Below are 72,089 nucleotides of genomic sequence, written 5' to 3' on the forward strand. Positions count from 1 at the left end.
AATGTCTTACAATTTAAAACCTGGTTCCTAAATCTCTGTCTTACCATTATATAATCTATCTGATACTTTTTAGTATCTCCAGGATTCTTCCAGGTATACAACCTTCTTTTATGATTCTCGAACCAAGTGTTAGCTATGATTAAGTTATGCTCTGTGCAAAATTCTACAAGGCGGCTTCCTCTTTCATTTCTTCCCCCCAATCCATATTCACCTACTATGTTTCCTTCTCTCCCTTTTCCTACTGACGAATTCCAGTCACCCATGACTATTAAATTTTCGTCTCCCTTCACTACCTGAATAATTTCTTTTATCTCGTCATACATTTCATCAATTTCTTCATCATCTGCAGAGCTAGTTGGCATATAAACTTGTACTACTGTAGTAGGCATGGGCTTTGTGTCTATCTTGGCCACAATAATGCGTTCACTATGCTGTTTGTAGTAGCTAACCCGCACTCCTATTTTTTTATTCATTATTAAACCTAGTCCTGCATTACCCCTATTTGATTTTGTGTTTATAACCCTGTAATCACCTGACCAAAAGTCTTGTTCCTCCTGCCACCGAACTTCACTAATTCCCACTATATCTAACTTTAACCTATCCATTTCCCTTTTTAAATTTTCTAACCTACCTGCCCGATTAAGGGATCTGACATTCCACGCTCCGATCCGTAGAATGCCAGTTTTCTTTCTCCTGATAACGACGTCCTCTTGAGTAGTCCCCGCCCGGAGATTCGATTGGGGAACTATTTTACCTCCGGAATATTTTACCCAAGAGGACATCATCATTTAATCATACAGTAAAGCTGCATGTCCTCGGGAAAAATTACGGCTGTAGTTTCCCCTTGCTTTCAGCCGTTCGCAGTACCAGCACAGCAAGGCCGTTTTGGTTAGTGTTACAAGGCCAGATCAGTCAATCATCCAGACTGTTGCCCCTGCAACTACTGAAAAGGCTGCTGCCCCATCTTCAGGATCCACATGTTTGTCTGGCCTCTCAACAGATACCACTCCGTTGTGGTTGCACCTACGGTACGGCCATCTGTATCGCTGAGGCACGCAAGCCTCCCCACCAACGGCAAGGTCCATGGTTCATGGGGGAAGTAGCTTGGGTTATGACGGCCATAATTTTTTTCAGTCCCCTGACAGGTTGTTGCAGCCCGCCACGATCACCTGAGAACTGATGACAACAGCGGCCGTGAAAGCCTACATTGTATCAATTCCAGTCGGTTTCTTCACCTTCAGTACTCTATAGTACCACTGAAGGTGTTCTCTGAAGTCTTAACAAATATCCAATCACCCTGCTCCTTATCCTATTTAATGTTTTCTACGTATAATTTTCTTCGCCGTTTCTCCCAGTCTTCCTCATTTTTTATCATTCCGTGTAATCTCCAAAATGCTTCTGCAGCACCGCTACTCAGACGCTTCGATTTCCTACTTCTCCTTCTCCGTTTCTGCTAGTTTTTATTTTTTATTTTTTTTAAATCGGCCTTGATTCGCCAGTCACGTTATTTTGCTCCCAACACTGCAGAATTCCTTGATTTGGTCTACTTCGTGGTCTTCAATTTTGACGTCGTTTATTGCTAAGACTATTTCTAACACTCCTCATTACTTTCGCCTTCCTTCGGTTTACTCTCAGTTCATATTCTTTGCTTCTTAGACTGTCCATTCAACAGGTCTTGCAGTTCTTCCTCCCTTTCAGTGAGGATAGCGGCGTCAGCAGCTAATCTTGTAATTAATATCCTCTCACGCCGTATTTTGATCCCACTTTTAAACCTTACTTTTAATTCCTTCTGTTTTTTTTTTAATTATAGATTCAACAACAGTGATAAGAGACTACACGCTTGTCTTATGCTCATGTTCATCTGATCACTCTTATTTTTCCCCTTTTGGTTCTAGTACATATTGTATTTTACATCTATATCTACATGACTACTCTGCAAATTAACGATTAAGGCCTGTCACAGTGTTCATAGAACCGCCTTCGTACTGTATCTCTACCGTTCCAATCTCAAACAGTGTGCGGGAAGGCCGAACACTTAAATATTTCCAACGATATTCGATTTTTCTTATGTCATTACACAGATCATTTCTCCCAATGTATATTTCCGCATTCGGAAGCGAAAGTTGATGATTGAACTTTCATGATAGAAGATCCTGCGGCAACGAAAAACAGCTTGGTATTAGTGATTGACACTCTCTCCTATATTTCATAATAATACAAAAGGAGCTGCACTTCATTTAACCTTTTTGATATCCTCCATCCTATCTGATGTGGATTCCATACCTCGCAACAATACTCCGGACTGTTTCATAATAATACAAAAAGAGCTGCACTTCATTTAACCTTTTTGATATCCTCCACCCTATCTGATGTGGATTCCATACCTCGCAACAATTCTCCGGACAAGCGTAGTGTACACAGTTTCTTTAGTAAACCTGTTGCATCTTCCAAGTGTTCTGCCAATAAAACGAAGTCTTTGGTTTGCCTACCACACAAAATTATCTATGGGGTCGTTCCACTTTATGGTATTGTAATTTTAATCCGTCTGCATTTAGTTGAATTCAGAGCCTTATATTTGTGTGACTCATCATGTAACCGAAATAAAGCGGATTTGTTTTACTACTCATGTGGATAACTTCACACTTTTCGTTATTTACAGTCGAATTCAACTTTCTGCGCCATTCAGATATCTTGCCTAAATCATTTTGTAATTGGTTTTCATAATCTTTAGACTTTACGAGGCCGGAAATAGCAAATAGTGTAAGAGGGCTGCTGAGATTGCTTCCTAAGTCCTTTACGTAGATCAGGAACAGCAGACGGTCTTTCCCAGGGTAACGTCGTATATCACTTCCCTTTTATTCGATGACGTTTCCTCAGTTGCTTCGAACTGTGTCCTTCCTGAAAGTAAATTACGAATCCGTCAACAGACGAGATGCCGTAGGTATGAAATTTGATGAGAAGTCATTTGCGAAAAATGATGTCAACAGTTTTCTGTAAATCTAAAAATATGCAGTCGATTTGAGATGCCGTGTCGATAACGCAGAACTTCGTGTAAGTAAACAGCTAGTGGTGTTTTCCAGTAACGATACTTTCTGCAGCCATGTTGGCTATTTGCCAATAAGGCGTTTTCTTCGAGGTAATTCATCATGTTCGAACAGAGTATTCGTTCCAAGGTCCTTCGGCTGATCGAAATCAGTAATGGGTTTGTAACTCAAACATAACATGTCCAAGGATATTGAAGTTTTTATGTACACTACAGACACGAAAACACGACTGCCATATCGAAAATGGAGGAAATGTGCATTTTAATAGAGTCGACGCAGAAATTTTAGGTCCGCACAACTTTGTAAACAGAGTGATTTGCATGCTAGGCACAGCTGCGACCGCCTATATCACGATAAGGCACACGAACCGTGCGCACAAGTCTCATGGTTTCTGTGCGTTCAGCAGCACGTTAAACTCAGTACGCATAACGCTAGCGTCCGACAGCACTCTTCGTGTGCCAACGGCTCAGCGTGCAAAACTTGCCCAGAAGTTCTATCATTATTGCTGTTCACACTAAAGTGGAGTACATTAATCAGCCGTAGCAGTGCTACTCAATTCGACGACCAGAAACTCTTCATTCACCAAACGCTCTTTTACCACGGAAGGAGTCACGGTAAACAGCCAATACCCTTTCTAACTTTTGAGGACAGATTTATCGATGATCTACGACACACAGATCATCGAGTGATTTGGGGCACGGAACACCCTATTATGAACAGCTGGTGTCCACAACATCCTCTGGTTACGTTTCAGATTACGTGTTATTCACAATCTGAACTTTCTATCTTAATTGCCTGCCATTCATAAAAAACACCGAAAATTATGTTAATTATCACAAAACAGTCACTTCACCTTTCTGATATTACGCAGAATGATATTTCTTTCCCTCCACCACAATTTAATGATAGAAATACTACCATGAAAACAGTTATTACAACTGTAGAATTGTTGTACAATGAACCTGATGTTATGCAGCTGTGTTGTGTGCGGACAGCATGCGGAGCAATTGCTCTCGTAATCAAAAAATGGAAATGAGTATACGGCATTGTGTGCCGATAGTACCCCATTCTGGGAAGTTTGGCCCCCGGGGGCAAGTACTTATTGCATTCGACGCCACATGGGGCGGACTAGTAATCAAAATCATTCGGCGAAACGGACCGAGTATATTTCTAAAACCATATTCGTCGGTTTTATCCTACGTGAGGTTTTGGCCCGATACAGACTTTCAGCTTCCAATCAGCTTGAATTTGCTTGTATGTGCATGACAAACAAATCTGATAATTGCATATTAGGGTACGTCATCTATCACTTCTATCACTTGCGCTAATCGACTACGTACTTACAAATGCAGATTACAACCTCCCCCATTCCGTTACATCAGGAGCGTGTATGTGACTCCATAAACCAATAGCAGAGTTTCTAGTCCTCAGCCCTCCTTCCCCCCCACACCCACACCACCACACGATGCACACCTACTAGTTGATATGATTCCTTTACCATGAAATTTCAGCAAAAAAGAGGAACAAGGAAAAGAGAAAACATGCACAACGAAGAAATTTTTCGGATGGGACGGAAATCAGTGGATGTGATGTACATTTACAGGAAAACAAATGATTACAAATTTAGAAAAAGTTTGATGATTTACTCAAGAGAGCTTTACAATTCCAACAATAACACGTTGCCCCCCCCCCCCCCCCCCCTATTGGCCCTATATAAGAAGTTGTACAGCTTGGCACTGATTGATAAAGTTGTCAGTGGTCTTCCTGAGGGACATCGTGAAACTTTTTTCCAATTGCAGCGTTGGATCGTCAAAATCCGAGCTGGTTGTAGAGCGCTCCTCACAGTTCACCAAACGTTCTCAGCTGGAGAGAGATCCGGCGAACTTGCTGTCGAAGTTACGGTTTGGCATGCATGAAGACAAGCAGTAGAGACCCTGGCCGTGTTTGGGCGGGCATTATCTCGAGAAATGTGAGGCCAGGATGGCTTCGCATGAGGGGAAACACAGAATATCGTCGACGTACTACTATACTATAAGGGTGCCGCCGATGACAACCAGTGGGACCCTGCTGTGAAGAGAAGTAGCACCCTAAACCATCAATCTTGGTTGTAGGGCCGTATGGTGGGCGAGGGTCATGTTGGGGAGCGACCGCTGTCCAGGGAGTTTCCAGACACTTTCGGCCTGGAATCTCATTAACGGGAGTAGAACTGTCTACAGAGCCCCGATGATAAGTGCAGACGTGTCTGGAGATTCCCTGGGCAGCGGAAGGATACCAATCTAACTATGCAGCTTGACAACTATGAATGACGGTCTTGGTATCCCTTTGCTTGCCATCGGCGGTATCCTCGTAGCACAGCAGTACGTAGGCTATATTCTACGCCCTGCTTTACTGCCCCTCATAGCAAGTCTCCTGGATTTGCATTTCAGCAACGCAATGCCTGCCCAAAATCAGCGACAGTGTCTGTTGCTTGTCTTCGTGTTTATCGAACACTACTTGACCAGAACGGCTGCCAGATCAATTCTCAATTGGGAACGTTTTGGAGCATTATTGGCAGGGCCTTCCAACGAGTTCTAGATTTTGATGGTCTAACCCCGACTGACCAAGGACAGTCAACAACTCTATCAAGCCGAATAACTACCTGCATCGGAGCCGGAGGTGTAATTAGTAACTGACTTGCTAACATTGTGCAACTCCTTGTGCTGAATAAATCATCCAATTTTTCCAAAATTTTTATCATTTTTATGTCTGCTTGTATAAATCATGTCTACCGATTCCCGTCCCATCTGGATAGTTCCTTCATGGTGCATCTTTTCTTTTCTTTTTTTCTTATTTCTTAATTCATTGTGGACTACAAACAATGATCCGTAGTTTGCCGTATTCTATTGGCTTCGCATCTTTCGAATAGGTCGTTTCCAGAATATACTTCTCTACTAAAAATGTTAAATTTTCCATCGTCACTGAAATACCGCAAAAAGTCAGTCCTGGTGGTCGAGTGGTAAGGCGCATGAAACCAAGAGGCTGCTGGATCGACTACCGGTGAAACCACGGGAATTTTGAATCAACCTTTAACCTAGACCTCATCTCTCAACGAAGTGAGGAGTCACTGCATTACTTGGTTCGGATTTCACGGTAAACTGCCGGTCCCGTTTGCCCAGTTGAATAACTGGGGTGGGTTGGAGACACTGAAGTCGCCGAAGTGGCGTCCAGTCGGAACTCGAGCAACCGTCCCTTGAGCCACACAAAGTTTTCGCCTTAATTACAGAAGTATATCATACATGGGTAAAATCTTCTCAGGTATTGTTGAAAGGAAAGTGCGAGTATTAGTTGAGGACAATTTGGATGAAAGTCAGTGTGGGTTAAGGCCTCTTAGAGGGTGTCAGGACCAGAACTTTAGCTTACGGCAAATAATGGAGAAGTGTCACGACTGCAACAGGGAATTGTATGTATGCTTTATAGATCTAGAAAAGGCATATGACCGGGTCCCTAAGAGGACGTTATTGTCTGGTCTACGAGATTGTGGAATAGGGGGCAAACTTTAGCAAGCAATTAAAGATCTTTACATATATTGTCAGGCAGCAGTTAGAGTTGACGGTAAATTGAGTCCATGGTTCAGAGTAGTTTCAGTCTCCACTGTTGTTCATATTATTTGTGGATCACATGTTGAAAACAATGGACTGTCTGGGTGAGATTAAGATATGTGAACACAAAATAAGCAGTCTCGCATATGCGGATGACTTAGTTGTGATGGCAGATTCGATTGAAACTTTGCAAAGTAATATTTCGGAGCTAGATCAGAAATGTAAGGACTATGGTATGAAGATTAGCATCTCCAAAACGAAAGTAATGCCAGTGGGAAAGAGATTTAAACTGATTGAGTGCCAAATAGGAAGAAAAGAGTTAGAACAGGTGGTCGGTTTCAAATTCTTAGAATGCATATTCTCACAGGATGGCAACATAGTGAAAGAACTGGAAGCGAGGTGTAGCAAAGCTAATGCAGTGAGCGCTCAGCTACGATCTACTCTCTTCTGCAAGAAGGAAGTCAGTACCAAGAATAAGTCATCTGTGCAACGTTCAATCTTTCGACCAACTTTGTTGTTTTGGAGCGAAAGCTGGGTGGATTCAGGTTACCTCATCAATAAGGTTGAGGTTACGGATATGAAAGTAGCTAGGATGATTGCAGGTACTAGAACATGGGAACAATGGCAGGAGGGTGTCCACAATGAGGAAATCAAAGAAAAACGGCGAATGAACTCTATAGATGTAGCGGTCAAGGCGAACAGGCTTAGATGGTGGGGTCATGTTACACGCATGGGAGAAGCAAGGTTACCCAAGAGAATCATGGGTTCTGCAGTAGAGGGTAGGAGGAGTCGGGGTAGACCAAGGAGAAGGTACCTGGATTCGGTTAAGAATGATTTTGAAGTACTAGGCTTAACATCAGAAGATGCACCAATGTTAGCACTGAATAGGGGATCATGGAGGAATTTTATAAGGGTGACTATGCTCCAGACTGAACGCTGAAAGGCATAATCAGTCTTAAATGATGATGATATCATACACGGTTAAACAAGGTATACGAAGTATATTGAATTCGCAGATACTGGCCCAAAATTATTTACAATAATAATAATTTTAGAAATAATTTTCCGCCGGGACGTCGTATGTTGTTGCTAAATTTCCCCAGTTTTCATCGGAGCAACTAACCAACAGCTTCAGGTGTGACGAACTTACTTCTCAGCTATGACTGTAGCTTTATTTCACTTATGTCTGTCCAGTTGGGAAAAGCATAGACCTGAAGGCGCAAAATTCGGTAGCCAATAGCCTAGCATTGCTGATCGGCTGACGAGAACAGCAACGTTACCTGTATGACGACAAACCAAGGACATGGGCAGCAGTACAAAAGGTATTGCTTATGCGGCGCACTGCCGCCATGCCGCCCTGCGAATACTATTTGACGCCGCATGCGTAAATAGTCCACGGTGGTACGCGGCCATCGTCGTCACTGATATCCGAATATTCAATTCGGCCACAGAAGCGCAATCCCTTGGGTGACGAGTAGCTTACGTTTGTGATCGCTGTGGCTTTGCCGACGTTGGAGTCCGTATTGTACTTTGTTGGATACCTGTCTCTCTATCGCCGACGTTTATGAGCTGCGAGTTTCTGCCGCTTCTTTAACTACGTCGCCAAGTAATAAGACACCTATGAGACAATTTTTGTGCCTTTGTAATCCATGTTTCACCCTGTATTGAGACAACAGATTAGCACTGCAGATTTTTCTAGTTGCCTGAGAGAAAGAGGTGCATGTTTAGCGCATTTGCCTTCTGCAGTGCGACAAATCTGTCCGATGTATAACTTCCCCACTTACAGCGATCCTGGTATTTTCCTTCAGCGATTGAGGAGACCCAGGGTCAACCGAAATCTACAGGGTGTTACAAAAACGTACGACCAAACTTTCAGGAAACATTCCTCACACACAAAGAAAGAAAATATGTTATGTGGACATGTGTCCGGAAACGCATACTTTCCATGTTAGAGTTCATTTTATTACTTCTCTTCAAATCGCATTAATCATGGAATGGAAACACACAGCAACAGAACGTACCAGGGTACTTCACTTTGTTACAGGAAATGTTAAAAATGTCCTCCGTTAGCGAGGATACATGAATCCACCCTCCGTCGCATGGAATCCCTGATACGCTGATGCAGCCCTGGAGAATGGCGTATTGTATCACAGCCGTCCACAATACGAGCACGAAGAGTCTCTACGTTTGGTACCGGGGTTGCGTAGACAAGAGCTTTCAAATGCCCCCATAAATGAAAGTCAAGAGGGTTGAGGTCAGGAGAGCGTGGAGGCCATGGACTTGGTCCGCCTCTACCAATCCATCGGTCACCGAATCTGTTGTTGAGAAGCGTACTAACACTTCGAACTGCAATGTGCAGGAGCTCCATCGTGCATGAACCACATGTTGTGTCGTACTTGTAAAGGCACATGTTCTAGCAGCACAGGTAGAGTATCCCGTTTGAAATCATGATAACGTGCTCCATTGAGCGTAGGTGGAAGAACACGGCCCAATCAAGACATCACCAACAATGCCTGCCCAAACGTTCACAGAAAATCTCTGTTGATGACGTGATTGCACAATTGCGTGCGGATTCTCGTCAGCCCACACATGCTGCTTGTGAAAATTTACAATTTGATCACGTTGGAATGAAGCCTCATCCGTAAAGAGAACATTTGCACTGAAATGAGGATTGACACATTGTTGGATGAACCATTCGCAGAAGTGTACCCGTGGAGGCCAATGAGCTGCTGATAGTGCCTGCACACGCTGTACATGGTACGGAAACAACTGGTTCTCCCGTAGCACTCTCCATACGGTGACGTGGTCAACGTTACCTTGTACAGCAGCAACTTCTCTGACGCTGACATTAGGGTTATCGTCAACTGCACGAAGAATTGCCTCGTCCATTGCAGGTGTCCTCGTCGTTCTAGGTCTTCCCCAGTCGCGAGTCATAGGCTGGAACGTTCCGTGCTCCCTAAGACGTCGATCAATTGCTTCGAACGTCTTCCTGTCGGGACACCTTCGTTCTGGAAGTCTGCCTCGATACAAACGTACCGCGCCACGGCTATTGCCCCGTGCTAATCCATACATCAAATGGGCATCAGCCAACTCCGCATTTGTAAACATTGCACTGACTGCAAAACCACTTTCGTGATGAACACTAATCTGTTGATGCTACGTACTGATGTGCTTGATGCTACCACTGTAGAGCAATGCGTCGCATGTCGACACAAGCACCGAAGTCAACATTACCTTCCTTCAATTGGGCCAACTGGCGGTGAATCGAGGAAGTACAGCACATACTTACGAAGTTAAAATGAGCTCTAACATGCAAATTAAGCGTTTCCGGACACATGTCCACATAACATCATATATTTGTTTATGTGAGAGGAATGTTTCCTGAACGTTTGGCCGTACCTTTCTGTAACACCCTGTAGATGGCCAGACACGGATTTGAACCGTCGTCCTCTCGAATGAGAGTCCAGTGGCTAACCCCTGTTCCACCTCATTCGGTACAGTGCCGTAGAGTCAGACCTCAAAGGCCAAAAACGCTTAGGGTTTCAACTCTGCCAAATAGAGTGTTCTCTCCTGGAAATCTTACATTACTAGCCAATGGATGACATGGGATTATCCATTGGGACACCGTCTGTCTGTTCAAAGTTGGGCAGTTGAGTAAAAAGTAAATCGAAGTCAGCACGTTCTTGAAGTAATCGAATAATTTACTTCCAGTATTAGCAACACGCTAATAGTAATGGTTATTTATTCTATGATGATGTTGATAAGTAGCTAAAAGAGGTATGCAATACATCGAATCTCATAATGCAGAAAGAAAAAAAATCTAAACTGAGTACAAAATAACGATAATCTTATGCTCTAACTCTTAATGTAATACTTCGTGACCTGACGCTATGAACTGTAGCCACACCTGTTGCGACACTTTCACCAAAGCCACAGAGACGTGCAGGTGCTGTTTACAACTATTCTGCAGCACTTTGAAAGGTGCGTCCAATTTTGAGATTGACTGACAACTAAGGGCTACGTTTCCAGGGACCTGGGACAGTTGAGTGGAGAAGAGTTGTGGGAAGGGGGGCTTAGATGATTTTTCCTTTACAAACAAACTGTACTTAAGCTGCGACTCAGAAATGCAGATAACAAACACCTGAAGTCAAACCTAACTGTTTACGAAAAAAATCTCTTGTGCGAGTTACCAGGGGATGCTCACTGGGAGGCAAGTTTTCACACACAGCACCGGCAACTGATGATAGAAGGCTTCCGCCTCCCCCCCCCCCTCACCCCAGACAAGAATCGAGGGATTTTCGAAGCAGGATCGGGAAGGCTGGCACCTTATAATCATGTCTCGCAGGGTGGAGCCACTCAGCGTCGATTGTTCATTGGGGGACATTGGAAACGGAGTCCACCAAGACGATACGACAGAAAATTCAGCACCACGAGGGAAAATAATAGGGAGAAAAGAAAGATATTCCCGACTATGGTGTTTGAGGGTATGAATTCGATTTAATCTGGGTAATTTTGATTGTTGTTTTGCTTAGAGTAATCTGAAGTTACTTTCTGTAAAAATGTCGGTCTGTTTTCCACTTAGTTTTCAGACTTTGAATCTGGTTTATATATTCATCCAAATGTGTGTTGTCATTTTGTAACATCCTCAATTTCCGTTCCGTGATGGATTGCTTTTCATTTCGGTCTAACATTCATACTGATGAACATTCGAGTAAGTTCCTACTCCTGAGCTACATCTTGAAACATCACTTGGACGCCAACTCTTTGGTCTAATTACTGAAGACAACAGGCGTCACGTGAGCAACTGGAGGCCACTGTGGTCAAGACAACAGTGTTTCGCCAACCGCCGGCTGGCAGTTTTACCTGGTGACTGGTTAATGGGGGGAAGCTGCGGACGAGACGCAGGTTAAGCAGCTCCTAGCCTTCCCCGTATATCCAAACTTATACAGTGATGTGGAGACACAAACCGCTGCCTGTCAAACAATGTCCGCACAATACACTCCTGCACAGCTGGAATTCGTCACCGCCAAAGACAGCCGCCTATGTCTTGTACTGCCGATTCTATCATACGGTGAGATAAATGGATAATCCCCTCCCTCTCCCCCCTTACTGGCTTGATGACCTGAAACAATCAAAACAGAGGAGTAGTGGCAGTAAAAAGACATAGAAAAACTTACCATAGGTATTACTGAACAAAGCGGTAGACTTCCATCATGCGAGTAATTTACGTATTCCTCAGTGTTATAGGGAAAATTTCGTATTAGCAATTTTTTGAACTCTTGCACAAATATACCTAACATTAATACATTTCTTATTTGTGCAACCATTCCACTGAAGATTATTTTAAGTTTTATGTAGCATAATTTACTTCTACAGGGATTTCTTACGTGCGTTACTGTGACAATCAGTAGTCGAGAAAAAAATCGCAACACCAAAAAATAATTAATGAAAAGTATGAGATTTCAGGAATACATTTGTCTACGTGTCATATTTAAGTGATTAATTTTACCAGATCACGGGCTAATGTAAGTGGGAGATGAACCATAGCAAACTCCAAATGCTGGTAAATTAATAAACGTTGTAACCGACAGAGTGTTGAATGCAAGCATGCTAGCGTTCATGCGTTTTATTGTATAGGTGTCAGTTTGTGGGACGGAGTTAATACCTGTCGCAGTTGCTCACTCAACACAGGGACGGTTGTCGCTGTTTGCAGGTGGCGCTGTAATTATCGTTCGATGATGTACAATATGTGTTCGACTGGAGGAAAATCTGCTGATCGAGCAGGCCAAGGCAACACGTTGACACATTGCAGATTGTGTTGCGTTACAACAGCGGTATGTGGGTGGGCGTTACCCTGTTGGTAAAACACCCCCAGGAATGCTGTACATAAAAGGCAGCACAACAGGGCGAGTCACCAGACTAATGTACAAACTGGGAGTCATGATGCATGGGATAACCACAAGAGTGTTCCTACTGTCATACGAAATCGCACCCCAAACCATTACTCCAGGTGTAGGTACAGTGTGTACATCACGGAGAAAAGTACAGGGTTATTACAAATGATTGAAGCGATTTCACACCTCTACAATAACTATATTATTTGAGATATTTTCACAATGCTTTGCACACACATACAAAAACTCAAAAATTTTTTTAGGCATGCACAAATGTTCGATATGTGCCCCTTTAGTGATTCGGCAGACATCAAGCCGATAATCAAGTTCCTCCCACACTCGGCGCAGCATGTCCCCATCAATGAGTTCGAAAGCATCATTGATGCGAGCTCGCAGTTCTGGCACGTTTCTTGGTAGAGGAGGTTTAAACACTGAATCTTTCACGTAACCTCACAGAAAGAAATCGCATGGGGTTAAGTCGGGAGAGTGTGGACGCCATGACATGAATTGCTGATCATGATCTCCACCACGACCGATCCATCGGTTTTCCAATCTCCTGTTTAAGAAATGCCGAACATCCTGATGGAAGTGCGGTGGAGCACCATCCTGTTGAAAGATGAAATCGGCGCTGTCGGTCTCCAGTTGTGGCATGAGCCAGTTTTCCAGCATGTCCAGATACACGTGTCCTGCAACGTTTTTTTCGCAGAAGAAAAAGGGGCCGTACACTTTAAACCGTAAGATTGCACAAAACACGTTCACTTTTGATGAATTGCGAATTTTCTGCACGAATGCGTGAGGATTCTCTACCGCCCACATTCGCACATTGTGTCTGTTCACTTCACCATTAAGAAAATATCTTGCTTCATTACTGAAAACAAGTTTCGCACTGAACGCATCCTCTTCCATGAGCTGTTGCAACCGCGCCGAAAATTCAAAGCGTTTGACTTTGTCATCGGGTGTCAGGGCTTGTAGCAATTGTAAACGGTAAGGCTTCTGCTTTAGCCTTTTCCGTAAGATTTTCCAAACCGTCAGCTGTGGTACGTTTAGCTCCCTGCTTGCTTTATTCGTCGACTTCCGCGGGCTACGCGTGAAACTTGCCCGCACGCGTTTAACCGTTTCTTCGCTCACTGCAGGCCGACCCGTTGATTTCCCCTTACAGAGGCATCCAGAAGCTTTAAACTGCGCATACCATCGCCGAATGGAGTTAGCAGTTGGTGGATCTTTGTTGAACTTCGTCCTGAAGTGTCGTTGCACTGTTATGACTGACTGACGTGAGTGCATTTCAAGCACAACATACGCTTTCTCGGCTCCTGTCGCCATTTTGTCTCACTGCGCTCCCGAGCGCTCTGGCGGCAGAAACCTGAAGTGCAGCTTCAGCCGAACAAAACTTTATGAGTTTTTCTACGTATTTTTAGTGTGTCGTGACCATATGTCAATGAATGGAGCTACAGTGAATTTATGAAATCGCTTCAATCATTTGTAATAGCCCTGTAGGTTGCGGGCCCTACATTGTCCTTCTACTAGCAAACACATGGCCATCACAGGCACCGAGGCAGAACCAACTTTCATCAGAATACACAGCAGACTGCCACCCTGCTCTCCAGTAAGCTCTCGCTTTACGCCACTGAAGTCCCAAACGGCGGTGATTTAGGGTAAGTGAAACGCACGCTACAGGGGGTCCGGCTCTGAACAGTTCTTGAAGTAACAAGTTTGTAACATTTCGTTGTTCACTGTTGCGCAGACTGTTGGTCAGATTGCTGCTAGATGCAGTACCATGCGCCAGAGCCATACGCCGAACTCTATGACGTTCAGTCTTGGTAGTTCAAATGGCTCTGAGCACTATGGGACTTAACATCTATGGTCATCAGTCCCCTAGAACTTAGAACTACTTAAACCTAACTAACCTAAGGACATCACACAACACCCAGTGTTCACGAGGCAGAGAAAATCCCTGACCCCGCCGGGAATCGAACCCGGGAACCCGGGCGCGGGAAGCGAGAACGCTACCGCACGACCACGAGCTGCGGACAGTCTTGGTAGTGACACGTGGTCGTCCAGAGCGCTGACTTCTTGCGACCGTACATTATCGTGACCACCGCTGCCAGCAATCATTTACAGCGGCTACATTCCTGCCAAGTCTTTCTGCAATATCACAGAAGGAGATCCAGCTTCTCGTAGCCCTGTTACACGACCACGTTAAAACTCAGTGAGTTGTTGATAATGGCGTCTCTGTCGCCTTAAAGGCTTTCCTGACCAACACCAACTCACCACGTCCAGTCTCAAAGGCAACGAATGTTCACAACTGTTAGAGCGTGCTTTTAAAGAATACCTGATTTTCATCCTTTTTGATGTTGCGAATTTTTATCTGTCAGTGTGTATACAGTTGCACAAGATTAAAAAAATTTTATTTGCTCAGAAATGTTCCATACGTGACTACCTACTGGTTACACTTCTTAATGTTCAATTTTCAATGTAATATGCGTGTTTTGCAACGTCACACCGGGGCGAAACACACAACGCACATTTGCGCACCAAACTTTCAAAACTGTATCACTGTTACAGTATTTCATAACCATCCTTAAGACATAACAGTATTTGGTGAATATTTTCTTCAGTAGTCTGGCATCTTTTTACCATCTTCTATTACCATGAAAGTAAACTCCTAGCAACTTTCTGTAAGACGTAATAACGCTGGCTTTCGGATTACTGTCATGTCGTCTTCTAATGTACTAATATGGTGCAATACTCAAAACATTCAATGTTTCGGCCTGTTTGCAACGGTTCTCGCTGTGTGTAGACTGAGGAAAGCCGCTTCAACGCTGCCGAAATGCCAGATATATTTGATACTTCCGAATTTAGTACTTCCTAAGATTCCCTAAGCCTTGGATTATGTTGCTTCAGGCTTTTACTCTTATATCTATAAGGCTCAACCATGCTGATTGTTTTTTCTCATTTACCTTTATGCAGCTGCCTATGAACCACCTTTATGCTTCTTCTGTTGTCTTAGAGAACTTGTGTTGTAAATCAGCTGTCATGTGCGTACAAATATTGGCTCTTATACTGGCGCCCGGCCGCTGTGGCCGAGCGGTTCTAGGCGCTTCAGTCCAGAACCATGCTGCTGCTGCGGTCGCAGGTTCGAATCCTGCCTTGCGCATGGATGCGTGTGATGTCCTTAGGTTAGTTAGGTTTAAGTAGTTCTAAGTCTAGGGGAGTGATAACCTCAGTGTTAAATCCCATAGTGCTTAGAGCCATTTGAACCATCTTCTGCTGGCAAGTGATAGCCTATGTGAAATCATTAACAAGGGTAACAGACTGTCATGAGGTTATCCATAACTATCCTTACTGCATCTCGATAAGAAAATTTTATCTTAGTGACATGTTTGTACTTTCTGTTGCCTGCTTACGACTTAAATCAGTTGTAGGGATGTCCTCAGGTACCATACTTGTCTAATTTACTATGAAGCGATCATCATTGATGTCATAGTTTATAGATAGGTCTATAAACAGCCCACAACGTAATCCATCTTGGTATATAGGACTCAGGGCTTCTTAAATACAGCTGTTTTACCTGACGCCATTTTGAGCATTAACTACTACTTTTTGCTCCAAAACGTAGATTTCTTATCACGCATGATTAATTGAATTTCGTGGTATACTGAATGGGACACATCCCAGGTTGGCATGCTGATTCGTCGCATGCCAATATATGTTATGTTAACATCATAGGCTTTGAACAGAATCAGTTAGAGATGAGCTACTTTCGTAGGCTGATTTAATGAGCTTATTCAGGCATATATTTTTAGCTATTTCCAAAACTAAAAGAAAAATATTTTAATTTTCTTCTGAACTTTTGTACCTCTTTGCACCGTGTGCACCCCACAGCAAGGGTTCCCGGACGCCTTTCCAGCGCCTCTACCACCGAAATCCCGTGACGGTTACGAACAGCTTAAAATCTTATACGGAGATGGAAGTTGGCGGAACGAGTGACAGCTAATGCAAAGTCGATAACGCCCCACGCGAGCGAAAAATTGCCTGCGGCAGGGTCTTCAGTGCAGACGTACGGCTGCAGGAAACCCTGCTGGCAGCGGTCTGGAGAGGGGGTAGCGAGGAGGGGATGAATAGTGGCCGCTACCAGCAATCAGTCACGCACAACTTCTCCCTGCCGTAGCTCGACAAATCTCTCCCCCTTTGCTTTTCCCATTCATACTTTTCTCATTACGTCATTCGAATGCCTCCATGCTGTCTCCCATCACTCCCTATCGAGAACCTATCGCTTCATCTCATTATACGTATCTAAATGGGTTAAAAAAGAACCTTCGATTGACTTTGGTCAATGACGTCATAACGTGACTTCAAAAAGGCAACTGTTCCAGTGGCATCCAAATGTAAATGTAGCCTACAACAGTTCGTCTCATTAATAAAAGTTGATGTTAACAGGACAACTGCCGGAAATTGGGGATTTTGAATGGGGGACGAACTGAAACAGTGACTCCAAAATCACGATAACTGCAAAATATCAAAACGGAAGAAGCACATAAAAGCGATGCATTGGCTAGTTCCAAAGACGAAAATGATCGTTAGCGCGGACCAACTTTTACAGGTTAGGAAAACATGATTTGACCTATATATCTCTATTTGAAACGGAGATGTCAAAACAAGAAAGATAAACCCGGCAGCCCTACAGAAGGCCAAAAAGCGATTTCAATAATACACGTGTCCCTTGACATCAGAGACATTTCACATTGTCCCCCACTACCGTGTAACGGCAAAAATTACCAGCTTGTCGAGTATCGGACCAGATTTCGATTCAGGACTTCCTTGTATGTAGAACTCAACATGTCGCTCTTAATGGAACAAAATCTATAGACGTGAATGTTTTTTCCGTAGCACCCCAAGGAAGTGTGGTAGGATAGTTTCTGTTTACTACGTATATAAATGATCTAGTCCAAAGCGTAGAGTGGTCTTTAAGACTGTTCGCAGATGATGCAGTTATCTATAACAAAGTAGCAAAGCCAGAAGACAGTACCGATTTGCTAAGCGATCTGCAGAGGATTCATGAATAGTGCAAGTTCTTGCAGTTGACCCTGAAGGTAAATAAATTAACACATTGCGCATATACAGGAAAGGAATGCATTGCTGTACAACTACACTATCGATGACAAACTGCTGCAAACAGTATCTACAGTAAAATATCCAGAAAGACCACAAGCAAAATAACGACATAAAAGTCGCAATATACCCTGTTATGCCAAAAAATCTGCAGGAATTGAGTGACCTGAATATTCCAGTAAGATATGGATGAGGTGGTCAATCTTTTATGGTACTTACTCAACATGTGCGCCGACTTGAAATCGGCCGTCTTGGATCTAAGTCAGTTTTTTAAATGGAAAGATGGTCGTGTGAAATATAATATAAAATCACCATTTTCTGAAGTTCATTCCTGTAAACACATTCTAAGTTATGGTCCAAAAGTTACAACATACTTTCGTTGGAATTGATGGCTTGACTGTTCCCCATAAACGAGAGACATTTAATGTGCTCTGCATGGAGTCCCTATCGGTCAGCGGACATTTGAAGGTGCTCAGTCCAATTGTCACGTACGCGCAGAAAAATTTCCGCAGGAATGCTGGCATACGCTTCTTCAGTGCGCTGCTCGAGAGGGTGTATATTTCTTATTTTCTCTGCATATACGAGTTGCTTTAAATGATTCTACAGATAAAAATCAAGTGATATAAGATCAGGTGATCTGGGTGACCATTTCTCAGAACCACGCCGGCCAATCCACTGACCAGGAAACTGACCATCTAATCACTGACGAACAACTGCTCCGTTCTGTGGTAGAGCCCGGTCCTGTTGAAAGTAGCAGGGAAAACTCCCATATTCATTTAGAACTAAGGGTGACACTGGATGGAACCTTCCAAGATAGTTGGTGACGTAAAGGTTATGGTGTGGCTTAGAAGATTCCATCCAGTGTGGTCATTCCAGTATCTGTGGTTGCAACAGTTGACTTCACCAATGCCAATGAAGTCTCCAGAATGAGATTTTCACTCTGCAGCGGAGTGAGTGCTGATATGAGACTTCCTGGCAGATTAAAAGTGTGTGCCAGACCAAGTTTCGAAATCGGGACCTTTGCCTTTCGTGGGCAAGTGCTCTACCAAATAAGTCACCCAAGCACTACCCACACACACAGTTTTAATCTGCCAGGAAGTTTCATATCAGCACACACTCCGCTGCAGAGTGAAAATCTCTCTCTGGAAACATCCCCCAGGCTGTGGCTAAGCCATGTCTCCGCAATATCCTTTATTTCAGGAGTGCTAGTTCTGCAAGGTTCGCAGAGTTCGCAGAGTTTGGAAGGTAGGAGACGAGGTACTGGCAGAAGTGATGCTGTGAGGACGGGGCGTGAGTCGTGCTTGGGTAGCTCAGCTGTTAGAGCACTTTCTCGCGAAAGGCAAAGGTCCCGAGTTCGAGTCTCAGTCTGGCACACAGTTTTAATCTCCCAGGAAGTTTCACAATGAAGTCTGCTTCACCACTGAACAACATACCTAGTCAAAAAAGCGATCTTGTTGAATTTGCTCTAGAGCCCACTTATAAAGCTGCATATCTGTCTGTGTCTTGGTCGTCCTCTGCTAGGTATTGGAGTATCTGGATCTTGAATGGATGTCATTGATAAGCATGAAGGGTTCGCACGATCGTGATCGACTGATTCCACATTCTCCTGAAAAACTTTGTGTGCTGCGGTGTTGGCACTTCACGAAAGACGCCAAAGCCATTGTTGAGATTGTCAGTAGTTCTTTTTGAATGGCCACTCAGCACCTTGTCAGCCACAGTCCCATATACCCTAAATTTGGAAAATAAGCACCTAACAGTGTAGGGTGAAACTCGAAGTCTCCCTGGGTGCAGGTTGTTAACATCTGTCACTGTGACAAGGAAACTCCGTTCACAATACATCAATATGACCTCAATTCTCTCCTCCTTGGTCAAAGCCATGCCAGGTACCTATAACAAAAAAAGTGTTGTAACTTTTGAACCATAATTGCTGCTTCGAATCTGCTTACAGGAATGATCTTGTGAGAAAATGCTAATGTTATTTAGTACATCACACGACATTATAGCCTCTTTAACGACCCATACCAATGTTGGGCTGCTGACTGCTTTCGTGCGGCATGATCAACCCCAGTTGAACCGCTGTCAGGAGGGTAAATATGGAGTTGGATAAGTTGCGTAGGGCAGCAACTCTGTCAAACATTGGATTGGTTCCTGTCGAGGCTATTGATAGGGGGGGGGGGGGGATTTCATAAGGCGTGGCCTACACCTCAGTAGGAAAGGGAAGGTTAAACTGGCAGGATTGTTAGCGAAATCCATAAGAGGGGACACTAGGACTCATGGATGTACCTATTTCTTAGACTAATATCAGTGTCCCATGTGAAGTTCAGGCAGGCAGGTGCTAAAGAGGTCCAAAACTCACAAGATTCTCACAACAGTAAAATAAATAATAATGTTGCCATATTTAACGAAAATAGTGGTGGATTAATGAAAAAAGTAGATTCTCACAAAAGTAAACTAAAAAAATAATGTTACCATTCTTCACCAAAATATTCCACGTTTGAATAAAAAAGTAGATGAGCTCCCGATTTGTTTAATGACATTGAATCTGATAATGTAATAGATATACTATGCCTGTCTGAGCATCACGCTGTGTCTGATATGGAAAAGGTAAATATCAGTTGTTGTAAACTAGCTGCACATACGAGTAGAGAGAATAAGATGAGAGAAGTAGTTGCCATATATGTCAAAAGTTATCACTGTGTAAAAATCTTAGATATTAAAAAAAAGGTTTAACTAGAGCAACATATAGAAGCATGTGCCTGTCAACTTAAACTGAAGGAGAGATTTTTTACAATTATAGCAGTATATAGATCACCGTCAGGAAACTTTCATTTATTCCTGGGAAATTTGGATGCCTTGTTGTGCTATCTGTCAGATAGGGGAAAGCAAATTGTTATTTGTGAGCACTTCAATGTTGATTCGCTGAAAGAGTGTAATAGGAAGAATGACCTGGAAGTCTTGCTCGGTTCTTTCAATTTGACATCTGTCATTGATTTTCCTACGCGAGTAGTAAAGGACAGCAGGACATTGAAAGATAACAATTTTATAGACCAAGATAAGTTTAAAAACATAAATTCTTGTCCTGTTGAGAATGGCCTTTCTGATCATGGTGCTCAGCTAGTTACAGTATATGACATAGCTCCATTCGGTAATTCAAAACTACCCTTCAAAATTGTGCATTCAATTAATGACACAATAATTAGAAATTTCGGGAAAAATCTTCAGCAGTTAGACTGGAATGAGGTGTACAAGGAACCCGATGCTAATTTAAAATATAACTTATTTCAAGATAAAATTGTAACAGAATTTGAAAACTGTTTCCCCAAAAAGTAGCTAACTCTAGTTATAAGAAACTATGCAGAAAACCTTGGCCTACTAAAGGAATAAAAATATATTGTAACGACAAAATGGAACTGTATCTGACAACAAGAAAGTATAATGACCCAGAAACAGCCAAATGTTATAGACACTCTTGTGCTACATTAAGAAAGGTTATTAAAAAGTCCAGAAGCATGTGCATCATGTCTCAGATTAATACTTCTGCTAACAAAATCAAAACAACTTGGAATATTATTACAAGGGAGACAGGGCAGCCAAGAGTACAGGATGACGGCATTACCATCAAAGCGAATGGAAACTTGACAAACAACATGCCGGGATTCGAAAACATTTTGAATAATAATTTTTTAAAAGTTGTAGACAAAATAGAATCTAAATGTTCATTAGAAAAGGCAGGGTAGTTAATGGAAGAGGCCTAACCCACACAATTTGATACAATTGAAATTCCACCAACCTCTCCTTCTGAAATTAGGAAGATAATAAACGCTCTCAAGAATAAAAGCTCATATGGTATTGATGGCATTTCCAGCAGGATAATAAAAGCTTGTTCCCAAGAGATACGTGGGATTCTTACCCACATATGTAATAGCTCTCTGAGGCAGGGTATTTTCCCAGATAGACTGAAGTATGCCATTGTGAAACCACTGCATAAAAATAAGGATACGTCTGATGTCAACAACTACCACCCAATCTCTCATCTGACTGCCGTATCCAAAATGTTTGTAAAAGTAATGTATTGTACAGTAGCTTCACACCTTTGTAAAAATAAAGTTTTAACAAAATGTCAGTTTAGTTTCCAGAAAGGTTTTTCAACGGACAATGCTATATGTACTTTCACTAATGAAATATTAAATGCTCTGAGTAACCAGAAGGCGCCCTTTGGGATTTTCTGTGATCTCTCAAAGGTTTTTATTGTGTAAATCATGGAATACTTCTAGATGAGCTCAAGTACTATGGTATGAATGGGACAGCGCTCAAATGGTTTAAATCATACCTAATTATAAGGGTGCAGAAAGTTGAAATAAGCAGTTCACATAATATGCAAAAAACTGCTGATTTCTCAAACTGGGGAACAATCAAGAATGTGATGCCGCAAGGTTCGGTCTTGGTTCCTCTGCTGTTGTTTATATATATTAATGACTTGCCATTCTATATTCACTAAGATGCGAAGCTGGTACTTTTTGCCAATGATACAATTATAGCTATCACACCCAACAGACAATAATTAAGTGATGAAATTGTAAACGATGTTTTTCAGAAAATCTAACTTATTCTCTGCAAAAGGGCTCTCATTAAACTTTGACAAAACACAGTATATACAGTTCCACATAGTAAAAGGAATGACACCATTAATAAATATAGACTTCGATCAGAAATCGGTAGCTAAGGTACAATATTATAAATTTCCAGCTGTATTCATTGACGAGGGGTTCAACTGAAAAAAAAAGAAACACACTGAAGATCTGCTGAAACGTTTGAGTTCAGCTAATTATGCTATTAGGGTCATTGCAAACTTTGGCGATTCATCTCAGTACATTAGCTTACCACGCCCATTTTCATTCTCTGCTTTCTTATGGCATCATATTCTGGGGTAGCTCATCATTGAGTAAAAGAGTGTTCATTGCACAAAACGTGTAATCAGAATAATTGCTGGAGCTTATCCAAGATCATCCTGCAGACACTTATTTAAATAGCTAGGGATCTTCACTGTAGTCTCACAATATATATATTCACTAATGAAATTTCTTATTAACAATCCGAACGAATTCAAAAGTAACAGCAGTGTACATGGCTACAACACTAGGAGTAAGGATGATCTTCACTACTCAAGGTTAAGTCTAAATTTGGCTCAGAAGGGGGTAAAGTACGCTGCCACAAAAGTCTTTGGTCACTTACCTAATAGCATCTAAAGTCTGACAGATAGCCATATAGCATTTAAAAGGAAATTAAAAGAATTTCTGAATGACAACTCCTTCTCCTCATTAGATGAATTTTTGGATATAGTGAGTGGGTAATTTCCCCATCCCCCACAAAAAAATTAAAAATATTAAGTGTAATGTAATATTTTGTGTAATGTAATATCTTGTATAGACACCTTTTATTAACCTGACACGTTTCACATCGTTACGAAGTGTCGTATTCGTGATCTATGGAACAAGTACCAATCTAATCTAATCTAACCTAATCATTAAAAAACATGGCTGATTTCAATAAGGCGACCATTTTCGCTTATGCCGTATAAGATAGACGTTCTCACGCATATCTTACTGGAATATTCAGGTTTCCCTATTCCTGTAGGGTTTTTGACGTAACATGGTATATTGCGACTGATGATTCACCCTGTAGAAGGAAAAGTTGCTGCCAGACTGAGATTCATAGAAAAAAATGTAACTAGTCCACAAAGGAGTGGCTGGTAAGGCGATTGTTCGACCGAGTTTTAAGTATTGTTCATCAATTTGGGACCCTTACAGCGTGGGACTGATAGAAGACTTAGAGAAGATCCGACGGAGAGTGGCACATTTCCTCATGGGATCGTTTAGTCAGCGCGAGGTGTTAGTAACATGCTCAACGAGCTCCTCTCACAGACGTTACAAGAGAGGCGCTGTGCGTCACGGAGACATTAACCATTGAAATTTCAAGAGAGTGCTTCCTGGGAAGAGTCGGACAACATACTACGTCCCCTCACATGCATCTTACGAAATGACCACAATCATATTTGGATTTTTAACGTCAAAAACTATCTAAAAACTCAGTGTTGCCTTGCGGGCAATCGACAGCTGCGTGCTACGAATTAATAGGAGAGATGGGAAAACAAAGGCATTCATCGCGGTGCAGATTTTAGACGGTAAAGCAGTAATGAAAACGAAATAAAAGTATACGGGTCCTGCAAATGCCTAGCAGGTGGCCGAAGAACGTGCTGCGCTTTGTTTCAAGAGATAAGATAAAATCAGGACGACAAGGTCATGAAAGATGGGTAGATGACAGAAAACACGCAGAAAGTTAAGATTAAATGAAAATCAAAAACTTTAGACATTAATTTTAATTACTGATATGGTTAGTTTTGCGTTAGTTCTCATTTACATTGCATTATTGGTTACAAACACCACACCACAATCATCTGACGAAACTAGGTATGTACTACAAACAATCAACAGTAATAGAAAAGTGGCTATCTGGGGTTTACAACTTCTGTTTTCAATGGCAAAAGGAGCCCAAAGACATTAATTGTTCTGTCTTTTCAGTTATCTATCATTTTAGAATCAGGGCCTAGACATTCTAGCCAGCTACACATGACGCTACATGACTTTATAGTGATCGGCCAAAGTACAAGGGCAGTATAGACGCATACCAAGAGGAAACGTTGTCCAGCATTCCTTGAATAACCTTTCAGGAAGCGTGGGATAGAGTCCATATGACTGCCCCCACCCGCTCCCCGAAATCTGCAGAAGCTTGTGAATTACGCTCTCTCGTATTTAGTATCTCATACAGAGCAGACGGCTTACTGCCGCCTGTCTCTGTCTCTCACGCAACGTGGCTCTCCACTAATACCCAGCTTTCACCTCGAAGTGTTACTCTTTCTTTTCCAACGACATCGTCAGTTACGATTTCAGAGGCCACCGGATCATCGGGATTCAACGGTCGATCAATGGAAACGTGTCGGCCCTTTGGGTGAATCACATTTTTGCTACACTAGGTCAATGGTCTTCTTCACAAACGCTGTTATCGAGATGAACGGCGACTCCAAACGTGCAGCGCGCCACGGATACGTGCTGCTGGGACCATTTTGTGCTGTGGGAGACACTGACCTGCGCTTGCATTGCACCTGTGGTACGAATCGAAGACACGATGACAGCTGCGTACCAGCTGCATCCCTTTATGCTTCCCCTTCTTCCCCGACGGTGAGGTCATCTTCCAGCAGTAAAATTGACCTCGTCTCTGAGCCATAACCATGCTACAATGGTTTGATTAGTATTATAGCGAACACATGTTAATGTCTTGGCGACCAAATTCGCCTGATGTAGATCCTATGGAACCCATCTGGATCGCTAATGGGCTCTATCAACGCGTATGCAAATCAGCGTCCCATTATTTTCGTGAATTGTATGACATATGCCTAGACATCTAATGCCACATATCTCCATAAACCTACCAACAAGCTGACACATCCATATTACACAGAATTAGCTATGTATTTCGTTCCGAAGATGGACAGACAAGCTATTAAGCAAGCGACCATGACGTCTTGGCTCATCAGTGTGTCATACTGGAGCAAACGTAGCCCCTGAGGGCCGGCAACCCATATACAGAGGACCATGTTGTCTATGCCCAAAGGCGTACTCAAAAGCACCATGGTAAACACCGGCTATTTACACAACATCTGTTTCCATTATCTTGTGTGTTGTGTGTGTGTGTGTGTGTGTGTGTGTGTGTGAAGAGCAGGTGTTTAATATGGTGCTTTTGGATACACCTTTGGGCATAGATTGCCTCGTCCTCTGTGGTGTTATATGGGTTGCCGGCCCTCAGTGGCTACCTTGGCTCCAGTATAGCACAGTGTATACCTGAACTATTGCTGTCGATGCTGATACGTATATGATAGTGCATGTCCTACATTGTTCAGAAGCACAATGCAATGGTCCTTCGGACAGGCACAGAGGCGGCTACAGTCGTTCTGAAATAAACGAGAGATACTCCCAGATGCGAATATGGACGATCATCGGTTGAATAATGGAATGACGACAATGAAAAATTTGTGCGGGAATGGCACTGTAACCCGAATTTCCCTCTTACCGCGAGCGGTCGCCTTACCATTTTTTTTTTAATCCTCAGAGTGACTTGATACTATCACGAAACTTCAGTAGACCATAGTCAAATCATCATGAAATATAAGCTGAAAATGGGAGAAAAAAATTAGTTATAATAACAAAATAATACCAGAAAGAAAACTGAAGAAAACGAGAACATACCCGAAAAACCACCACCAAGCTCTCATGATATACATAAACAATTTTTTAGTTTCTTATATTTTTCAGTTTTCTTGTTGAATTTTTATTTATTATATGTACTAGTTTTTACACTGAATCTAAAAGCAGAAAGACAAAAATCAGATTATATTATAAATAGCAATCTAAGAACAATTCCAATATGATTGCGAGGAGTGCATACGCTCATGTGTATATATACTTCATCTATTAACATTTTAGAATGGAACTGGAGCGACACTGAGTCAAAACACTAAACAAATCGAGCAGGTAATCTGAACAAGCCGAAGCAAACGAGACGGGAAACATACATAAAAAGGAAAACACCTATCATCAGAAAAATGAAATTAACCAACACCTTGCCGACTGAAAACAAGATTCAGGATGGAACAGGTCTCGATATCGAGGCATTCGCAAGCGTGTCCAATAGGCCGTGATCGTGTACTGCATGAAGTTCATGTGATCTACCCCTCGCCTTCTACACCATAGTGAACGAAGTGTCCCTGTTGGCTATTAGAGTACATTTTACGGCTTGATCCAAACTACCATATATCGTTAACCATGTGTCTATACACGTATGCACGCATGTCCGAAGGAAAAATACGTCGTCCTTCTGAACAACATAGGCACTGCGGTATCATGTTTATGCGCCGACATCGGGAGAGCAACTTCCAGTTAAAATGATTGCCCTGTACGGGAATACACACAATGGATGTACGAATGCAGGCTGTAGGCACATGGTTGACGACGTATAGCATGCACTGTTGTTTTAAATAGGTGATCACTGTCAGAGACAGTTTACGTTTAGTTCTGATCGCAAAAGTTCTGAAACATCAGTTTCCATTAAAATGGCGTGGTGTCATTTTTGGTTTGATATCAATTATAGAGTCACAAATGCTTTTAAGAAATTTATATAAAATTCATCTGTGGCGCTGATAAACCTAGATTAACAACAAATAGCGTGGTGTGGATTTTTGTGTGAATATTATTTTGACCATTGGTATTTGCATATAAACGCCCCAGACCCAAGAGCTCAAGACGACATTATCAACGACAACTGCAAGAGTACTCACCAGACACCAAGAAAAGTTTCTTAAAGATAAATAAGTTCTCTTTCATTGCTTTGTGCTTCTCCCTTCCTCTCTCTCCATCTCTCTCTCTCTCTCTCTCTCTCTATAAATTAACAGAATCGCAATTTTGCCATCTTTTAATGTGTGACCTTTGTAGGGGAGACAGCGAGGCGGCTACAAGCTAGCTATTTAGTGGGATCATTTTTCCGGGTCAAATTTATGGGAGATGTGTGGAGCTGATAGGAGGTACCCATAGACAGACATTCGAAAGACTGATTACCAACAGGTTGTTGTTGTTGTGGTCTTCAGTCCTGAGACTGGTTTGGTGCAGCTCTCCATGCTACTCTATCCTGTGCAAGCTTTTTCATCTCCCAGTACCTACCGCAACCTACATCCTTCTGAATCTGCTTAGTGTATTCATCTCTTGGTCTCCCTCTACGATTTTTACCCTCCACGCTGCCCTCCAATACTAAATTGGTGATCCCTTGATGCCTCAGAACATGTCCTACCAACCGATCCCTTCTTCTGGTCAAGTTGTGCCACAAACTTCTCTTCTCCCCAATCCTATTCAATACTTCCTCATTAGTTATGTGATCTACCCATCTAATCTTCAGCATTCTTCTGTAGCACCACATTTCGAAAGCTTCTATGCTCTTCTTGTCCAAACTATTTATCGTCCATGTTTCACTTCCATACATGGCTACACTCCATACGAATACTTTCAGAAATGACTTCCTGACACTTAAATCAATACTGGATGTTAACAAATTTCTCTTCTTCAGAAACGCTTTCCTTGCCATTGCCAGCCTACATTTTATATCCTCTCTACTTCGACCATCATCAGTTATTTTTGCTACCCAAATAGCAAAACTCCTTTACTACTTTAAGTATCTCATTTCCTAATCTAATTCCCTCAGCATCACCCGACTTAAGTCGACTACATTCCATTATCCTCGTTTTGCTTTTCTGGATGTTCATCTTATACCCATCTTTCAAGACACTGTCCATTCCGTTCAACTGCTCTTCCAAGTCCTTTGCTGTCTCTGACAGAATTACAATGTCATCGGTGAACCTCAAAGTTTTTATTTCTTCTCCATGGATTTCAATATCTACTCCGAACTTTTCTTTCGTTTCCTTTACTGCTTGCTCAATTTACAGATTGAATAGCATCGGGGAGAGGCTACCACCCTGTCTCACTCCCTTCACAACCACTGCTTCCTTTTCATGTCCCTCGACTCTTATAACTGCCATCTGTTTTCTGTACAATTTGTAAATAGCCTGTCGCTCCCTGTATTTTACCCCTGCCATCTTCAGAATTTGAAAGAGAGTATTCCAGTCAACATTGTCAAAAGCTTTCTCTAAGTCTACAAATGCTAGAAACATAGGTTTGCCTTTCCTTAATCTTTCTTCTAAGATAAGTCGTAAGGTCAGTATTGCTTCACGTGTTCCAGTGTTTCTACGGAATCCAAACTGATCTTCCCCGAGGTCGGCTTCTACTAGTTTTTCCATTCGTCTGTAAAGAATTTGTGTTAGTATTTTGGAGCTGTGGCTTATTAAACTGATGGTTCGGTAATTTTCACATCTGTCAACACCTGCTTTCTTTGGGACTGGAATTATTATATTCTTCTTGAAGTCTGTGGGTATTTCGCCAGTCTCATACATCTTGCTCACCAGATGGTAGAGTTTTGTCAGGACTGGCTCTCCCAAGGCCGTCAGTAGTTCCAATGGAATATTGTCTACTCCGGGGGCCTTGATTGCACTCAGGTCTTTCCGTGCTCTGTCAAACTCTTCACGCAGTATCATATCTCCCATTTCATCTTCATCTACATCCTCTTCCATTTCCAAAACATTGTCCTCAAGTACATTACCCTTGTATAGACCCTCTATATACTCCTTCCACCTTTCTGCTTTCCCTTCTTTGCTTAGAACTGGGTTTCCATCTGAGCTCTTGATATTCATGCAAGTCGTTCTCTTTACCAACAGGTAAAACACTCTTTTCCTCTATGATTTGTTTAGTTGAATGATAATAGAAAATGGAATCAAACTTTTTCGTGTTACATACTGTTCAAATTTTTACGAAGTTGTTTAACGATACTGCTACACGTACTGTTCACAATGAAACTATGCAATGAAACTAAAACTGCTGGCGACAAGGATTTCATATTAAAAATCAAGTTCAGTAAATTTTTAGTGTGTAAAGGTCTGTTAATGCACTTCAGAACGATATTGGTTATTAAGCCTACTAATCGAACGCCAACAAGCACTTCTGATGATTTAATTATTCTGTTGGAATCTATATTACCACAAGAACTATCTTGGGCTGTCATGTTTATAGGATACACATACAACTGTATTAATTTGCTGATTTTGTCCAAAGTCTAACTCAATCATTTATGCCGGAACAAAGCAAAACCAACAGAACGTTTTGCTTTGATGGATAGTTATAACTAGTAGACCGATCCAGAGTAACACACATAGCTCTCTGTACTATTTCCTTTACTGAAATCTTATGTTTTAAATGAATTAACTACTCCTGTTCGGTAAAATGCTATCTGTAAATAGCTATTGCGCCAACTGTTCGCATTGGCGGATTAATTGAGCGCACAACTGATAACCATAAGAGTATCTCTTTGATCTCATGCCACTGTAAGTAAAATTATGCATATCAGTTGTAATGTGAACACACCACTGAATAAGTAACCTAACGTAGAGGACTTCTCAAGAAACATAATATCAAAAAGTGGTTTACACAGGAGCCAGGAATTAAACATATACTCGTAATTGCCACATATTTCATTACAGTCAGTCTCTTTTACCATGCAATCATCTTTAATGTCATCAAATATCTCTTCGAACTACGAACCACTACTTAAATCTGCACTCTTTCATTGACAGACTTTTTCTTTACCCTTAACTGTGGTGAACATTCGGTACTTTCGGTTCTAAAAACAAATTTGCTTAATATTACCTTAAGGATGTGTATCAATTCACAGTCATATATAAATTAAAATTATCCATCAGACTGAACCATAATCCTGCTCACAGACTGACACTTTCAACCAAAATCCTCTCTACAATATTTCCTATACGCCTCTCACCTGAAGATTTCTCGACTTCATCAGTATCCATTAATCAAATTTGATTTGTAAAGGAACTGAAACAATATGACAAGTAATGTCTTGACACATGAAAGTAGCCTATTTAAAGTTATAGTTTTACAGAATACGTTCCACATAATGTAAGAAAACACTACGTCTATCGGATGCTTCGATACAGTTTTGTACCCTCAAACGCCGACAGATGTGACCCGTAGATGAAGCACACAAATCAACACGTACTGCACTCACAACAAACTTCACTAAGTACAACCATTAACGCTCGAAAACAATAACAAATTCCATCGAAAAAAAGAATAACGATAGTAGATATAGGGTAGGAAACATTAAAGCGATAAAACAAGAGAATCACAATATAATATACAAAGAGTAAAAGAATGCTGTGCATTATCTCTGCACTGCGCAAAAAGGAAGGCGTGGTATTTAAATGCCAGATTGAACAGAGCGTCAGGAAAATCATCATATCTCAAGAAAAAATAGTAGTATTTATGTAAAACAAAAACTGTTTCACGCAGGAAAGACTAGGCATTTCACATGTGCTAAAATCTAAAAATCGAATTTTTGAAGCCCACTTGCCTTCCGTCTCCCCTTAAGATAGTCACCGCACATGTTTTAGAATTCTTATCTCTGTAATAATGGGAAATCTGAGCACGCGTTTTTTATTGCCTTGCAGCAGTATATCAACGAAATATTTTCGGACCTCCGTTACACATATAAATCAGGTGAAACTGTTACACTGACTAGTAATCTCTTCCATATAACTAGAGCAATTAGTCTCAGTCTTTCGTTGTGCTTGTTTAGTTATTGCACACTATCAGTTGGGGCGCCTACTATTCACTACGAGTGACTCTGCTTATTGCCCACCACTGGAAAACATAAAAGCCATAGTTGATCTTCATTCGACACACAAATGTGAGGTGAAAAGTGTATTCTTGTCGAGAATTTCGGTAGCTGTCCTTCATTAGAAAGCCAATCAAAATTATCTTGCTTCTCCAGACAATCGCCATCCGCTGTAACAAAAGCGAGCTTCTTAACATCTTATAGATGATGAATGACCACCTTCAGAAACCCTGCTGTCTTTCACGTAGGAATAAAGGGGGTCTGAGCTTAGGATCGTAGACGGATTGTGTGATCGACAACAAAGAGTCGGATGATGAAGGAGGTCCCGGGTTGTTCCGGGAGGGGGGGGGGCATTCTAGCGAGCGGAGGGATGGGGGTGAGCAGGCACGATGGGGTTTCACAGGACGGCCGCTCTGGGATTACTGCAGCGGGCAGATGCTGCCGGCCACCGACGTTTTTATCTCCGTATTACGGATGAAAAATTGGAAATTGCGGGTTTTCAATGGAAGCCTGTATGAAATCCACCGTATGCGTTATTAGCGCTCTCTAGGGAAAACATTCCGAACCAGTAAAAAAAAAAAAAGTGCACACAGAGCCTTAAAAATTCGTGTTTTCATTTTCTTTTCATAAAAACCAACGCAACTCTCAAAAAATATTTCACATTTACATTAGTATAGGGGATGAGGCAGCAGAGCCTCTGATAAATTACATGTTAAAACAGTGTTATGTTCACTGTAAACTGAACCGATATACTGTAACACAAAATTTTTAACTCAAACGCATTCGTATTATACGAGTCGTTGTCTGCGATTGCCATACGAATTCGATAACACCTTTGCTGCTGCGGTGAACTTATCAATGCGTACCACGCTAACAATTCCAACAAATGTGCGATAGTCACCGACATTAATGACACTGACCACCCTTTCCTTGATATTAAAAAAGATCGTTATATTTAATACTAAATAGAAGGCAAAAGCCTGTGTGATGGACTTATAAGATGAATTTCAAATTTACTAATGTTAATTTTTTCCAAAACTTCTCCATTGTTGATTAGGTAACAACACAAATACCTGCATGGTTCTACAGCTCTTCCTTAACAAGAATAATGTTCACAGTAACATATGTATATTATCTTGTGTTAGTATTATCCTGTTCTCTGTAAGCAAAACATTCATTCGGTGCTATTAATTATCATAATGTAATTCAACTATAGTAATACACTCAACTGTAGCAATACACTCATGTAGCGACTTCCACCAACGCGACCTTGGTTTTTCTGCCAGGCCATTTGGAGCGCTGCAGGTTTATCACTCTATCATCTCGGTTTATTATTGGCTGATTTAATGTCAGCGATAGATGTTTTAGTTTCATATTAAGCAGAAGCTACCTGCACCGCATTATCTTCCTCATTACGACTTCATGTGTGTGTTGCACTCGCATTTAATGAAGAAGTCTATATCGACAGCTTTTGACATAATTAAAATTCAAATTTATTAGATCTCGTCACGTAATTAACAACTAGTTCTGATTCTAATTGTGTTGCTTCTTGCCATTAACAACGCTGAGTACCCTTAGTGACAGGATATACAGGGTGAGTCACCTAACGTTACCGCTGGATATATTTCGTAAACCACATCAAATACTGACGAACCGATTCAACAGACCGAACGTGAGGAGAGGGGCTAATGTAATTGGTTAATACAAACCATACAAAAATGCACGGAAGTATGTTTTTTAACACAAACCTACGTTTTTTATTAAATGGAACCCCGTTAGTTTTGTTAGCACATCTGAACATATAAAGAAATACGTAATCAATGCCGTTTGTTGCATTGTAAAATGTTAATTACATCCGGAGATATTGTAACCTAAAGTTGACGCTTGAGTACCACTCCTCCGCTGTTCGATCGTGTGTATCGGAGAGCACCGAATTACGTAGGGATCCAAAGGGAACGGTGATGGACCTTAGGTACAGAAGAGACTGGAACAGCACATTACGTCCACATGCTAACACCTTTTTATTGGTCTTTTTCACTGACGCACATGTACATTACCATGAGGGGTGAGGTACACGTACACACGTGGTTTCCGTTTACAATTACGGAGTGGAATAGAGTGTGTCCCGACATGTCAGGCCAATATATGTTCAATGTGGTGGCCATCATTTGCTGCACACAATTGCAATCTCTGGCGTAATGAATGTCGTACACGCCGCAGTACATCTGGTGTAATGTCGCCGCAGGCTGCCACAATACGTTGTTTCATATCCTCTGGGGTTGTAGCCACATCACGGTACACATTCTCCTTTAACGTACCCCACAGAAAGAAGTCCAGAAGTGTAAGATCAGGAGAACGGGCTGGCCAATTTATGCGTCCTCCACGTCCTACGAGACGCCCGTCGAACATCCTGTCAAGGGTCAGCCTAGTGTTAATTGCGGAATGTGCAGATGTAGATGCACCATCATGCTGATACCACATACGTCGACGCGTTTCCAGTGGGACATTTTCGAACAACGTTGGCACATCATTCTGTAGAAACGCGATGTATGTTGCAGCTGTTTGGGCCCCTGCAACGAAGTGTTTGTTACAACACGCAACTGAACGTCGGAGGTTTCAAGCGTCAACTTTAGGTTACAATATCTCCGGATGTGATTAACATTTTACAATGCAACAAACGGCACTGATTACGTATTTGTTTATATGTTCAGATGTGCTAACAAAACTAACGTGGTTCCATTTAAAAAAAACGTAGGTTTGTGTTAAAAAACATACTTCCGTGCATTTTTGTATGGTTTGTATTAAACAATTACACTAGCCCCTCTCCTCACGTTCGGTATGTGGAATCTGTTCGTCAGTATTTGATGTGGTTTACGAAATATATCCAGCGGTAACGTTAGGTGACTCACCCTGTATAGTTACTGTGCTAGGTACTATGATGTAGCAAAAATATTTTACGTCGAAATGCATATTTTTTAGAATCAACTCTCCTAGGAAAGTATAAACTCACATGTTTTTCCTCTTCTTTTGCTGTAACTTAAAATGACCACAGCGAAATTAAGTAACGGAAAGCTAACAAACCCTGGAATGCACACTGCAGTGCTGTGTAAATAAATCAAGCAGCTTTTCATAATCTTCAGAGGAGTGATGGAGTTTTCCAAATGTAATTGTTACTTTATTAATATTTATTGTTCGTAGGCATTTTTCTGTAGCTTATTTTCAATAATTTTTGAATGATGGAGCAGGGAGAAGGAATCATTAGGTGGTCACCACACGTACTATTCGTATTAATCTTAACTATTCATCCTCGAAATATCAGCCTGCGTCCGTAGCTGAGTGGTAACTTGCTTGCCTGCCCTGCAGTTGACCCGGGTTCGATTCCGGCAGGGTTGCAGATTTTCTCCGCTCGTGGGCTGGGTCTTGTGTTGTCCTCTCATCACTTCATCTTCATCGCCTGCGCTTAAGTCGCCCAATGTGGCGGCCGAACTTCCCTAGGTGGAGCCTCCAGGCAAAGAATGCCACACGCTCATTTCGTGTCATTTCGGAACATCAGCAGGTTATCCATTCAGAAAAGTTGATAGTTATAGATCTACGCCGAGTGTCATAATTTATGGCATATCCGCATTGTGTTTATACGGGATGAGTGAGGGGTAGGGTGGGGGGTTCATTTTGGTGAGATTAACTGGTATATGGTAAATAAAGGCTCTGTGCTGTGTTTGGATGCTGGAGTATTGATACTGTTCAGCCATTATAGGCAGAAATGAAGTCTGGGCTATCATCTGACGTAGTTGTTATGACTCAGCAGCGTTTCCGAAAATAATTTAATCATTCGTCCATCCATGCCGTTTCACTACACCTCAATAATTCTCATCTGATGGATTAAATTAATAACATTCTGTGCCAGTTGTGAAACAATGCATAAAACATTTACACCACGATCATCTTGATGAAGCTATTGTTGTTTCAGGCTCTCTCTGTCTTAGGCATTCTGTTACTTGAAAAGCTCTTCAACATAGATACTCTTCGTTTTTACTGTCAAAGCATCAGCATGTTGTAATCATTACAAGCAGATGATACCTGTTCTTTCAGTATTTATAAACTGACAGTTAAGTTTAAGGATGATTTATTCCAGACACTTCTGTCAGTAGTTGGTGGTCCTTGTTCTATGTTCTGATGGCAACTGCTTCTTCTTTCATGTCCGCAGAAGCTGGAAACGAACTTACATTGCACATATTCACTGTATTCAACTTCTCCACAACTTTTTGAGGCAACCTTTTAGCCATTTTTGATTTGGACCATTGCACTATTCTTAACTTCTGAACTCTTTCAGTGGATTATTAGGTTTTGTTGCCGTCTTTTCATTTGTGTTCCACGGTGTTTTGAGGATAGTGCCAATGACGGGGATCTTAAGAAAAATATTTTATAAGTCTATAATGATCAAAAAATGTGTTGCCTAATCGTAATGTTTACAGAATAACCACTGGAGAAACTCCAAGCCTGTTAATCGCGTCTGGTGAACTAGCTTTTCAGTTCTCAGTAAACTTAAGAAAAAAAAGATTTTGACAGTTTTTGATTTATGATATTTAGTTTGCCGTTGATGCGTGTGATTATTATTAATAGCTACGCTCTAGATCCTAAACACAGCTACAGCAATGCAATAAAACTCATTGACATATACATTTGATAGTCTGCTCCATGGTGGCTACGTCTTTCAGGCATCTGCACTAGACACTTATGCGCCCTCTGAAGGAACATATCGGCTGGTGAAACACATTCTTCGTGCTGGGAGTACAATTGAAAGTTAGCAACACTGTAGAATCTAGTCGACAGGTGTGTGACCAATGAGTTATTTGCTGGATGAAACAGAAATATCCTGCTAAATTAAATCGATATTTTGTTCTCATTTCCACTGAATAACCTGAGTGATTTCCTGTTATGGTTTGACATCGGGGTTGCAATTAGTAGTTTTGAGACCAAGGAACTCGTTCCATGCGGAAATTGCAACTATTCTCATCTTTTACATTACGATTTACGTGTTCTAACCACCACTGGGGCAGTATGAGACAGACGAACGTCTCAGATTTTTGCTACTTCTTAGGTAATCGAGGACACGTTATTAAGGAAGCATTTCGCCTTTATTCCAGTCCAGATGGTGGCCAATTTTGTACCTATTCTGCTACAGAACTTCCATCACCCAGATCGAAAATCATCAAGGATAACTTAGGAAAACTTCTCCATCACAAGTTCTCTTGCTTTCTCCAGTACCATACACTGTAATTTCGAAAAATTTGCGATATTGCAGACTTGGTAATTACATTTTCTGCTTTCTTGTTTCATATATATTTTCGCTCCAATCCTCCTAATATGGTGTACTTAGTTTTTGCTTGCACTTCTACACACATATATTTAGGCCTACATTCTTTGAGAGGCACCGTTTGATGTATCTTATGCTTTCTAGAAGTTCTACCATTCTGTTTTAAGACTTAAATAATGCTTGATGATCCCTGTCGTTGGCCTTAGTAGTTATTCCACATTCTTGTTTCAGGTGTGCTGGCAACATTCATTAGGTCAGCGAATGACATATATGGTGATGATATTTGAACCATGTGGCCCTCAGTTACGTAATTACTGAAAATGCTTACATTCGTTGAGTGAAACATGCAAAATAAATAAAAAGGTACATGCGAATTGTGGCGGCTCAACAAAATTAATTCTGACATCTGAAATATTCCCCGTTTTCTGCTGCACACTAAATTTAATAGTCTGTTATTTACATAGACGATGGGTCGTATGGGACGGCGGATAAATAATAGAAATGGTCGTTGTTTCGTTATGTCGTTATAAAAAGATATTTGTACTGTCGATGCGTGCTTTGCACCTATCTCCATCGTTTGCAAGAGCCCGAAAACTATTTTTTGCAGTCAGCCAGAAAGCGATGGAGAACATACTGACCTTAATTTCCAGTCTGCATGTCCACATTGTTGTTTGTGCTTAGTGAAAGAAAATATTCGCACTCGCTAATTACGCAGTAGGATCAGCACTATTAACAGTTTAGAGGAAACCTCTTCGAGAAGTTCCAACTAAAACAGCCTATCGACTTCACTTATAATCACCAAATGTTAACAGCTCGCCTTAAAGTGGAAAATGATCTCGCCACTTGCCACACGGTTTTGTCAAAAGTACGGGCGGCACAAAAACAGCACTTACGTGAAATATAAGCGATGCAGGACTGTGTTCAGTCCTCACGAGTTCGCTTCCTACTTTTATCGAAAACGCCTTCAAGTATGTTCAGTGCTGACGTCATCCGAGACAGGCGTTCGACTGACGTGAACGGTTTGATACCTCGTTGCGAAATGTCTCGCTTCATTGCCTCTCTAGCCGTATTTATAAGCGGCATTCAAGTGAAATCCGGTCACTAGTATAAAGTAACTGTAACGATTTTATTAACTCAAAAATGTAGTTATACACAGTACAAATACTCAAAAACAGTCGCCGAAACTGTTGGAACATTTATTCCATTGCGACATTAGCCGGTCGATTCCATCCTTGAAGAAGCTGGTGGGCTGCTGTCGGATCCAGGCCTGGACCCAGTCACACACTTCGTCTTCCGTTGCAAATCGATGTCCGCGAATAGCTTGTTTTAGAGGTCTAAACACATGAAAGCCGCACGGTGAAAGGTCGGGGCTGTACGGTGGTTGTCCCAGCGTTTTTCATTGACACTGCTGCAATGCCGTCTTCACCACATTGGCCGTGTGTGGGCGGGCGATTTCATGCAGGAGGATAACGCCACTGGACAACATGCCTAATCGTTTCGACATCACGACTCGTCTACGGTTCTGTAAAGTGGCTTCATAACGCTGGGCACTGATGGTGGTTCCCCGTTCCACGAACTCGACAAGCAGTGGGCCCTTGCGGTAAAAAAAGAAGGACATCATGACCTTACCAGAAGAGCTGGTGTGCACGGCCTTTGATTTCTTTGAAGGGTGGTGAAGTCACATGTTTCCACTGCCTGTTCTGGTGCTTGCTTTCCGGTTCGAAATGGTGACACCATGTTTCGCCACCTGTGACGATACGTGACAGAAAGCCGTATTCCTCCTCATGATAATGTTGCAAATGACTCAAAGATCGCGCCATTCGAGTATTTCGCTGTTCGGCGGTCAGTTTGTGGGGAACCCACTGCGCACAGATTTTTCTTAAGTTCAAGTGTTGCTGCATTATGGTGTGGGCGGTGCCCACGCTAATACCCAGTAACCGATGGATCTCGTCCACGGTGATTCTGCGGTTGTCCAAGACTAAAGCATTCACTTCCGCAACAATTTCCGGTGTTATGGCACGATGTGCCTGTCCAGGATGAGCAACGTCTTCCAGTGACTCGCGCCCCTCTAGGAATCGTTTGCGCCATTCCGCAACACTTGAACTACTCGTTCTGTACTCACCGTACAAAGCCGTCATCCGCCGATACATTTCACGGCCTCCAACTCCCTCCGCCGCCAAAATTCGAATCACTCCTCGTTGTTCCTGCTTACTTGCCTGAATGTACTGTAATGGACGATAACTTGTGCGCCTGCTTTCACTTCGGCGTGAAACCACAGTGGCGCAATGCAACATCGAACGATGCGCAGGCGTCAGTCTCTCTACCAATAGCTAGCGCCACCATACCCGCAATCACGGAGGTGCCACCTTACGTGTAAGGCAAAGGTAGACGTACTCGCCAGGTTTCATTTGAATGAACCTCATAGGTAAGGGCACAGCGAACCGCCAAACGGAACATCTTCTATCAGCCACCTTACACACATGTAGCAGCATCAAAATGTTGTTTAACAATTTATTATCTTCTTAATGGTAATATAAATATTGTCAAGTTTACTTTAGTTCCTGAAATGGTTTTATTCGAGTGCAATTTAACTCAGTCGGCTTGAACAGAGCCGAGAGTAGAACGTGACCTCTGAACTGCCTCTGTAAGATGCCTTGTAATTATCATTTTTTACAATACAGTCTTGAAACTTGGTGCATATGTATTATAGCATGACTGTAATGAAGTGCTGTGATTATAAGTTTCTATTACAAGTAAAAATGATACTTAATCTATTACAAGTAGGGAAGTTTTCATTCCAAATTTGCTTTTTAGTAAATAACTTGAAAACTAACAGATGCAGCTTATTACTGTCATATAGTTACCGTTTTTAGATTAAACTGAGGCTATATGCGAATTTTCATTTTTTTTTTTTAGATTTATATATGGCGCCTATTGCTCTCATCAACTTGAGAGGTGCAGCTTTTAATTGTGACGTACTTTTGCATATTCTGACCAAATTTATGCTTTCTAGTTTTATTATTTAACGAAACTGTCTTCTTTTAAGATTGTATATTTTGCATAATATGTACATTTGACCTTTCTGTGACCTCACAATGTTAACATTAATCCACTGAAGCATACACTGACGAAGTTCCTATAAGTTATTTTAATTTTTAATTTCTCTCTTAGATTACGGTGCAGTCTTTTCTATGTTAAACACAGGGTCGTTACGGTGACGGTCCCTATTAGTAGTGAAATGGGGTAAACCGTGGCACACCCGCTCGCATCTTACAATGATTCAGCGCTTGTTTTGCTTCAGGCTCGTTCAGCCGGTTTGCCATTTTCCTGTAATACTAGAATATACCATGTTTTCGTCTGAAAAAAAAGTCAGTCGGCTTACATCTATTTTTGTACATATTTACAACATATGTCACAATACAGTGTTTCACAGTGTCTCTTGAGACTTTCTCAGTTTCCGTGCTGTTGACGCTTGTTACAACATAATGTGTTAACACCTCAATCCACTCCATTGATATATATATATATATATATATATATATATATATATATATATATATATATATATATATATACATACAAAGAATTTACAATTCACTTTCGCAGCATTAGAGCGATAATAGCTACATATAAATGTCGTATTATTCTATGCTTTTATTTACAGTGAAAATACGTAATTTAAGTTAAGACTTATTAATTTGGTGGCAGCGTGAGGTGCTGGAAATTGTCCTTCCTCTTTTAGGAATTCATTGGTTGCATGAATATTTCTTGTGCTTCAGTTCTATTTGCTCACTCAGAATTATGTCTGCAAATGCGTCTGTGTGGATATAAATTTCGAGTTCTTTCAAAACATTCATTGTCTCATTTACGTTCATGTTTAGAATTTTCATTACCTTTCAATTTGTTCTGCTGCGTGTTTATGGCCGCATAAGTGTATGTAAAACATGTCAGTCACCCCTCTGCACATAACAATAAACAATTATAAGAAACCTACCAAAGCAAATATTGTTAACAGTTACTCCTGTGACCCAAAACCACATAAACCTGCAATGTTTAAATCACTGATCAACCGATCACGAACTTACCGTTTCACACTGACGCAGCAGAGAAAAAAAAATTGAAGCATCATGATACATAGCACAAGAGAATGCTTTTAACACATCAGTGGTAGCTGCAATGTACACAACAAAAAACTACAAACATAAATACAGAAATAAGGCTAAGATGAGAAGAAAATGTCGCAAGAAACATATGTAACGACCACACATGTTGGCCTGATTTCGGGAAAATTCAAAAAATTATTTCAAAAGATGAAAGTAAAATTGGCGTTACGTACCTGTATCACTTTACAAACGAAACTACAAGCAGGAAAAGCAAAATTCCAAATTCTTTTATGCACAAGCGATGTTTAGAAAACTGTACTGACGTCCCGAAACAGAAAGAATAATTTTCAGCACCTCACGACACCGCGAAATAAATAATAACAGTGGGACTTTCAACACAAATTATAACTTTGCACAGGACGTGAAAGCTTAGAATAACATGATCTTTGTATGTAGTTAGTATCACTGAAATTCGGCAAATGTGAACTGTAATTTTATATTTTCCAATGGAGTGGACTGTGCTCTCACAGTAACATAAGTGCAAGTAGAAAACTACACGCAATACACAAAACTCAAACAATTATTATATAAGACAGGGTGTAAAGGAATTGTATAAGAAATTTTTTATGAATATATAGACACTACTTCAACTACCAGAGATTAACGCGTAAAGCATCTGCTGAACAAAAGAATCTTTACGCTCTTCGTTTATTAGTTTTAGAATAAGTTACCTTTCGCTGTTATCTTGTCCTAATTTTAAGACGTGTTGTGCCATTCCTTACTGATAAAATTAGGTTAAATAATGAAAGTGATTTTAAAGCAGAGCGATTTCATCTTTTGTGATACCATGGGTCCCAGCTCCTGAAATTCTGGAAAATTATTACTATTATTTTAATTTTATGCAACGAACTTAGATGGAGGCGACGATCTTCACGGCGACGCTGCTCAGCAGTAGAGGTACGTGAATGTGTTCGTCTTCTTCCTTTCGTGGCCGCTATCGTCAATTTCAATATATTTGCCGCGCCATTCAGAACCTGCAGTCTTTCTTTTCATTTATTTTCAAAGTCCACGTTCTAAGATGAATAAATGCAGTTAACTGTAATTCTTTTTATCCAGGCCACGGGGGATGATTTCACTCAAAGTGTACGTGCCTCTATCCCGTTCGTATGTTCGCATACGTTTGAGTGTGTACAAATGTAACTATATTTAAGGTTCATTTCCTGCACAGTATTACCGCTTTTTTTTACCACTCATTCGCGAATGTGCTTGCCCTTATATTTGATGTAATCAATCGGCCGTATTCTTTAATAACATTATTTTTAATATTCAGTGGCTTAGTTTCCACAATTGATCTTTGCCTGTGTCGCAACAGCGCTTCACGCGAAATATTAATCACGCGACATCCATAATAACTTTTATTTTAAAATTTCGATGACCGACTGAATAAAGATTTTTATAACAATAACAATGGCAAATCATAATAATATGAGAGGACGCGTTACAACGGTTACTTGAAAATAGGAAATTGGCGAAACGAGATTCGTCGTGTATGTAAATAACGAGCTACCACAATCATTGTGCAGCAGAAAACAGAAAAAATTTAATACTTCATGCACTGACCTAATATGTGCTGTGGGCCCATCTGGAAAGTAGATTTTCGAATTAGTAGTACTGCCAAGATGAACTAGAGAACCATTTTGCAATTCTTACATCATAAAATAAAAATGGTGAAAATTAAAGAAGCATAAGGCATAATAAACAGTGTCTCACAAGAAAAGTAGTGCCTACGTTCTTGTGAATAAAAATGCAAGCGAAGACTTGTTTAGTACAGCACATTAGGGGAAAAATATTAAATAACCAAGGAAAGGATAACGCCCTACGAGACTGAACGTGAATTGTCAGACGTTTTAACGGAATAGGGAACCCAGAAAATTAGAAAAGAAAAATACTAAGGCTCAAACTAGATACAATGGGGTCAGTGAAGTGAAATGGAAAGAAAACAACGATATCTGGTCAGACGAGTACAGGGAAAATCAACAGCAGAGGAAAATATTATAACAGGAGTGGGATTCGTTCTGAATGCGAAGGAACGACGAAGAGTAAGTTACTGTGAACAGTTCAGTGACAGATGTGTTCTCATTAGAATCAACAGCAAAACAACATCAACAACAATATTTCAGGTACACATGATAATGTCGCAATCATAAGATGAAGACATAGGGTAAGTATATGAAGATACTGAACTGGTATTCAGTGCGTAAAGGGAGATGGAAATTAAATAATTATGGGGAATTGGAATTCGGTTGTAGAGTAAGGAGTAGAAGAAACTGTTACGGGAGAATGTAGGTTGATAATAGTAATGATAGAGGAGAAAAACTGAGTTCATCAATAAATTTCAGCTAGTAATTGCGAATATTCTGTTCAAGAATCATAAGAGGAGGAGGTGTACTGGATATGGCTCGGAGATACAGAATGATTCCAGTTAAATCACATTATGGTCAGAAATTGGATTGCAAGGAGCACCCAGGAGCAGATACAGACTCAGATCACAATTTAGAAATGTCGAAGATTTGGCTGATATTTAAAAGACAATTCAGGAAGAATCATTGCGCAATCAACTGGGACACGGAAATAGTAAAGAATGAATATCTACGCTAAGGCCACAGATACTGCAATAATGATTAGCACAGTAGACAGTTCAGTTGAAGAGGGATGGATACTCCGCAAGGTGCAGTCAAAGAATTCGGAAAGAAAATCATCGGTACAAGGAAGATAACTGCAAAGAAACCATCGGGAACAGAAGAAATACTTCAGGTGATTGACGAAAGAACAAAGTACAAAAATGTTCAAGGAAATTCAGGAATTAAGGACCACAAGTCACTGAGGAATAAAATAAACATGATGTGCATGGAAGCTAAGGCAAAATGGCTACATGAAAAATGGAGGAAATCGAAAAAGAAATGATTGTAGGAAGGACTCAGTCAGCATGTAGAAAAATCAAAACAACCATCTGTGACGTTAAAAGCAAGGGTGATAGCATTAAGAGTGCAACGGGAATTCCACTGTTAAATGTGAAGAGGGAGCGGAGGGAAGAGGGAGTGGATAGATGGAAATGGTATATAGTAGACCTCTATGAGCGGCAGCACTTGCCTGATTTGACGTGACAGTACAAGAAATTATAGTCGGTAGGGAAGAGGTAGGGAATCCAGTATTACAATCAGGTTTTAATAAAAGGTTTGGAGAACAGAAGACCAAATGAATCGGGAATGATTAAAAAATTTCTTAAATCATTGGGGCAAGTGGCAACAAAGCGACTGTTCGTGTTGTGTGCAGAATGTGTGAGTGACGGTGCCCCATCAGTCTTTAGGAGAAACAGCATTCACACACTTCTGAGACAGTAAGAGCCGACAAGTGCACCATCAGTTTAACAGCCCATGCATCCAAGTTCTTCCCGAGAATAATATATGTATGAGAATGGAAAACAAAGATGATTATTTTTTAGATGACGATCAGTCTGGCTTTAGGATAGGAAATAGTATTAGAGAGGCAAATCCGACGTGGCCTTCGATTTCATTATGGAGGTAAGACAAAAGAAAAGAAACAGGACACGTTGATAGGATTTGCCAATCTGGGAAAAGCGTTCGGTGCAAGAAGTTAATAATTCTGAGACAAATAGGAGAAAGCTGTATGGTTATACAGTTAATATACAATATGTGCAAGAACCAGGAGGGAACAATATGTGTGGGAAACGAAAATCTAAATGCTGAAGTTAGAGAAGGCGTAAGACAGGATGTAGTCTTTCACCCGTTCTGTTCAATCTATACACCGAAGAAGGAATGACGGAAAAACAAGAAAGTTTCGAGAGAGGGATTAAAATTCTGGGTAAAGGATATCAGTGATAAGTTTTCTGAAGACGTTTCTGTTGTCAGTGAAAATGAAGAAGAATCACCGGCTCTTTTGAATGGAATGGACAGTCCTGTGAGCACAGAATATGGGCCGAGAGTAAATAGAAGAAAGACTAAAGTAATGAGAAGTAGCATAAATGGAAGCAGTGAAAACTTCACATCAGAACTGGTGATCAAGAAGTAGCTGAAGTTAAGGAACACTGCCACATAGGCGGCAAAATAACTAATCGTCGATGGGTCATGGATGACAAAAATACAGACTAGCAGTGGAAAAAGGGCATTCCTGGTAATTTGTGGAAGATGTTTCTGAGAATTTAAGTGATGAGCGCAGCATTTCGTAATAGTAAGAGTTAGATTGCGATGAAAAACGGAACAGAAGAGAATCTAAGCTTTTGAGACGCGATACTACAGAAGAATGTTGTATTTTAGATGGAGTGATAACATAAGGAAGAGGGAGGTTCTCTGCAGAGAATGTATGGAAAACCACTGACAAGAATAACGGATAGCATTACAGGAGATCTGTTAAGATACCAGAGAATGACTTCTGTGGTACTAGAGGGAGCTGTAGAGAGTAAAAACTGCAGAGGAAGACAGAGATATTGATTGAGGACGCTGGGGACGTAGGATGCAGGTGCTGCTCTGAGATGAAGGAGTTGTCACAGGAGAGGAATTCTCGGTGAGGCCCACCAAACCAGGCAGATGACTACAAATCTGCATGAAACAAGAAATCAGTAATAAGTTAATGCGGAATGTTTTAACCAAGACCAACAGGCGCTTCCTGCTTTGGTGCAATAATTTTAGTTTTTGTTGAGACATAGTTTTATTTATGTCTCTGAATAATTACTTAACTGGTCTTTTTTATGCATCTATTTCAACTGCAAATGTTCCGCACTACTTCAGTATGACACAGGACAGCACACACACACCTCCCGTTTCAATGTCCAAAGAGCTTAACATCGTACTAACTCATGATGATGTAGGTACGCTCGTGTTGCAGGTACTTCATGGGTTAGTAAAATAGACTTTCATCATAAAGTTATCATGGCAAACTGTAAGTAGTCTGTATTAGTACAGTGCATATTTTAATAGCATTTTCCATTTGTTTGCTGAACATGACAGTAAACGTAAGAGGTAAATTAATCATCAGCAAGTCATGTATTATGTACGTTTGCTTACTTTCATGGTCTTTGTCACTGAAGTTAAAATCTTCTGGGTTGTTGGCCGCATCACAGTTCTTCAAACAGTTGGCGTTTCGACCCCTCTCCTGGTATCTTCTTCATGAGCTTGTGATGTCCACTGTAGGTTGAATTTGATTTAATGCAACTGAAGGCACTGGAGACAGCGCGCGGCCTTGGAGCACGCTGAGTCGCCCGCCTCAGCGCATTCTCGAGGCCGTTCTCTCTGTAGCGGCCACTGACGCTACATCCCAGCGCCGCCCTGGTTAGCTGGAGGCGGCGTAGCTGTTGGCATCAATCATCAGATCGTGGTCGTTTTGTTTCTGGGATACTCTCGTGGATATCGAAGGGTTGTTCACGAGTAAACTCGAGAGGCTCTGCACGGAATGTAGATGGCAGTGCACAGTTACGGGATGGGCTGTTAGCAGAGGTTGGCCATTTACGCCGGACTCTGCTCACAGACGAAAGTCAAGGGCAGTAGCCTTCAGCACAGTAGCCGGATAGAGCAACAGGTTGACAGTACAACAGAACACCACTAGTTCAGCTCTTAGCAGGCCGGAAGTATTAGGCTTCACACCAGCGGATGAGACGTTGTTGGCTCACAGAGACAAGGTTCGACAGACCAGGCAGGCAGCAATTTCGAAGGTACAAGCGATCTGGCCAATGGTAGGCAGCATGTCGCTGGGACTGCGTCGTAGCTAGCTTAATGTAGCTGAATCAGATACGGGCTAGGTAGCCTCAGTATTAATTGCGGTCCGTCTGAGGCAATGGTGTTATGGGTTGCCAACGGTGAACGCATATGTCCTCGTTTCCGGAACTCATCTGCGTTCTTCGCGGTACCTCGGTGTCAAACCAGTGGCTTTCAGTGCTTCATATTGGTGCGCTTCCGCCAGCCAGTGGACTGATAAGAGAGCTCTCCGTTCGTGCAGTATTTATGCTGTGCTGTTGGAATGACGTTATCATCTCTTCTCTGTGAGGTCATGTTGCAGAATTAATGATTCAGACTTCTCGCAAGAACGAGTCGAAGATACAGCTTCCACTATGTGCCATACCATCTGCATTCATTATCGGCTCTCTGTCCGTTTGTCATCCTGATTGCTACACAGTGGAGTGGCCATGCCTGACTTTGTTTAGCGCCAGTTGGAGAAAACTTTTAAAAAATCTTACATTTGTGGAGGAGGAGGAGATTATTGTTTAACGTCCCGTCGACAACGAGGTCATTAGAGACGGAGCGCAAGCTCGGGTGAGGGAAGGATGGGGAAGGAAATCGGCCGTGCCCTTTCAAAGGAACCATCCCGGCATTTGCCTGAAGCGATTTAGGGAAATCACGGAAAACCTAAATCAGGATGGCCGGAGACGGGATTGAACCGTCGTCCTCCCGAATGCGAGTCCAGTGTGCTAACCACTGCGCCACCCCGCTCGGTTACATTTGTCCGTGATATCATTCCGTTGTGAAATTTTCGTTAGTTAACCTTTGGAACGATCTCGTCACAAATATATCACATACATAGTTACACTTTATAAAATGATGAAACGCCCAAAAGTTGCTGAATCAACAGTCTTTTATTGTATACATGATAGGTTTCGGAACATTTAATCGTCCATCATTTCGCTTAAAATAATAAATTACACACTGTACGATTTCTTGTTGGTCAAATGTTTGAAAAGCTGGCTCATAACATATATTTACTTTGTTTCTGAATCCTATTTTGTCCCTGTTGAACCCTTATATTCTAATACAAGTTTCAATTGTATTTTATGTTACCCTTTTTTTTTCTTATTGATACTATTCAGCCATTCAGCAGGTGTTTGATATATTGATGATTCAGTCAGCGGGATGAGTGGTTTTACGTCTCAAACTAAAGCAGAGTGCACAGAAAGTTAACAGAACCATGGCAGCACCGGACGTGGTAACGCTTAAAGTCGTGATGTTATACCACAGTCTACTTTTGTAGTGCTGAATGTTCTGGAACATTTTTCCTGCGGAAATTAGTCTTTTTGTAACGTTATTATTTTTCCAATGAGTATAAAAAGTCAGGGTTTAAGATGATGTTGACGAACGTTAGATTTTTACGTTCAGTATTACGTAGGTTTAATGAGTTGGTCGTCATCATGCCAGTGATGGTAAGTGGAACGCTAAATTCTCCATCTGGTCTATCACAAGTTGTACTACTTGTCAATATACATTGACGAAAAAATAATGAGCCATTAAGAAGGAGGTGTGGGACACAAACCAAGTTTGGATGCGTGTTACTACAACTGAAAGATGATGTCTACTCAGCTTTCGTGCGGGTCAAATAGGAGTGGCTTCAGTATCGCCATTATGAGGATGCAAATCAGGTTTTCTTTAAATGGCTCAAATGGTTCAAAGGGCTCTGAGCACTATACGACTTAACTTCTGAGGTCATCAGTCCCCTAGAACTTAGAACTACTTAAACCTAACTAACCTAAGAACATCACACACATCCATGTCCGAGGCAGGATTCGAACCTACGACCATAGCGGTCGCGCGGTTCCAGACTGTAGCGCCTAGAACCGCCCGGCCACTTCGGCCGGCAGGTTTTCTTTAACTAAACGCTCTAACGTGGTAACTTCATATGGGACTAAACTGCTGACATCATCAGCCCAAAGCCTACACACTGTTCCAACTTAAACTAACTTTTGCTAAGGATGACACACGCACCCATGCCCGAGGGAGGACTCGAACCTCCGACGGGGGGAGCCGCACCGACCGTGACAAGGCTACCCCGCTCGGCTAAATGCTCTAACGGTCGTAAGCGTTGGCTACCTTTGAGGTCGTATGTGGTGAATTGATGCTAGTCAATAATACCTTTAAGGCGACAAAGACGCATTGCCAACACCACACTCAGTTTGAACGAAGTCTCGTAACAGGGCTACGACAAGGTGTATGCCGCTTCTGATATTTCAGAAAGAATTGGAAGAAATCTAACCACTGTTCATGATTACTAGCATGCGGTGGTTACGGAAATGTTCAGTCGCAAGAAGACCGGGCTCCAGATGGCCACATGGCACTACCGAGAGGGAAGACCTTCGTGTTAGGCGCTTAGCTCTGGTGCACTATACTGCAGTATAACTGCACTTTAAGCAGCAGTTGGCACCAGAGAGACACAACAAACTGTTACAAATCGGTTACTTCAAGGACAGTTCCAAGACAGACGCCCTGTAACATGCATTCCACCCACCCCAAACCACCGGCATTTGCAAATTCAGCTGTGTCAAGAGAGAGCTCACTGAAGGGCACGGTGTAGGCCTGTTGCGTTTTCTGACGAAAGCTGTTTCTGCCTCGGCACCAGTGATGGTCGTATGTTGGTTAAAAGAAGACCAGCTGAGGGCCTGCAACCAACCTCCCCACTTCGTCTGGAATGCGATTTCGTATGACAGCAGGAGCACTTTCGTGGTCAACCCACGCTGTCTAACTACTAATTTGCACGTCAGTCTAATGATTCGATCTATTATGCTCCCATTAATTAAAAACACTGCAAGGAGTTATATTGGAACAAATAAGCCCTCGGTCACAAATATTAGGTCAAAATTGACCTGATTTCGACGCTACTGTGAGCGTCGTCTACATAATTCGACTAATTCTGAAGACGACGCTCATAGCAGCGTCGAAACCTGGTCAATTTTGACTTAATATTTGTGACCGAGGGCTTATTTGTTCCAATATAATTCTGACACGGTCACTGAACCTTAGCAGCTATGTTCGAAGTTTTACTGCAAGGAGTGTTTTCATCAGGGTAACACTCACCTATGTAACACTGTTGTACACCAACAAGATCTACACTCCTGGAAATGGAAAAAAGAACACATTGACACCGGTGTGTCAGACCCACCATACTTGCTCCGGACACTGCGAGAGGGCTGTACAAGCAATGATCACACGCACGGCACAGCGGACACACCAGGAACCGCGGTGTTGGCCGTCGAATGGCGCTAGCTGCGCAGCATTTTTGCACCGCCGCCGTCAGTGTCAGCCAGTTTGCCGTGGCATACGGAGCTCCATCGCAGTCTTTAACACTGGTAGCATGCCGCGACAGCGTGGACGTGAACCGTATTTGCAGTTGACGGACTTTGAGCGAGGGCGTATAGTGGGCATGCGGGAGGCCGGGTGGACGTACCGCCGAATTGCTCAACATGTGGGGCGTGAGGTCTCCACAGTACATCGATGTTGTCGCCAGTGGTCGGCGGAAGGTTCACGTGCCCGTCGACCTGGGACCGGACCGCAGCGACGCACGGATGCACGCCAAGACCGTAGGATCCTACGCAGTGCCGTAGGGGACCGCACCGCCACTTCCCAGTTGGGCTACGGTCCCGCACACCGTTAGGCCGTCTTCCGCTCACGCCCCAACATCGTGCAGCCCGCCTCCAGTGGTGTCGCGACAGGCGTGAATGGTAGGGACGAATGGAGACGTGTCGTCTTCAGCGATGAGAGTCGCTTCTGCCTTGGTGCCAATGATGGTCGTATGCGTGTTTGGCGCCGTGCAGGTGAGCGCCACAATCAGGACTGCATACGACCGAGGCACACAGGGCCAACACCCGGCATCATGGTGTGGGGAGCGATCTCCTACACTGGCCGTACACCACTGGTGATCGTCGAGGGGACGCTGAATAGTGCACGGTACATATAAACCGTCATCGAACCCATCGTTCTTCCATTCCTAGACCGGCAAGGGAACTTGCTGTTCCAACAGGACAATGCACGTCCGCATGTATCCCGTGCCACCCAACGTGCTCTAGAAGGTGTAAGTCAACTACCCTGGCCAGCAAGATCTCCGGATCTGTCCCCCATTGAGCATGTTTGGGACTGGATGAAGCGTCGTCTCACGCGGTCTGCACGTCCAGCACGAACGCTGGTCCAACTGAGGCGCCAGGTGGAAATGGCATGGCAAGCCGTTCCACAGGACTACATCCAGCATCTCTACGATCGTCTCCATGGGAGAATAGCAGCCTGCATTGCTGCGAAAGGTGGATATACACTGTACTAGTGCCGACATTGTGTATGCTCTGTTGCCTGTGTCTATGTGCCTGTGGTTCTGTCAGTGTGATCATGTGATGTATCTGACCCCAGGAATGTGTCAATAAAGTTTCCCCGTCCTGGGACAATGAATTCACGGTGTTCTTATTTCAATTTCCAGGAGTGTACATAGTGCCGATATGTTGACTTGTCCTGCTCGATCGCCAGATCTGTCTCCATTCGACACGTATGGGACGTCATCGGACACCAACTCCAGCGTCATCCACAACATAATGCATCCAAGTTTGCCTACTTCTATTCAACATACTGGCGATTACATCAGTTAATACATCAGCATTTCACATTTGCTATGGCATCTCGCGCTTACATTAACCTGCGATTCAGCAATGTTAATAGCTTAAATATGATACCTAACAAACGCATTCCAAAAATTTACACTACTGGCCATTAAATTGCTACACCACGAAGATGACGTGCTACATACGCGAAATTTAACCGACAGGAAGAAGATGCTGTAATATGCAAATGATTAGCTTTTCAGAGCATTCACACAAGGTTGGCGCCGCTGGCAACACCTACAACGTGCTGACATGAGGAAAGTTTCCAACCGATTTCTCATATACAAACAGCAGTTGACCGGCGTTGGCTGGTGAAACGTTGTTGTGATGCCTCGTGTAAGGAGGGGAAAAGCGTACCATCACGTTTCCGACTTTGATAAAGGTAGCCTATCGCGACTGCGAATTATCGCTCGCGACATTGCTGCTCGCGTTGGTCGAGATCCAGTGATTGATATCGTAATATGGAATCGTTGGATTCAGGAGGATAATACGGAACGCCGTGCTGTATCCCAACGGCCTCGGATCAATAGCAGTTGAGATGACAGGCATCTTATCCGCATGGCTGTAACGGATCGTGCAACCATGTCTCGATCCCTGAGCTAATAGATGGGGACGTTTGCAAGACAACAACTATCTGCACGAACAGTTCGACGACGTTCGCAGCAACATGGACTATCAGCTCGGAGACCATGGCTGCGGTTACCCTTGACGCTGCATCACAGACAGGAACGCCTTCGATGGTGTACTCAACGATGAACCTGGGTGCACGAATGGCAAAACGTAATTTTTTCGGATGAATCCAGGTTCTGTTTACAGTATCATGATGGTCGCATCCGTGTTTGACGATATTGCGGTGAACGCACATTGGAAGCGTGTATTCGTCGTCGTCATACTGGCGTATCAACCGGCGTGATGGTATGGGGTGCCATTGGTTACACGTCTCGGTCACCTCTTGTTCGCATGGACGGCACTTTGAATAGAGGACGAGGACGTTACATTTCTGATGTGTTACGACCCGTGGCTCTACCCTTCATTCGATCCCTGCGAAACCCTACATTTCAGTAGGATAATGCACTGCCGAATATTGCAGATCCTGTACGGGCCTTTCTCGATACAAGAAATGTTCAACTGCTGCCCTGGCCAGCACATTCTCCAGATCTCTCACCAAATGAATACGTCTGGTCAATGGTGGCCGAGCAGCTGGCTCGTCACAATACGCCAGTTACAACTCTTGATGAACTGTGGTATCGTGTTGAAGGTGCATGTGTAGCTGTAGCTGTACACACCATCCAAGCTGTGTTTGACTCAATGCCCAGGCGTATGAAGGCCGTTATTCCGGCCAGAGGTGGTTGTTCTAGGTACTGATTTCTCAGGATCTATGCACCCAAATTACGTGAAAATGTAATCACGTGCCAGTTTTAATATAATATATTTGTCCAATGAATACCCATTTACCATCTGCATTTCTTCTTGCTGTAGCAATTTTAATGGCCAGTAGTGTAATTACTCTGTATTAATTATCTTTTGTTGTTGCGCCACAGCACAGACGGAGTTCCTAATTCTTTTCCTTGCCTTTGTTACATCCTATCCTTGGATCAGACTAGAAAAATATACGCAATTTATTGGCATTGCCGTCAGTATCCGCAAATAAATATCACCTAGTAATTAAAATTTTTAACTATATAAAGAAATCACAGGAAACGGAAATAGAGATAGAATATGGCGTAAACGTGACAGAAGGTTTTGGTGTAGCACATGAACCAGTCTAGAGGAATTCTTTATCCACCAGTGATTGTCAAATGACTGCTTCTGATTCGTTAATTACTATTGTATGTAACTGAAGCTCAGACGAATTGTAAAAGTCGAATATTAGAACTCTGAGTCGAATAATCTAATGATAGAACACTGAGACGGTTGCTTGACTTCTCACGAGGATCAGGCACACACTTTCGTTTTCATATATCATCCGTGTGCGGAAATACACCACAGGTAAATGGGCAAATAATTATTTGGGAGGAACGCCCTGGTTTCGTAAAGTAAATTATCCTGCCCTTGCATTTCGGCAAGGAGTACAGTGGGGTGTTGTCTTGAGGAGTAGGGCGTGCGTGGAGAGCCCTTTATTAATGAGGGCCGCCTCCGGGACGCAGCCCTACCAGCCCTTAAACACGCCACGTGCTCTGCAGTGTTGCCACCACGCGGTCTGTGCCATACGGAGACGTCTATGAGAGCGCACGGGGAACGGGACACACAACACGAGAGTGAGTGAGGGAAACGGAACGCTAATGTTCACCTTTACCGGAGCATTCTTATACAAGAGAAACTCCTCGTTCCATCCCCCTCAGATTTAGTGGTATGACTCCCCAACAGATAACCCTTCAAAAATTGAAAACAGATCAAGCATGGAAACCGGAAAAAGATGTACTGAACTGTGAAAACAGAAGCAAAATAGAAACAGTGGATGGTTCAAGCTCAAGATGTGGAACATCGAACGAACTGGAAAAGCAACAGCGTTATGGTAATGTGATGACCGTGTGAGACTCCAGAGCAGAGGATCCGTGTTTAAATCTTCCTCGTGCCAATTGTTTTTCTTCTTTTTCATAAAATTATGAATGTCCGTCCGATCAGTGACGTGTCCCCTTTCTATAGTCCTGGAGTTGTCATATTGGACATTGGTTATAGAAAATGAGTCATGTGGTAAGGACATATCACCGACAGAAGTAAATGTTATGAATAGTGAGAGCAGGCCAGATACCACATAGATCTCTCACAGCAATGAAAACAACAAGTAAATGGGTGTGAACTATGTTACAACAAAGGAATTCAAGACCCAAACTTCAAAAACATTGAAAAGATATGGTTTGATAAAGCACAAGAAAAACTGTGTAATTGTGAAACCGTTGCGTTTATTTATTGCAGCTTATGTGACAAACTATTATATGTTTATGAATTCTTTCGGAGCGATCACATTCATATCCATAGGAACACGCAAGTCGGGCTACGAGGCGTATCTCACTGATTCACTAGGCATACAAGTTACGGTTGTCATTAAGATATTCCTATCACATGACACGTACTGTCACTAATGCCGTGTATGACACACCAGACGTGTTTTCCGGTGGAGGATTCAGTTGACTTTTCGCCTTGTCGTCAGACGCTTGCGATTCCCGTTGGAGAGCCACTTCCTTTCTGCTGCTAATAGAGTAGTTGTGCACAATCAACTGTCATAACAGATCCTCTTCCTTATATCTCGCTGCTGCAAACGGACTTTACAACACGAAACAGGCACAAATTTCAATACAGCGAATAGGCAGGCGAATGACATGACGGACAGTTCATAATTTTGTGAAAGAAAAGGTGGCACGAGAGAGATTTGTACAATGACCTCCAGCTTTTAAGTCTAGCATAGTGACTACATCAGGGACATTTCCAGAGCAGTTAAAACAGGCAAGAGTTGTGCCTTTGCTTAAGAAAGATAATGCAGAAGGCATAGAAAATTACTGGCCCATTACACTGCTGTCACCATTCTCAAAAATAATAGAAGCAATTATGAAAGACAAAACAAATGAATTACCTTAATAAATACAATATTTTAAGCGAATCACAGTTTGGTCTCCCAAGTGGCAAAAATACGGAGTTAGCCATAGCAGAATTCACAAAAGTTGTACTTGATGCTCTTGATAAAGGTGAGTGTGTCACAGGTATATTTTTTGATCTTTCTGAGGCGTTTGATACAGTCGACCACAGGATTCTATTAAATAAATTATAAGCATTAGGAACAAGAAGGGTAGCTAATGACTAGTTTCGATCATACCTAACAGTACAAAGAGTAGAGATAACACATACTTCAAATAGATTTAACATTTAGTAAAACACTTATCAGAACCATAATACATTAATATAGGAGTTCCGCAAGGCAGAATATTAGGACCAATACTGTTCCTGATATACATCACTGACTTTCCCAGTACTGTTACTCACGGTGAAAAAATTCTTTTCGCTGACGACAGCAACATTATAATCACGTAGAAAACAACAGAACTCCTTGCTGAAAAAGCAAATGAAATTCTCACGAAAGTTTATGATTGGTCAATTAGCAATAATGAAAACTAACGCCATGAATTTCAGTTTGAAGAGGAAAAAAGACAATGTTAAATAAATGTAAATGGCACCTCTATAGACTGTGTAACAAATGCAAAATTTCTAGGAATGAATATTGATTGTCAGTTGAATTGGTGTGAACACACAAAGGTACTTGCAAACAGAATGCCATCAGCATGTTATGCCCTAAGAATCCTGTCATCAGTGTGTAACATGCAGTGTCTTTTATTTACATATTATTCATATGTACCCTCAATTCTCCACTAAAGCATTCTTTTTCGGGGAACAAATGCACAAAATATGAACACAATTTTCATACTCCAGGAAAGAGCCATAAGAATAATAATCAAAAATACTAGTCGAGCGCATTGTAAAGATCTGCTCAAAACAGCATTTTCTACCAAGAAATAAAACTGTACAATAAATTACCAAAAGAGATTAAAGAAACTGCAAAATTACACTTATTTAAAAAGAGAGCTAAAAAGTATCCATTATGCAATACATTTTATGCATTGAAGGATTACTTAGCTGAAACAGAGTAGGGGTTTGATAAAAAATGCTATACAAATAAATAATAATAATAATAATAATAATAATAATAATAATAATAATAATAATAATAATGATCATATTCCACATAACACCTTCGATTTACGTTTTGTTCCGCCTTTTTTCCTTTCTAGAAATACTTACCCCCAAACTATGCATAGCACAATACTAACACCTATTCCTCTTTCTGGGCTCAACATGTCACTCATTATGGAGCATGCTGCCTGAGTTTTTCAGGATAGCAAATAGGAAGTTGTAGTACAGAAAATGGCCCAGAGATCACGTGTGTGTGTGTGTGTGTGTGTGTGTGTGTGTGTGTGTGTGTGTGTGTGTGTGTGTGTGTGGTGAATTTATGAAGCAATGTGTGTATAGTGTGTGCAGTGACTGATAATGAGATATGAGTGAACAGTGTGGCATTTCATTATTTAATAAATTATTTGTAAAAAAGTACTGTATACCAGGAGTAAATCTAATAATTGTCTCTAACTAGAACTCTGTAAATATATGTGTATGCGAACTACCTCGTTTTAAATTGATCTAAATTTGTAAATACTTTGACATGTCCTATAGTCTTGTAAAAAGAGACCTACGGATGAATAAAGCTACTACTACTACTACTAACCACGACACCATATTTCTTCATATGTGCTTGATGTTGCATATCTTGAACTTAGACCGTTCACTGTTTCTACTTTGCTTCTTTTTTTACAGTTCAGTACATCTCCTACCTGTTTTCATGCGTGCTCTCAGTTCTTGGCGTGATTTACACTAGGCCACCTTACCACCAAATTTCAGGGGAATCCAATGAGGAGTGTCCCCTGTTAGCTATTTAAAATGCTGAGCTACACTTCGAACCTTTGTCTCTGCAACTGCAGTTAAAATTTTTGTACTTTTAACAAAACGCCTATCAACCATGTTCTACTTTTACATATTGTCTAGAAGAATCCTCTATTAGATAAATGCGTATAAATAAATATAACCGATCAGCAAGTTCACACGATGCATATACCGGTTGGAGATGTAGGATACATGGTATGACCTTGATTGTTATTTAAATAATCGCTGAAATTCTCAACAAGTTGTAACACATGCCTTAGGTGAAACACAAATTGTAAATGTAATATACTGCAATTGAAAAGGCACTTATTTCTTATGTTTCTAAATAATTTATACATACTACTAACCTTGATTTCGAATTTAGAATCTGATTTCTAGTAATTATGAATGCGATCTCACAAAAAAAGTTTTTGAAACATATGCAGAAACCTTTTTTTGTGTATTGGTTTTTGCTGTGCTTCACAGATAGCTCACAGTCAGTTCAGTTAAAAAGATGACGATATACTTTCGATTGTCGACAGTAGAGAATGACAGACACCCTCTGTATCGATCACACCGTCTTGTCCTCGGCCTGCTAGAAAACGAAAACGAGTGGAAATCCATTTTCTAACCTGCTGGATTTGTGTCTTAGTAACAGTTACAATGGTTATGTTTGCACTAAACAACGTACTGTTTTGAGGCAAGCAACTTGCTTTTTGCAGTAATGTCCTCGAAATATTACGGACTATTGTTCATTTTTTATATAGACGTAGTATTTAAATGAAGACTAACCGTGACTGATCGATTTTGAATTGTGTTCATTCTCCGAGACTGTCACTACGGTTCTTTACTCTGTCATCGGTTTACAATAAATTTTTGCAACAGCGTACTTCAATTTATGAAGGTGATCATTGCGATATTGCAACAAATAACAGTCAGCAAATAACTAGTGTCGACGAAAATATCATATTAATAATCACAATTTTGCACGCAAAGAACGAACTATCGAGACAATAAAAGTTTTGCTACCGTGTTAGATAATCAAAGTTACTGACAAAGAGTTACTTTAATTATAAGGACAAAATAAATTTTTCCAATCGATCACATCTTCCCATGAATTTATGAAAGTTTTCAACAGAGAACATGACAAGGAGTTCCTTGTACACAAATGTAAAACTGTAATTAGCTTTATACATATACATGCAAAGCTCTCATCTAAATAACCAGCGTGTGGCTATACAAACAGTAGGGAATTGTTTATACAAACGAGCTGTGATGTTCCACCTCATGGCAAACTATTAGGACATGTTTACAGAAAATGTATGCAGTTAAACACTTAACTGGATAATAATTTTGCAAATGTTTTCCACACGAATCGACCTACAACAGGGGTTGTGTAAACCCACTTCTTTATCGTTTTATCATGTTCTTAATGCTTCTGCGCTGCTAGTGACTAGTCATCAGAAATGAAACGGGCAGGAAACGTGCCCTATATAAATATCCACAATTCACTGACTTTATGAGAAAGAAATCATGCAACTGACGATTCAGTCGCTCAAGAAGCAGTATGTCGAAGGAAATAAGTTGGTTTCCATAAAACAGATTGATACAAAAACTATTTTGAACATAGCTCGTGCCACCAAACATACTGCATCACTGTGAAAGTTTCCCATACCGACGTCATACAAGTATGTCGCAGCAGTTGAATGCATCTGAAATGAGCATCGAATTCGGCAAATTCGCAAAGCTTTATTGACTGATTGAGAACAAATTATGTGCAAATACAAATCGCTCATTGCTTCGGAATTCAATCAAAGGCCGGTAATTGGATCTTAAACTAATTGCCGTGATTACAGCACTGTCCGCTAATTTGCTTTGCATGGAGTCTGCGCCGTTGGAATTTGATACACTCCAGCAAAAGGGCTTTATTTGCGTCTCCCTCAGGAGGGCCACAACCAAACAGAAAAAAAGAAATGTGGTAGGCCAGGCACCGTTCGGCCGTCACATTTTGAATTACTGCTGACGTCACGCACCAAGAGAATTACCGGAACGGTATCCCTTTTGTCGAATTATCTCGAAACTAAACAATACGACGTCACTCATGTGGGGTATGCTCCACATCTACATACACTGCTGGAAAAGAATTTCAAACTTCCATTGTCAGTTTTCCCATTCATTGAAAATTTATTGTAAAAACAATACAATGAGGTACATGGAAAGATTACATTTATTATTACAATAGTTTATGTTGTTATAAGCCGTAGCTAACAGTACTCACCTGTGTAGTATAGCATTTAGCGTATAACGACAACAGTAAATATTAAGAAATGCATATAGTTCACATTTATAAATTTAAGGGTTTAGGCACAAAACTAATATATTTAAATATTGTAAATAAATAATTCCAAGAGAACATTTAAACTATAAAATTAGGACTATAATTAAAACAGATACCATTCAACAGAATTCAACATCTAGTGAATGAAGGAACTGATTGCCGAGGGAGCAGTATTAATAAAGTTTCTGAATGGTCTTGGGTACTTTCTCGGAGGGCAGTATCTGGCAACATGATAAACGGTTTGTTCTTGCCCCCCACGATCACAAGCTTGAGAGTTTCGGAGTGCCCACTTGCCTATCATATCATTGCACCTGGCGTTACCGGTTCTTATCCTGTTAAGTCTCGCCCACTCCTCTTCAGATAAAATCCTGGTACACTGGCAGATGGATCTTGAATACCTTTTTTATTGTTGCATCATTCTATCTCTTGCACCGCTCTTCTTTAGTGTCAAACTTCTTGCTGTTTCTACCATTATGTAACAAGAGTGTAGTGCTTGGTATCAAGCAGCCTGGAGGAGGATCATTTAAGACATGAATTGGAAGAATTTGGGTTTAGTCGGGACGTTGCAGCTTTCTCCACTCTCGATTGGTTGCTTCTTGACGTTACAATTCGGTTGGTGTTCTGTTACTGATGGTATGCAGCCAAGGAACCGGTGTGGATTTTAGTGTACCCTTAATAATTTTCATTCCATTCACTCAGATGAATGCCTAGTTTCCTTGTACAAGCACTGTATCGCCGTGCTGTGGCACACTAATCAGCTACTTGGTACGTTAGTATGAAAGCTGCAGTTCTTATAGTGGACGCCCCAGCACCCCAGTGGATTAACAACGAAAGCCGTTGGCCGGCCAAACTACACGTGGTCCTTTGGCCGCTTCCCGCATTCCACTAGCTCAGTACTGGTATGGCACCAATGCTCTGTCGCAGTTACAAAATTCACAAATACTATGAAATCTATTCTTACACTAAAATGAAATTTTCACTTGGCACCGAAGCGTGCGCTGATATGAAACTTTCTGTCAGATTAAAACTGTGTGTCGAAGCGGGACATCAACTGGCGACATTTGCCTTTCTTGGGAAAGCGCTCCACCCAGTCTGTGGCTAAGCCATGTCCCCGCAATACCCGTTCTTCCTGGAATTCTGATTTTGCAAGTTTCGCAAGAGAGCTCCCGTGAAATTTCGAAGGTAGGAGACGATGTACTGGCATAAGTAAAGCTGTGAGGACGGTTCGTGAGCCGTGTTTGGGTAGCTCGGTCGGTAGAACACCTGCAGGCAAGATTCATACACTTTCATGTGGTATAACACTAGTCGCAGAAAGGTTGGGGTATACATGTGTTTCCCGTGAGTGGGAGAGGGGTGGAGAGTAGAGGGGGAAAGGATGTGGGTGGAGGGGGGGGGGTGAAAGAGCCTGCCAGCAGGGCATTCGGACACTGTCTACCATTAGTTTAGTTGTGAACTGCAAAATTCAGATTACCATGCCGACCCCATGAAGACACGGGAAAAGGGCAGGAAAAAGAAGGAGGTGCTGGCCATAGGCGGCAAAGCAGGTACTGAACCTGACGTAATCGATCATAAACGTCACCAGTACTACCTTTTCCAGTGCACGAGTTGTGGATGGACGTGTCTCAAGAGTCACTTGTCGTCCCATCGTGTTCCACAGCTGTTCGATTGGAGACAGGTAGTGCTGGCTAGGCAGACCTGCAGAACACCTTCAGTTTCACAGGCAGAGTTAAGGCACTTAAGGCACCTGGTCAGTGATACCTCAACATACACGACAGGTGAATGAGACTTGTACCTTATCGCATCTCAGGCCATTTGGTTTGGCATGAGACCAGAGAGTCTCACACGAATGCACTGTCCAAAACATTGCTCTTTAAGTTTACGTCGTACCTCCGAACGAGCATCACTTGCACTCAGGTACAATCGGCATTTATATCTGAAGAGCACGGCGCGGTACTATCCCTCCTGGCAATCCTCTGTTGGCACCTGTCGTCGAGCCGTGCGCGTCGATGCTGCGGCTTGAAAGGAAAAGACGGGCCAGACGTGAGCGTGCTCGCAACTCCACTGCTAGCAACCGGTTAGTAACCGTTGCTGTTGACACTGGTGCTGTCGCATTTGCTCACATCTGTGTTGTGGCAGTAGAGCGATCTGCTCCTGCTGCCCTTACAGTACGATGGTCTTGGAGGGCATCGTCGCTGTATTGACGTCCAGAATTTCGTCTGAGAGAGCGAGAATGCTCACATATGCACTGTTGCCAGCAACACTGCGCAACTGATTTGGCACGTCCAGAGAACGTGGCTAAAACCGCCCTCTTAGCTGAGTGGCCGTCGCATCTGACTGGCATGCAGCAGCCAAGGGTTCAATTCCTGGCTGGATCGGAGATTTATTCGGCTCTGGGAGTCGGTGTTGTGTTGTCTTCAACACTATTTCATCATCGTCGACACACTAGTGGCGCAGTGTGGCGCCCACTGAAAAGACTAGCAACTCTGTGCCAGAACTATTTCTTTTTTTTTGGGGGGGGGGGGGGGAGGTTATAAGTCTTCTGACTGGTCTGATGCGGCCCGCCATGAATTCTTCTCCTGTGCCAATCTCTTCATCTCAGAGTAGCACTTGCAGCCTACGTCAATTATTTGCTGGCTGTATTCCAATCTCTATCTTCTTCTACAGTTTTTGCTCTCTACAGCTCCCTCTAATAACATGGAAATAATTACCTCTGGTCTTAACAGATGTACTACCGTCCTGTCCCTTCTCCTTGTCATTGTTTTCCACATATTCCTTTCCACTCCGATTCTCCTCATTCCTTGCCTTATCACTCCAACTTATCAATGCCATACAATCATTTAATTATTATTCTTTCTGGCAATTCTTCTAAACCACCATCCCGCCTCTCGGTAGGCCACAAATGAACCGGTTGCATGAATCACCAGTGGTCTCTGTGACACAATACCTGCTGGCTCTACACTGACCCTCTTGGTCATTAACAGTCCCTTTTAAAGGGTAGAAACAGATGGCGTTGAGACGATTATTAGTACATCTCCATTACCCCAAATTCTTTGAATGTGTTCTACTTTTAATTTTTTTTCGTCAATGTGTACAGGATGGTCAGAAACAGTTTGAAACGATTGTGAAGGTGTAGCAGGGTGGGTTGTGCTGAGAAATAATTATTAAGAAAAAAATTCTAAAAAAGTCGATACGTTGCGCCATTTCCGAGTTAATAAGCATAGCAATTAGCCAATGAGACCGACGCACGTCATATTCAAGCCGTCCGTCGGACACGTTCCTTGTTTGGTTTCCTAAATTCGAACAAGAGAGCGATATAAAAATTGGACTTGCGGTGGCAGCAGTTGCGTTTGCTACCGTCTACGCTGTGAAAGCATGACACTAATTGTATCTGGCGGACCGTTTGAATTGGCGTGTACAAGGCCTGATTGGCTAAAATTGGCGCTAATTACACATATCAAAATTAGTTTTGCATTACCTTGGTTCTGAGTGTTCCGGAACATGTAAATAAAATTGGAATAGAGATCAACCTGAACATCATTTCCGACCATTTTATTGCTCACGAAAACCACACATTGCATGTTGTGCCACCATTCAGTGAGACCTTCAGAGGTCCAGATTGCTGTACACACCAATGCCTCTAAGACGCAGTAGCACGTGCTCTTGCACTGATGCATGCCTGTATACTGTCCACAAGTACATAAAGGCACTGTTGCTCCTGATTGTCCCACCCCTCAAAGGCGATTTGGCGTAGATCCCTCAGAGTGGTTGGTGCGCCACGTTGACCATAAACAGCCGTTTCAATGTATCCCAGGCATGTTCGATAGGGTTCATGCCTGTAGAACATGCTTGCCACCCTAATCGAGCGATGTTGCTATCCTGAAGGAAGTCATTCACAAGATGTGCACGATGAGGGTGCGAATTGTGGTCCATGAGGATGAATGCCTCGTCAATATATTGCCGATACGGTTGCACTATAGGTCGGATGATGGTGTTCACTTATCGTGCAGCCGTTACAGCGCCTTTCATGACCACTTTCAGCGTACGTCGGCCCCACATAATGCCACCGCAAAACAACAGGGAACCTCCACCTTGCTGTACTCGCTGGACAGTGTGTCTAAGGCGTTGCCTGCAAACACATTTCCGATGATTATCGGGCTGACGGGATATACGACACTCATCGGGGAAGAGAACATGATGTCAATGCTGAGCGGTCCATTCGGCATGTTGTTGGGTCCATCTGTACCGCACTGCATGGTGTCATAGTTACAAAGATGAACCTCGTCATGGACGTCGGGAGGAAGTTGCGCATATGCAGCCTATTGTGCACAGTTTGAGTCACAACACAAAGCTGCACGAAAAGCATTATTCGTCATGGTGGCGTTGTTGGCAGGGTTCCTCTGCGCCATAATCCGTACATAGTAGCCATCTACTGCAGTAGCACTTGGGTGGCCTGAGCGAGGCATGTCATCGACAGTCCCTGACTCTCTGTATCTCCTCCATATTCGAAAAACATCGTTTTGGTTCACTCCGAACCCCCTGGACACTTCCCTTGTTGCCGGCCGGAGTGGCCGAGCGGTTCTAGGCGCTACAGTCTGGGGCCGCGCGACCGCTACGGTCGCAGGTTCGAATCCTGCCTCGGGCATGGATGTGTGTGATGTCCTTAGGTTAGTTATGTTTAAGTTCTAGGGGACTAATGACCTCAGAAGTTAAGTCCCATAGTGCTCCGAGCCATTTGAAGCATTTTGAACTTCCCTTGTTGACAGCCCATCCTGGCACAACATAGCAATGCGGACGGGACCGAATCGCGATATTGACTGTTTAGGCATGGTTGAACTACAGACAACACGAGCCGTGTACCTCCTTCCTGCTCGCATTTAGGGGGGTCAATGGTTCAATCTCGCGTCCAGCCATCCTGTTCTAGGTTTTCCGTGATTCCTCTAAATCACTCCAGGCAAATGCCGGGATGGCTCCTTTGAAATGGCATGGGCGGCTTCCTTCCCATTCGTTGGTCTCTTCCCCCATACAAGCCCTCCCCACATCCCCAACCGCCTTCTTCCGGGTGGAATGATTGGAACTGAAACGGCTGTCGGACCCCTCCATCTAATAGGCGCTGATCATGCATGGTTGTTTACGTCTTTCGGCTGGTTTAGTGACATCTCTGAACAGTCAGAGGGACTGAGTCGGTGATACAATATCCACAATCTACGACTATCTTCAGGAGTTCTGGGAACTGGGGTGATGCAGATCTTTTTTTGATGTGTGTAATTCGGAAACGGCGCTACGTATTGAACGTTTTTTCTTAACTGTTTTTTCTCAGTGTAACTTAGCCTGCAACACACAAGTTTTGCAAATTGTTTCTGACCACTCTGCGTATCCCTCAATCATTTACAGTGAGTGTCGTTGGTAATTCGTATTAATATTAACGATACTCTATCCTGTTCCCTTAACGCATTATGAGAGATAATCCCTCTTACGTGATCAATACAGGGTATGCACGATGGCGGTAGCTAATGTGCGTTTACTTGCAGTAATCTATGCTACTGAAAGCGAGGGAGCCCAATCGTTAACAGTGTTGTGACACTGTACTCCTTCCTCGTGGGCATCTTTCCAGGAGTGTACCTGGCCCTGACTTCATTTTTAGATGAAACTGGGCGACAGCATCAAATTACTCAGTCGGAGGGGCTATTGGAACGAGAGGATATACGGAAAATCAACTGGCCTACCTGTTCCCCAGCCTTAATTCCCATCGGCGTTTGTGGGGGGCGTTCGGGAGATGTACTGCAGAGGGTCCACATTCACCGACGACCATCCATCAGTTGTCAGTCTCTTATGGAGGAATGGAAGGCCCCATCACAGAATTGCTTACCAATCTCGTAGACAATCTCGTCTGTGATGACCACACATCCAATGAAGAAGCGTGTTCAAATGGTTCAAATGTCTCTGAGCGCTATGGGACTTAACATCTGAGGTCATCAGTCTCCTAGATTTAGAACTACTTACACCTTCATAACCTAAGGACATAACACACATCCATGCCCGAGGCAGGATTTGAAACTGCGACCGTAGCAGCCGCGCAGTTGCTGACTGATGCGCCTAGAACCGCTCGGTCACAGCGGCCGGCGAACCGTGTTCCATCCTTTGTAATGTCCAGGGACCATTACGACACACGGTGACTTCAGTGTGATTAATTTCTGTGAATAAAAGTGAATACAACCTCGAAATCACCTTTCGTCACCCCAGAGGTAAGACAACTGGTGAGGCTGCGCCTTCTTAGTGTACTAATGGAACCCGTCTGGTCCGCCACACCAGCCCCCCTCCGTTGCCTTCTCTTGTTGAGATAGCACACCCAATCATTCTGCCACAGTCACCATGTTATAAGTGACATATGCACTGATTCTGGTAGTCCTCTGTGTAGAAATCAACTCTGGCGTCGGTGAATTCGCGGTGATATTCAATCACTGACCCACATTATTCACTACAGCATTATCACTCTCAGCTGGGTATCGCTTAGTCTTAAAATCTTTAAGTTCCCTCCTAGACATCCTGTTTGTTACCTCGTTCACTATTTACGATTAGTCTTCGTCTCTAACAATGTCACTTTGGGCACCAACGCCAGTTGTTCCCGTCCGTAAACCTTCGTAGGCTGCATGTCCTAGAACAATATGTTCTTGTATATCGGTGTCGCCTCATGCACAGTTATTTGTCAGACCTTAATTTATCCTAGATAAATATTTAGCCTACGTTTCGTGGACAGTCAGTCACGCAATATGCAATATTAGACTCTCGTTAGAGGCAAATGGCTGCTGTGTGCAAAGCCAAGTTCCTTGTCATTCCGGCTGTTTGACGAGTAACACTGACACTTCACAAAAGAAACAATAACACAGAAAGTGCGCAAAAATAACAGTTTTATTTCCAGAAATAGCAGAAAGACCCGACCGTTTGCTTCCAGGCTTATGTTCCGGAATTTACGCGGTACTGTGTCCCGATTAGCCGGGAAAACAGCCGGGCGCCACTGAACCAACAACACGGGCCGCAGCAATCACCCCTGCTGTACGGCCGGCGTTTTTCGCAGTGCTGCTGTTCCAGCATTATCCGGCTAATGGCCACCGCAAAGCTCTCTCCTCTCCACTGCCAAATGCACCGACACTCCACACAGCCCGACTCCACGCGCCTATAATCTCCAGCAGTGCTGCTCTTTGCGCAGCTTCACAATTGCAGTGATGCTGGGTGGCCAGCATCGGAGGTGGTTTTAACGCTGAGAGCTCCACTGTTGGATGTGTGGGAACAGAAACAGATATTCGGCCAGACTGGGTAAGTACAACTCGCAGTATACCTCTGAGAAACAAGAGGAATCACACAAGCATATAGCAAGAGTACCTCCCATTACAGGAGAGATACCGCACCCACCTTAAAAAATATATAATTTTCCTGCATAGATGCACATATCTTGCCATATCTTGGTTGTATGCCTTATTGTCTTTACCCGTCAGGTTAGCTGAGGGCGCTAATGCGCTGCTTCCTGGACTCGGGTAGGCGCGCCGGCCCCAGATCGACTCCGCCTGGCGGATTAACGACGAGGGCCGTTCTGCCGGCCAGCCATCCTAGATGTGGTTTTTAGGCGGTTTTCCACATCCCACTATGTGAATATTGGGCTGGTCCCCACGTCCCGCCTCATTACAGGACTCACAGACATTTGAAAAAAAAAAAATGTTCAAATATATGTGAAATCTGCTAAGGTCATCAGTCCCTAAGCTTACACACTATTTAACCTAAATTATCCTAAGGACAAACACACACACCCATGCCCAAGGGAGGACTCGAACCTCCGCTGGGACCAGCGGCACAGTCTATGACTGCAGCGCCAATGACCGCTCGGCTAATCCCGCAGACATTTGAAAATGTTCGCACTATTTCGTGGCTTGCGCTAGATGCAGAGACCTGTGGTACACTAATTCCATCCAGGGGAGCACAAGGTGAGGACAGGAAGGGCATCTGACCACCGACTGCCACTAACATCGCCAAATCTAAAGTAACAATGCCGACCCCACGTTGAAGTGGGACAAAGCCCCAAAGAAAATGATGATGATGTTTATTTCTCTTTGGTGACAGCGTTTTTCGAAACTGTGTTTGAGCGACATGGCACTGTTTTCAGCGCTCTGGGCTACAATTCGAAAAGCCGGCGTTTCATATTGTCACCCAACGATCTAGATTCGTACGTTCCGTGATTTTCCCAAAACGCTCGAGGCAAATGCGGGTGTGAACAATTCAAACAGGTCACAGCCGAACTGCTTCTGTACCCTTCTCAATATATGCTTGAATAACCAGATGTTTGGAGGGGCGTAACATATTTCTAATTTTCAAATGTAAAACGAGGATAATGGAATGTAGTCGAATTAAGTTGGGTGATGCTGAGGGAATTAGATTAGGAAATGAAACACTTAAAGTAGTAAAGCAGTTTTGCTATTTTGGGAGCAAAGTAACTGATGATGGTCGAAGTAGAGAGGATTAAAACGTAGACTGGCAATGGCTAGGTAAGCGTTTCTGAAGAAGAGAAATTTGTTAACATCGGGTATAGATTTAAGTGTCAGGAAGTCGTTTCTGAAAGTATTTGTATGGGTGTAGCCATGTATGGAAGTGAAACATGCACAATAAATAGTTTGGACAAGAAGACAATAGAAGCTTTCGAAATGTGGTGCTACAGAAGAATGTTGAAGATTAGGTGGGTAGATCACGTAACTAATGAGGAGGTATTGAATAGGATTGGGGAGAAGTTTGTGGCACAACTTGACTAGAAGAAGGGATCGGTTGGTAGTACATGTCCTGAGGCATCAAGGGATCACAAATTTAGCATTGGAGGGCAGCGTGGAGGGTAAAACTCGTAGACGGAGACCAAGAGATGAATACACTAAACAGATTCAGAAGGATGTAGGTTGCAGTAGGTACTGGGAGATGAAGGAGCTTGCACAGGATATATTAGCATGGAGAGCTGCATCAAACTAGTCTCAGGACTGAAGACCACAACAACAACAAGAAGGTTTGTATCTACACAGGGCGTAACACCGCCACGAAACGGTTACTTCCGGCAGTACTGTATGTATATTATAGGTGGAGGGGCGGAGAAAGGAAAGTGGACGGATTTCTGATGTGAGTTGCATCGGGACATTCCGCAGAACCAGCGACGACGAGTGAAAATGTGTATCGCACCAGGATTCGAGCTGGAGCTCTTCTGCTTATTACGCAGGTGTGTTAACCACTGCACTATCCGGGATATCGAATTTGTGCAGAATATCTCGACACGCCTCACGGTCGGGCCACACTCCCACCGAGAGCTACTTACCTGCACGCCGCGTCCATTTCGCCATGTTCGCTGTTCTGAGATTCCCGCAGGAAGTCAGACTACCTTGTGCATCTGCACTGAAGAAGACGGATCCATTGCCAATCTAGGGGAATCAGTTATGTGAGTGCGAGGTGTCTGTTCTTTCGAACTTGCTCGAGAGCAAAGCCGGACAGCTGAACCCCTGAAGAGCAAACGGGTCGGTCTATGGGATTGTAGAGCCGAGCAGGAAGATTAATACAGAACGCGGCGCGCGCGAATGACTTTTTTTGTTTTGTTTGTTTGTTCGTCGTATTTTCTGTGGGGACATTTATTTATTTATTTCATTAACAGTACAGAGTAACCCACCGCCTTGAAATGTAAGGTGGGTCGGATGCTTCTGAATCTAATAGCAAAGACTTCTCATTGTTACAATTTTATTGGTATACGGTTGTTAATGCCTTTTTTTAAAAATAATATTAAGAACATGATATATATAGATTTCTCTGAGGTTACAGCGAATTGAATGCTCAACAATTGTTAAAATGGTTCCATATGATTTGTTACTACCTAGTTGATGAGAATATAATTTACATAATGCAAATGTCAAAGAAAAAGAAAAAAAGAAAATGTAACACAATGAGCTTGGTGAAGCTCTCGACATACCGGGCGATGAAAGCAACGTTAAGGAGTATGCAGGTGGGATATTCAACGTTACGAGAGACAGCGCCATCGACACGCGAGCGATCAGTTAACGAGATGTTGAAACCTCAGCGCTCTCCTACGGCAGTTGTTGGATTTATTTGGCTGTCAAACAATACAGTTTCTTCACGAAAACGGACGCGTATAACATTCCTACGTTAGCTCTATTGAAACACACATTTCCTAACTTGTTCCGTAGGCTAGTCCTTTTGTTCTGTCTAGTACTAATAAATAGAAACTTCAATATCTGTGACCATGTAACAGCACAAAACGAATAATACGTGTCCAGTCTGTAAAGATATCATCTTAGAAAAGTTCACAAAATCGAACAAACTCACTGCTGCCACAGAACGCACTTTTATTTTCAAGTATTACAGATATTACTTCTATTAATTTCGAAACAAATTCCTACAGCCATTTAGCAAAACGCAAAAGTGAGAAACAAAATTAGATACAACAGGGTCGAACCCTCCATCAACCTAATCTCCATTTTGTAACGTGGCACCCCTCTCACTACGCTAAGCTGTAGCTTCATAGGGAGTGATTATGCATTTTATGTTACGACGTTCTGTAGGCTTTAACCGCCGAAATGTTACATTTAGTTATAATATATCCTAACAAGAAAGACGTTATTGATAAATCTCCAAAGTGCCGTTGCCTTATAATGAGTTATTCACATAACAAGAGTGCTATAACGTGCTAATAACTAAATATAAACCAATATAATGTTTCCATTGTTTTATTACAACAAATCGTACCAGTAAGATTCGATCTCGGGAAATTTAATGTTATGGTGCTTAGAAACATCATATATTCGTGGGATGTAAGGTGTAACACAAAACGCACGGAATATGGGACTCTTCTGAACATGTCAAATACAATTTGGTGTTTTGCTTTCTGTGGGTGTAAGGCTTTCTGCTTGTGACGTAGGAAGTGATCTTGCTTCCTTCTGGTTCTACTGTAAGTGACTCGTCAACATAAAACCCTCCGAATATGGGCCTCTCCTGGACACGAAAAAACAATATGGCGTCTTTCTTTCTGTGGACATCACACTTTCTGCTTCTGATGTAAGCAGCAATATGCTTCCTGTTGGTTCTACAGTGTGTTTCACGAGACAAGATGGCTCCTCAACGTGAAACAGCAGGAAGTGACGTCACAAAACTCGTTCAGCCAACTCGTAACATGTATCGACAGCTTAACACACAGAAAGAGAGCATGGCGCAATTTGAAGTATTAAAATCACAATAAGAACTGACAGGCCTGGTCTGTCGCAGCCGCAGGGGAAACCCTTGGTCAATAGTTCAGCCCATACGATACTTTAGGTGACTGGGAACGTTCCAATTCCACGGACTCTGCAGTTGGACTCGCAGGAGCGACCACCAGCAGGGCTCTCTGCGAGCGAAAATATTACGACGGAAGGCACGGTGCGAATGTCAGCGGATATGACTACTGGGAGTCTCCTACTGGGAGAACGCCCAACTGGCACGGGGTCAGCCCATACGATACTTTGGGTGACTGGGAACGTTCCAATTCCACGGACTCTGCAGTTGGACTCGCAGGAGCGACCACCAGCAGCGCTCTCTGCGAGTGAAAATATTACGACGGAAGGCACGGTGCGAATGTCAGCGGATATGACTACTGGGAGTCTCCTACTGGGAGAACGCCCAACTGGCACGGGGTCAGCCCATACGATACTTTGGGTGACTGGGAACGTTCCAATTCCACGGACTCTGCAGTTGGACTCGCAGGAGCGACCACCAGCAGCGCTCTCTGCGAGTGAAAATATTACGACGGAAGGCACGGTGCGAATGTCAGCGGATATGACTACTGGGAGTCTCCTACTGGGAGAACGCCCAACTGGCACGGGGTCGGTGACTACGCATGTCCAGCAGATCGCAGATGTAACTGAAAAGATTGGTCCCGCTGCTCCAGATCGACATCCATGACAAACGCCGACCTTGGTACCCCATCTTCACCTGGCAGCCACCCACCCTGCCGTCTGAAAGACAGGGGTCCCAAGGCCACAAGGCGGCCCCGTGAGGGCCGCTACAGTCCAGGGCGAGTGACTGAGGGTGCAACATATCCGAAGAGCCCGGTGGCTGGCATCCATAGGAATGCTCCGTCTGGCTGCACCTAATAAACAGCATCACCCGGCACGTGGCACGAAAAACCACACAGTGCAGCATCGTGGGACGAGGCAGACGAAGACTCAAAATGTTTTGAAACATTGTTTTAGTAAATGTCAAAGGTCATGAAGGACTATCAAAATCGTAATAAAACCAATCGTGACCACATAAAACACTTCATTTAAAAAACACTGTGACCATTTCAGATCCCTGGTAAATAATCCTCTGACCTTTAGACACCCCTTGCTGACTGCTCTTCACATCAGCCTAGAGCACTTAGGGTTCCATGCCACCAGCTCCACCAGACAGTAAGCAGTATGTAACGGTCTCAGGATGATCGGATATTTGACGAAACCGATCACCGTTTTCTAAAAGTGAAATATTTTATGCGGCATACACTGTTTATTACATTTTGAATAACCAAAGACTTCTTTATTTGTGTCTTCAACTCTCGTACGAAGCGTTCCATTCCATAGTTGCAAACTGGGTGAAACGGAGCGGAAATCAGATGCTGGATAGCGTTTCGAATGCAAAAATCTTTAAACTTCCGCAACACAACTTTCCGACCGTTTTCCTTCACGAGGTTCCGGGGGTAACCCTCGATAGGAAAGGTCTGTATTTGCATCTACATATATGCTCCGCAAGCTACCGTACAGTGCGTGGTGGAAAGTACCCTATCCAATACCACTCGTTCTGATATCTGTTCCACTTACAGATAAAATCAAACGGTACTAAGCACTACGGCACTTAACATCTGAGGTCATCTGTCCCCTACACTTAGAACTACTAAACCCAACTAACCTAAGGGCATCACACGCATCCATGCCCGAGGCAGGGTTCGAACCTGCGACCGTAGCAGCAGCGCCGTTCCGGACTGAAGCGCCTAGAACCGCTCGGCCACAGGGGCCAGCTTTCTCACATACGCCAGCCTCTTCGTCTCAGAGTAGCAATTGCAACCTACGTCTTCTATTCTCTGCTGGATGTATTCCAATGTATGTCTTCCTCTATTGATTTTACCCCGTACAGTTGCCTCCTGTACCATGGTAGTCAGTCCCTGATTTCTTAACAGATGTTATATCATCTTATCCTTTCTCCTTGTCAGCGTTTTCCCCATATTGCTTTCTCCCTGATTCTGCGCAGAATATCCTCATTCTTTGCGTATCAGTCTGCCTAGCTTTCCACCTTCGCCTCTAGCACCGCATGTCAGAAGCTTCGTTTCTCTTCTGTTCCGGTTTTCCCACAGTCCATGTTTCACTACCTTACAATGCCGTGCTCCAAACGTAAATTCTCAGAAATTTCTGCCTCAAATCAAGGCCTATGTTTCATACTAATAGATTTCTCTTGGCCAGG

The sequence above is a fragment of the Schistocerca serialis genome, chromosome 1 (genome assembly GCF_023864345.2).
Source record: "Schistocerca serialis cubense isolate TAMUIC-IGC-003099 chromosome 1, iqSchSeri2.2, whole genome shotgun sequence".
Classification (NCBI taxonomy): Eukaryota; Metazoa; Arthropoda; class Insecta; order Orthoptera; family Acrididae; genus Schistocerca; species Schistocerca serialis.